This window comes from Ictalurus furcatus, chromosome 6 (assembly GCF_023375685.1).
Source record: "Ictalurus furcatus strain D&B chromosome 6, Billie_1.0, whole genome shotgun sequence".
Classification (NCBI taxonomy): domain Eukaryota; kingdom Metazoa; phylum Chordata; class Actinopteri; order Siluriformes; family Ictaluridae; genus Ictalurus; species Ictalurus furcatus.
Window position 1 is genome coordinate 28086057 of NC_071260.1, and position 72089 is coordinate 28158145.

At 38.8% G+C, this 72089-nt stretch overlaps 1 protein-coding gene across 3 annotated transcripts; it reads right to left on the bottom strand.

The window, feature by feature from the left end:
- Positions 1-2955: 2955 nt before the first annotated feature.
- nr4a2a (nuclear receptor subfamily 4, group A, member 2a) lies at positions 2956-9327 on the bottom strand. Of its 3 annotated transcripts, XM_053627448.1 has the most exons (8): positions 8980-9327; positions 8282-8390; positions 7000-7928; positions 6345-6474; positions 5806-5969; positions 5066-5268; positions 4136-4314; positions 2956-3308 (listed from the first exon to the last, which is right to left on the bottom strand). In XM_053627448.1, exons 3-8 carry the CDS (start codon positions 7924-7926, stop codon positions 3052-3054), a joined length of 1860 nt encoding a protein of 619 aa, XP_053483423.1. In that variant the 5' UTR covers positions 7927-7928; positions 8282-8390; positions 8980-9327; the 3' UTR covers positions 2956-3051. The 3 variants fall into 3 exon arrangements, with proteins under 3 accessions (XP_053483423.1, XP_053483424.1, XP_053483425.1); XM_053627449.1 differs by having other exon boundaries at positions 8282-9327; XM_053627450.1 differs by lacking the exons at positions 8282-8390; positions 8980-9327 and having other exon boundaries at positions 7000-8126.
- Positions 9328-72089: the final 62762 nt, after the last annotated feature.

The window sequence follows — 72089 nt, forward strand, 5'->3', positions numbered from 1 at the left end:
AATTAATTATTCGGAGATGGGAAATCTCCGACACACAAGCAACAATAATGTGGCGTTAAAGATGTCAGACAAAAGGTTTATCTCGGTGTAAGGTTACAGACAACAAGCAATCAACATGTTTTAGCTATGTTCAATAGAATTGATGTCGGTTATGTGAAAAATATTTTAAAATCCCATTTTAATAACGAATATCCTAATGATAGTAAAATAAAAATAAAAACAAAAAATGCACGTCTGTCCCCGACACACAGAAATGACTCATATGTATGCATTTTTTTGTGCTTCAAATGAAAGATGAATTACATTTTGCTTCCTGGATAATAACAGACATGTTTGTGGATTTAATAGTAATAATAATAAGTAATGACTATATGGATCTGTACAGTCATTTCTAAGCATCGGGAGCAACTGGACCAACAATCTCATTTTTAAAAGATTTTTAAAGAAATAATGCATTATTACAAAAATGCAGAATGGTACACAGTAAAGGCTGTAAGAGGAATCTTTAGCTGAGCTCCAGATTTAATTGAACAGCCACAATGTAATGTTTGGGAAATGGGAATTCTGGAAGATGGGAAGCTCATGAGTTGTAGGCAATTGAAACCCGCGACTGAATTATTTGCAGGCTATTTTAACATTTGAAGATAAATGTAGTGGGTTGTTTCGCTTGCACTGTCACATTTACACCATCAAAGGTTCAGATCTTTCGTTTTTATTTCCGTGAAATTTACCTTATATTTGCAGTTTCTGTTTTATATTGGGGGAAATCTCAAATCTCTTCTGGAGGTATATTTAATATACATTTATTCCTGAATATTATTGTGGTTAAATGTCACTAAAGATGGACTGTTTAAAACATTGCACAGCAATTTTTTTTTTATTATTATTTTTTTTTTTACAAGGCTTCAAAATGCTGCATGTCCTCTTTATCATGCCGGAGTATAATTTTTTTTAATTAAATGTTTTTCTCGTTTTTATTAAAAAGATGTCAGCTGAAAGTCATTAACCTCGTTTGTCCAAGCTATAATAGAACTATCACTGAACTTTTCTTTCTAGCTCTTACCTATTTTTAACTTCACTGTTATCTATGACTTTTAGGCGAATATTCCCAAGAAATCCGTGGATAAATGAAAACCACTACTGTAATTTAATTGACGGGAGTTTTATTGATTATTATGCTTTACACTGTCGAGTTTAATTTTACTGTCTGATTTCACTAGGAGAAAAAAAAACAAAAAACAAACTAAACTGATTAAAAATGATTAATGTGATTCGGACGGAGAATCGGAACTTGAAATAACTTCATAAAGTTTTGGTTTGTGTTGGTGAATTAGTGAACACTTTAAATAAAACAAAATGAAGTCTGTCTTCTAGCCTATATAAGGCGACTTCTTTTTAACAATCACGTGAAATGTTCTCTATAATCCAAAACAACATTATTCTGGTAATAAGAGCTCTGCCATTAATGACTAATTGCAGTTAGGTTCTGATTAAACGACTATAAAAACGAATGATATCTAAATGTCAGAAAATAATTTCATTTCATTAAAGATCAGCCTCGGCTATTCGTGTTGCACTGATCCACGATGACATTCATGTCCGTTTGTTTATATAACTGTCCAGTGATCTGATTTGTTTAAGGTTAACTTGATCACTGTACTCCTAATATATGAAAACCTTTTTTTTTTTTTTTTTTTTTAAATAACTGTATTTAAGCATGAATAATCGCTGTTTATTCTTCTAAGCCCTTGAGAAAAACTGTGCCTGGAGAACGAAAAGAAATGTTTAAAAGTTTTATTTGTAAACATTAAATATTCCTTTCCGCGTTGAGTTTTATTCGGATTGGGATTGAAATTACACCATAGAAAAGGGCAGTGATGCTCCGCACACACCTATATGAATATATATATATAATATATATATATGTATATATGTACATATACATATGACGCAACTGTTCAGATGGGAAACGAAATCATAGTCGTATTTGACATAAAAACAAGGACAATGTGAATGTTTCTGAAATCATCCAAACTACACCATGCTTCTAAGCTCTTGGCAACATAAATCATAAATATATAAACATTTATATTAAACAGCAACAATACATACAACACATACAAACAAGGAATGGCTGACAGTCTTACAAACACTATGGGTCCTTTCTGATTTTTTTTTTTCTTTACCTATATACAGATTAAATATTCTTTTTTTTTTCCTTCTCCTCCTCCACATGTTCTATACATAAAAGTTGTCCAAGTACTACGAATTTTCTGTCTCTTTCTCTCTCTTTTTTTCTTTTTTTCATTTTTTTTTTTTAAATAAAATCTAGCAGACTACATAGTGTCCGTAATAATAATATTAATAATCATGTTTTATATAGACAGCATCACCTCGATAGCAAGTGCCTATAGTCCTCTACAACATGCGTGGCTTCCTCTCTGATTCTGACAGAAATAGACAGGCACAAGTTATATTACGAAAGAAAGAAAAAGAAATCAAGGAAAAAAGAAAGAAAGAAAGATAGAAAGAAAGAATGAAAGAAAGAAAATAATGTGTCCTCTTTATACACTTCGGTGACATGAATCTATTGTGTGTGTAAGTATAATACGATTATAATACATTTAATGTGCGTTTTCCAATGATTGAAAAATGTTTTGGAGTCAATAAACAGAGTATTTTTTTTTTTAGATTTATTTCTTTAACAGCAGTTCAAGAGTAACTTCAGAACTGAGCCCTCTCTCTTTATCCTTATGGGTCGTTTAATATAATGGCATAAAATTGCAAAGAGGGTTGAAATAAAAAAAGTGTAATGTGTGTGTGTGTGTGTGTGTGTGTGTGTGTGTGTGTGTGTGTGTGTGTTCCTTATGAATTCCAACATGGTCCTTGATTTGTGAAATGAAAATAATTATTATAATAATAACAATAACAATAATAAAAAAAACTTCAGTAGCTTTCTGACTCTTAAAAGGAGTCTATGGAAGTTCATTGAGGTCTTTTTGAGGGGGAAAAAAGTCTTTCTTTCTTTGTTGTTGTTGTTGTTGTTTTGTTTTAAAAGGGCAGCGTATCGAGGAACAGTTTGTCGATTATTGCTGGAGGAGGCACCAGGTCTTCCAGTTTTAGGTAGAAGATGCGCTGCAGGCCCTGTGTGCACAGAGTGCGCAGCTCTGGCAGCTTCCCCAGCAGCTTGGACAGGTAGTTCGGGCGGTTAAGAGCAGCGCCGTTAAACGCCACCTGGTCCTTCAGACAGTTCACTATCTTGTTTTGGAGCTCCTCCACTTTCTTCGGCTCCTTAAGCCCATGTCTCTCTGCAAAAGCATGCAATGGAAACAGATTAGCGCGTGAGAAATGATTAACTGAGATGCGCGTAAGGAGTTTGCATTGTAAACACACCCGTTGAAAATATATATATATATATATATATATATATATATATATATATATATATATATATATATATATATATATATATATTTTTTTTTTTTTTTTTTTTTTTTAAGTTGCCAAGTAGGGTCTGGGGCGGGGTTAGTGTGTATATGTTTTCTTTCCTGTGTTTGTATTGTTATTATTTTATTTATTTTTGATGAACTCCAAAAACGATATTTTGTTTGGATGTGGCAAATTGGTTCATACATTCATTCATCATCAGTAACTACGTTAATCTGTCAATGTCCTGGTGGAACACTGAGCGCGAGTCGGGAATACAATTTAGGGATGGGATGCCAGTCCATCGCAGGGCACCATGCACACACGCAGTCACACACTCACACATACACGCACACACATCCGAGGGTAATTTATAATAGCCAGTCCTCCACCATGTATGTTTTGGGGAGGTTGGAGGGAACCCACGACAGTACGCTGAACTCGAACCAGGGACCTGTTTTTAACAGATGGGCTACACCTAGAAATAAAGTAATGGCTGCTGTGAATAATGATCAAACATCGTCCCGAAATTTGAAGTAAACCCATTAAACTTCATTAAAAGTCACTACTGCATGTGCGCCCCATGTGTTATCCTTAAAAATACATACATACATACATACATACATACATACATACATATATACATAAATAAATAAAACCAAGCGACAGGGGTTTGCGTGAAGAAGGTTTTGGGTACATATCCCCGCACCTGTGACCATGGCGAGCGCGGCGATGCAGGAGAAGGCCGAGATGTCCACGTTCATGCTCTGCAGGCTAGAGGAGAACTCCACGATGGCGTCGATCCACTCGCCGAAACCACGCACACACTGCAGCCGGTGCATCACCACGCCGTTACAGAAAATCAGCTTCCCTTCCATCGGGTTGGACCTGAGAGAATCATTACCACACTGAACTGAGTTTCTCATCCGCATTACAGCGCGAGGAGCAGCACACTGAACACCAGCTCCCTGAAATGAGTGCAATAAATAAATGTCCTTTCATAAGAGAACCAGATTCTGTGGATACTAAACTGTACCAGTGCTTGTCGCTGGTACTCTCAAGTGTGCACCTTTTGTACCGTACTATATATCTTTTACCTAGAAAGGTAAAGATCATTTTTAAATGTACAATAGCCTATATTCACAATTCCGCGTTAAGGATACAAACTGAATGGTAAAATGATAAAGGTACCACTACAGCGACAAGGAAAGGTACTTTTTAGTGCCCCCTTTTCTGATAGTGTACCTTTAGTACCCTTTAATGCTACTCATTGTGCTATTTTGGACTAACTTAATTTTTTGCTTTTTGAAAATTAATTTGGTCAAATTACTTTTTCTTTCTTAGAAAATTCAGTGGCAACACATATAAAAAGTGTCAGATAAGTTCTTACTATTATCAAAAATCATGGACGACATCATCATCATCATCATTATTATTATTATTATTATTATTATTATTATTATTATTATTATTATTAAACTAGAAATATGTTGATTTTGTTTCACTTAGCCTCTTATAATTTTGTTCATGTGCATTTTTGGAACACAGATCATCATCATTATTATTATTATTATTATTATTATTATTATTATTATTTATTTATTTATTTATTTATTTTAATATTTTTTATTTATTATACCTGTAGGCGAGGCGCAGAACGAAGAGCTCGAGAAAGGCGGACTCGAAGAGCAGGTCCTGGTCCTGTTTGGACAGCTCGGTGAAGCCCGGGATCTTCTCGGCCCAGCCGCGGATGATCTCCATCGATCCCGTGAGCAGGTCGTAAAACTGCTGCACATGCTGCGTGTCGTCTCCGGTCAGCTGGTAATCCGGACCCGCGTGGAACTGCGAAGGCAATTTCAATTTCAAACAACGTGGCGGCTTAACGAGCATCTCTTCTAAAATATATCAGCTGTGAAATCGCTGGAGTCCTTTTACTAGGAAGAGCAATAGGCATGCCATTTTGCTTCTTCGGGTAATTTAATTCGTGTCTGAAGCTGTTTTATTGAACCTGTATTAATGAGTAAACATGCAGCCTCCTCGAAGGGTTTTCATAAAGTTTATAATACCCGACATTTAGCTCCTGATACTGACCAAACAATTCAGAAATATTTCAGGAGCATACGACTTTTTAAATCTAAATCGAATCTAAACTTAAGTTCCAACTGAAGCCTTATTTTGCCTTGCACACGCTTTGAAATCACACAGCACAATGTTCAAACAAGGCATCGGGTTTGATTAACTTTTGCAATGTTGGAGTAACACCCACAAAATTCTTGGGCACAAATGAACTTAACACTGCATGAATTCATTACTGTAAGTGGTTGTGTTATACACTCTTGTATGTATTGTTGCTGAATAGACAATAAAGCTGAGATTCACCCTCGAGTAGTCCAGGTTGGACATGTTGGGGTTGGAGTCCACATGAGCTCTGACCAGCGCACTGAGGAGGCTGACTGGAGGGGATGGAGGTGCCGCATCCGGTGGACTTTTGGGTTTGGAGGGTAAACGACCTCTCCGGCCTTTCAGGCTGGCAGTCCGAACAACTGTAAAAAATAAAAATTAAATAAATAAATAATAATAATAATTAATTAATATATTTTAAAAATACATAAAACATTATCACGCTTGTGAATCATTAAATAAAAAAAAAAAAAAACATTTTTGTACTAAATGTTTCATTTTTAACATTTTAAGTCTAAATATGTTTCATTCTTAATAAAGGTGACACAAACACAACTGTAGATTATTATACTTTCTAAACAAACTTTTATAAATCTAAGCTTACTTGCCAAAACAAGAAAAGTTTTGATAAACATCTCAACCAGTCAATTACCGTGGTTTATATATATATATATATATATATATATATATATATATATATATATATATATATATAGATTCATATAAAAAATATTTACCTTCTTTAACCATCCCGACAACTAGGCACTTTTGGAAGCGGCAGTACTGACACCTGTTTCTCCGGCGCTTATCAACAGGACAGTTTTTGTTCGCCAAACACACGTATTTTGCATTCTTCTGCACAGTTCGCTGGAGTGATTCAAAAAAAAGAGAGAGAGAGAGAGAGAGAAAATAAATCTTTCTTATTGTTATTATCAAATAAAACTTGTGCACATATTCCTTTTAAAAGCGCTCCGATCAAATATGATAATCACCGAGGGAGCAGGGATTTATCATATGCACACACAGCAAAATGACGAGAACCAAATGAGCCAACACATACAGCGTTGAGTAAAGTCTTACAGTGTTTAATTAAATGTAAGATTGCTTCATCAAGCACAGCAGGTCTATATTGGGCTTCTCCTTATGTTCATCAGCTCTCTTCTGTTCAAAGACATCATCATATTTGCGACCTAAAATAATAATAAATCCTACTATGAACTTTTTGTACTTTTCTTTTTGCACAAAAACTTCTTAAGAAAGGAAATAAAAAGGTCAACAGGTGTCATAGAAGTAGTTACACCGCAGCACTAAGGACAGTGATAATGATTAGGCCGGTATTTACTGCCCCATCCGTCAAATTCGCCATCATTAAGACCACTTAACTGCACTCACCTTGAAGAAGCCTTTGCATCCCTCGCATGTGCGCACGCCGTAATGCTGGCACGCTGCGTTATCCCCGCACACGGCGCACATCCCCTCGTTGGACGGGGAACCTCTGGATGGTGGCGACGGCATCTGCGCGTCGAGGAGCTGGTGTCCGTGGCCGAGCTGTAGAGAATGCGGGAATGCGACTCCCGCCTGTTTCCGCACAGCGCCTGGCACAGCAAAGCTTTGGCCGTCCAGGGCCCGGTGCACGCCTGGGCCCTCGTGACTCATAGCCACATGTAGCGGGCCGTCGAACCGCATCTGGCAGCTGGACACGGGCGTCCCCGGGGGCGATTGCTTAAAGGAGAAGAGCGAGAGGCGCGACACAGGGTTCTTGCGCTGCTCCATGGCGTGCGAAGCGGCCGCCACGTAGTTCTGGTGGAAGGCGTGCAGCGAGCTCGCGTCCTCCCACACGTGGCTCGGCTGCACCTGGAAGTTAGGGCCGCCGCCAGGCGCATGTGGTGAAGCAGACGGCTTGAAATAAACAGAGCCCGAGTGCGCCATCACATCCTCCGACTGCGGGCCCAGGTGACCCTGCGGCTGCTGCTGATGAGGGTGTGGGTGGTGGTGGTGGTGATGGTGGTACCCGTGCATGGGCACATCCTCGACTTTGATAGAGGGCTGTTCGGAGGTGTGCGCAGGAGGCACCTGGTACAGACACGGCGGAGGTTTGACATCGTAGCCGGGGTTGTAGCTGTCCACAAACGTGCTAAAGCTGGGCAGAGACGTGGTAGCGGCCGTGATCTCGGTGTTGGTCAGATCCATGCTGAACTTTACAAACTCGGGTGTTAGGAAGTCGCAGCTGTATTCGCCGCTGGTGTGGTAGCTGTAGCTCTGCGAGGCGGGACTCGCGCCCTGCGGCGACGAGCCGTACTGAGCCTGAACGCAGGGCATGGCTGCAAAATAATTGTAAAAAGGAAACAAATATATATACAAAATGAACGGTCAACCATAAAAGTTGCAGATATTGTTATTATTATTACTGCACAACAAAATCTCTGGCATTAAGTTCACATTTACAGTGTGCAGCCAGACTACACAAACACCAAGCCTTGATTCAACTTTAGATGTCACATAACCGTATATTACTTTAATTCTGTAATCAGAAACAGTATTATGCTACACTTGGTTAAATAAATCCAACTCCACATAATGTCATTTCATACAACTTTGCAGTTTTTCTCTTAGTTTACAACCTCAACAATTTCTTAGCAAAAACATTGCTGTTTTTTTTTTCAGAGTCCAGTACCTTCAGCCGTGGGACTCTTCCTGGTCGCCACTCAAAACGCACGATGCTGTCAGCTTCAGATAACAAAGCAGGGTTCAAGAAAAGCAGTCCGGTTGCTGGAATCACCTCCCTGATGTAAAACACAACTTTTTAACTCAGATGAGCCATGCCAACATACTTGAGTGGAAAGTTAACACCTGTCACCATTCAGCACTGACGACATTCAGCCAACTCCAAACTCACACTGCAGCCTTAATAACGCGTTATTCAGACAGAAGAAGAAGGTGGTGGGTCAGTCTGAGAGAGAAGTCAAGTTTTGTATTTTGCGCGCAAAGAATGTTAAAATGGCACTCTCAATGTCCATCTATGTCCTGTTGGGCTTTAAAGAAATGCTGTACGAGTAAATGCAAGATTCTAAGCTTTATCTGGAGACTTGGTGTTAATTGAAGAAAATTCAGCACTGGGACATTTGGTAAAGTTGCGGCAAGTTTGTTGCACGCTCAGAGTAAACCAGTAAAACTCGAGCAAGTGTCTCTCACTCTCACTCGTGTCTGCGCGATGACACCTCTGCATCCTCATCACCTCTCGCGTTTACATTCAGCGCGACCTACTATCCACAGATTTCTGTAAAGCGTATCCAACACTTCGCGCGTTCATCTACACTGCAGATTAAAGCAAAGAGATGAAGGAAAAATGCATGCAACACAGCGATGACATACCTTTAAAGCACCATCAGAAAAGTTGCATCGTATCCATACACTCTCAGGCTGGTCTTGTGTAAAGAAAACAAGAAACAAAAACAAGACTAAAACATATATGTATTTGTATATACGTGTGTGAAAATGTCCAGTACGAGCTAGAAGTAGAGCCGGCGAGACGGTGGAGAATAGCGAGGCGTCCGCGGTGCTCCGCTCCAGACTAGCGCGCCGCGCCAATGTGTCTTTGTTTATGGGAGCGCCGCTCATCGCCACCCACGTGCTCTGGAATTAGAAACGTCATCGCCCGCGTCGCCAATGACAACCACCAATCAAGTTTTGGGGAAGGGTGACAGATAGGAAATACCCACCGGAGAGTGAGTTTGCTGCGTGGTTTTATAATGCGTTTCACGATCCTCAATTCATTAAGTCGCTTTGAAGCTTGCAATAGGCCTTTGCTTATGAGACAACTTCATTTGAGTGAGTGAGTGAGTGAGTGAGTGAGTGAGTAAATAAATAAATATTGGGTGTTTTATTGCTAGACAGATGTTTTATATTCCATCTTTTTTGGGGATCTGTAAAATATCTATCTATCTATCTATCTATCTAAGCCCTATCTTATAGATTCGGTATATATATATATATATATATATATATATATATATATATATATATATATATATATATATATATACACACACATACATTTATTATTATTATTATTATTATTATTATTATTATTATTATTATTATGGGAGTGATTACAAACTTCTTTCATTATTTCAAATATATGTTTGCTTGTTTGTTTTTATTTTGCAAAGACAAATCCAGTCCATAGATTAGACACGGTTAATGCTGAATATATGTTACATGTAGGCTAAAAAACAAAATAAGTGTCTGTGGGGGGTCGGGTGGCAACGGTACAAAGGTAAAGGGCAGGACCTTTCTTCCAGTGCATTTGCTCCAAACCTTTTAACAAATCCCGTTTAACTTCCCTCTGACTCCGTAAACACAGCCCCCCAGACCCGTGGCTCGGCTCTGCGCCTCTTCATATTCGACTCTACAGCGATATTTAGCAGCTGGGTGAGTCCTGAGCAGGTGGGGGAAGGGCTCATTAACACCAGGTTTGGTCGTCAGTGCCGGACCAATTTAGCTGGAGGAAAGAGAGATGCGACAGGAGGCGACAAACATGAGTCTGACGCAGAAATCAGCGCCTTGACGCAGGCATTACAACGGGCCAGGAATAGACTGCTTTATGTCATATACTGCACCTAGCCACACGTTCTGGATCCACACAGCCTCTTATTAGCTCAGCCTATACTAGCCTATATTTGGCTTCTGACCAGATTACAGGTCACGTAGAGATTTGTGCTGATTGCGATTTGTGCTGATTGACTTAAGACCCGAGGCTATTCCTAGGCTGCGCCATGGAGGAGTCCCCGTCGTTTATTTATTTATTTATTTATTTATTTATTTATTTATGCATTGAAATCATTGATTATCTTCATGAACACTTAACCTCGGAGATTTTGCAGTTTCCTGAAGCAGCGGTTGTTCTGTTGCACATTTACAGTGTAACAGCTGTATCTCGTACCTTTGCGTTCTCCAAAGGGGGTGTTACACTCTCCTCTAGAGGACAGCATTGTTCACTACCCACCCAACAAAAACTGCCTTTTCCTGTCATTTTACACAACACACATTCATTCTAAAAAATTAAACATAATCTACTTTAAAAGACTGACATTTTACATGATGTGTTGCTCAGTTAGGGTAATTTTAAAACACACACACACACACACACACACACACACACACACACATTTGAAGTTAGTCAAACACAATTACAGGCACAGTAATCAGATAGGGTCTCAAGTTTTAATAGGCTTTTATAGAAGAATGCTGTATTGCTACACTCAGCATTCATTTACCTTTTAAATGAGGAGAAATTACATACAATTGAATAATAATCGCCCATTGGCTCGTTTAATTAGTAAGTGGCTTATTTATATGCATAATTTAATCACTACTCGTTGGGGAGGGAGCAAATGAAGAGCAATCAAATCGGACCAAAGTTATTTCCTAATTATGGTGTGTTAAAGGGAGGAGGGAGGCTAATGAGTTTGTATGTGTGGGGTGGGGGGTGGGGGGGTTGGTTATTACTTTTTTACTGTCTGTATACTATCTGTTTTACTGTGAGCACAATAAAAGGAACATCACAAGGATTTTTTGCTTGCATTATTATGGGATTTTTTTTCACTACTGGAAACTGAATAGAAAGTAATTATCATGATTTTTTTATCCAGTGATTGCTGTTGTTATCGTTGTTTTCATTTTCTTTTACTGTGATCGAGCATTTTTAAAAGTGTTGCATGTCCATCATTATTTAAATGCTTAATTAAAAGAAAAAAAAAGTTAATATCTAAATATGACTTGCCCCATTGCTTTGGTGAACATGGGTAGAGACTGAGTAAATGTCCCAAAGAGCATGCTATTTTCATATAGATAAAATGTAGAATGCTAGCATGGAGTTTTGTGCGTAGTATGAAAACTTGTAACCATGAAAAGGGGCCATTTATTTTTGACTGAAAATGTTTCAGCACCATGGACAGCTCCATTCACCCCAGTGTGGGGGTAAATACAGAGCTGCTACTCACCTGGACATCCACAGACATATCCTTCCAATGCAAACGCTCCCAACTCTGGTCCTGAAAACTCCCTGTTATGGACATTTCTGCTTTAACATACCTGATTCAACCAAGCGGGTGTGTTAGAGCAGGCGGAATAAAACATAAATGTACAGCAGAGGGGGGTTTCCAGCACCACACTTGGGAACCTATGCATTAGAGGGGTGTGTCAGTAGATGTTCAAAATATTAAAAAATGCTGGACAGGGGGTTCTCCAGGACAAGGATTAGGACCCTGTGCTTTAATGGTTCATTAACCTCCTCCTTTCCACTGAGAATTACTTAGCGCAATTAGGTGATTAGCCTGCACAAACATTACCAGTTCATCTCATTACCGTTTATGAGTCCACAGAGAGCCATCACACTATTTACAAATGTACAGGTGTTTCATTTTCTCTTGTATGAAATATGAGCTCTTAAATTAACTTATAGCACAGTGTATAGAGCTTTAGTTAGAATTGGTATCTAGAATTACTGGGCTGCATGGCAGTTCTCCTGATGATCTAAGGCCAAATTATTTGATGCATGAGTAAGGGAAGCCTGAACTCTGTACACAAGGAATTGAACCACTGACCAGTTATTTGTGTAATACTTGTATAGACATGTAAGCTCTCAATTCAAGATTCCTTTAATGTTATACAACAGTGCTAGTTGTAATTGGGTTCACTACAGCTCAACAATTAACACTAAACAACAAACTCAATGTAGTGCCTCAAGAATGAAAGCTTTGCTCTACTTCTCAGCTGGTTATGACTTCAAATCCCACCAAGCTACAATGGCCGAGTCCTTGAGTAAGATCCTTAACTCTGAAATGCTCACTTGTATCATGTCGGAGATGTAAATTGCTTTACTGACGTTACTTTAGCCTGAAATGAATACACGTGGATGCACCATTGATCTACTGAGTTTAATAAACCCACAACGTGTTGATGTATATAGATGTATATTTGTGTCCAACTCAGATTATATAAAACATGTAGGTATTAATTGAATATTTCAGATTTTGCTGTCTTGCTGATTGTCTGTAACACCTTTATAAAATAAAACCTTTTTTTTAATTAACTAATTGTTTATTACAACTACTCCCCAATTTAGTCACCTGCCTATTCCCACGCACCAGCCAGCTGTTCACTATTATACAACACCTACCAACTGGGGAGTGTGAGGCTGACGTGTGCTTCCTCCCAGACACGTGAAACCAGCCAACCACATCTTTTTGAAATACTGCTAATGCTATGCAAAACACACAAACAAAACACACGTTGATTTTTTATTATTTTCTCTCTCTTTTTTTGCATTTCTTTTGATTAGAAAACTGGAAATAGATTGTCATAAAATTAGGATTAAATGGTGAGACATACTTACCATGTTATGGGTTTCAATCAGAAATAAAATGGTTACACCTGCTACCCTTGTGCCAGTTAACAGGAAATGCTAAAACATCATGAAGTGCTATTAAAAGCATTGGCAGGTGAAGTGAATAACATTGATTATATCATTACAGTGGCATCTGTCAAGGGGTGGGATGTATTAGGCAGCAAGTGAACAGTCAGCTCTTGAGACTGATGTGTTGGAAGCAGGAAAAATGGGCAAACATAAGGATCTGAGCAAATTTGACAAGGGCCAAACTGTGATGGCTAGACGACTGGGACAATGCATCTCCAAAACACTGTTCTCACTATGCAGTGATTAGCACCTACAAAAAGTGTTCCATGGAAGGACAACTGGTGAACCGGCAACAGGGTCAAGGGTGGCCAAAGCTCACTGAGTGAATGTGATACCGCAGAAGAGATATTGTAGTGCAAATCCAAATGATCTCAATCTAATCGAGCATCTGTAGGATGTGCTGGACAAATAAGTTCGATCCATGGAGGCCCCACCTCACAACTTACAGGACTTTAAGGATCTGCTGCTAGCGTGTTGGTGCCAGATACCACAGAACACCTTCGGAGGTCTTGTGGAGTCCAACTCTCTGTTTTAATGCTGCAGACTTCATTCTCTTTCTAGGCACTACCCCTATGTCTTCTTTCCAATTTAAGGCTCCTCCTTTACAAGACTAAATGTCTACTTAATATGCTTTAATGCTTGCTCTCTGGATCAGGGGAGTATTCCATCACTTTAACACACCTTCATATAACACATATTTAACTAGTTCAACCCTATGAAGCGGCTTGTCTTATGGCTGACAAGCTCTTCAGAGGGATGATGAAGGTGTCCACTCCTGTGGCTTGATGAGACAGTAAAATGGGGACAGAGGCTCTGGGCTGCCCTGAGTCTGCACATCACTCAGCATTGAATATTCATTAATCAGTGACATGGCATGCCTTGTAATTGGCAGAAACATTAGTGATGAATCCAGCAGAATACTGTGACTTCTTGCATATTCATGTCTTTGGGCAATATATCCTGGGTGTGTGATTTCTTTCTCCCTCATTTTCTCACCTCTCTCTCTCTCTCTCTGTCTCTCTCTCTCTCTCTCTCTCTCTCTCTCTCTCTCTCTCTCTCTCTCTCTCTAACTGTTAAATTGTGCATGTTTGAGAAAAGTGGGAAAATCTGATTTTTTTTTCCATTGTCAGTCTAACAGAATATAAGCACCACTGTTGGTTATGTGTAATTGATTGGCATTTTTCTACCCTGTTCTTTTTATTCAATTAATTTAGTGTTTGCTACACTAATTTCTCAGCTGCCTCTTCTTCTTCTTTTTTTTTTTTTAATGAAAGGTTAGTGGTCAGTCATGAGTCACAGCCTCCCCCAGGGAATGCCCTCTCCCAGGAAATTTTTGAAGACTGTAGTATAAAACTATACAATATATTGCAGCAATGACACTGAAAATCATTTCAGAACCAACACATACTGTAGAAATACTAGAAATTAGACATCCATCATTGGAATTAATGAGCTTAAACTGATGATGTAAGAGACATGCCTGCACTGAAATAAACCTGGTAATCTTTACTGTTGTGGATTTGTTTAGCATCTATAAATACCGGAGCACATTTTAAGATAATGTGAGATAGATACCGAAGCACAACATAAAAAGACACACAAGACGAAAAAAAAAAAAAAAAAAAAAAAAAGATATGTTGCAAAAAAAATTGAGCTATGTAAATGAACTTGCTTGGGCTAATGTGCGATTTTAATGTCATGTGAGGAACAATGGATTGTGGTCATTGGAGATCTTGTGAGTAGGTATCTACTGAGTAGGTACTTTTTAATCTATATACCACATCATGGAACACACCATTTACTACACAAGGAATTTGTTTCCATGGAAAAAAAAAAAAAAAAAAAAAAAAAATAGAGGACATGACGTCAGTGTCCTCAATGGTAGCTACAGGCGTGAATCTAATATAATTATTTTATATTTGTTTATGTTGCTTTCTTTTGTTTTATAACTTTCTCTGAGCAGTCACCTTGACTGAAATCTCACTCTATAAGTCAGCAGTTTCTAAAAACACAACCACAGAACTCTCAAATTTAAATTAGCAGATGCTAAATGAAAGCATGTGCGTTTGTTGCACACTGTACTAATATTGTGATTGGTAAGAGTCGTCATTCTGTCTCAATTCTGGATCAATATTCTGAAAGTGTAGGGATTTTAAGGGTTTTAACTATTTGAAAACCATAATAAGAAACAGTGCAGGTTTTGGAATCATATCCATCCATTTTCCATCCCGCTTATCCTACACTCGGTCGCAGGGAGTCTGGAGCCTATCCACAGGCCACAAAGCGGGGCACAAAGCGGGGGACACCCTGCACGGGGTGACAACCCATCGCAGGGCACAATCACACACACATTTACACACTACAGACAATATAGACATGCCAATCAGCCTACAATGCATTTCTTTGGACTTTGGAAAGACACCAGAGTACCAAGAGGAAACCCCCGAAGCACGAAGAGAACATGCAAACTCTGCACACACAGGGCAGAGGCGGTATTCACACTCCTATCCCCGGAGGTATGAGGCAAACATGCTAAACACTAAACCACCATGCACCCCTTATTTTATATAAAAAAAATGGATAATAAAATTTCAACAACAGTAAATGTGTTCCCGCTATTTACAGTGTCATTTACATTCTTAGACATGTTTGTCTTAGTGTCCTTATCAGGACTTTCCTATCCCTGTAGGGATAGCAACCACAAAGATAGAAAAGCAGCCCCCCCCCCCCACACACACACACCTCACATGTATTTGAAACGTGACACGTCAAAGTTTTTCACATGAGTAATATTTGAAGGTGCATTTCAACATGTTATTCCCTGTTATTCCTTGAAATTGCACACGTGAACCCAAGTAAACACACATGACATCATGTGAATAACGTGATCAAATGTGGAACAAGAATTGTTCATTTGTGAAAATAGCATCTTAAAAATGAAGGCACATAGTGGGGGAAAAAAGGAAAAAGAAACCTTGAAAAATGTGTGAAATGTAGCATGAGAAGTAGGTAAATTTCACATGGTTTTTCCTGTAAGGGACACACACACACACACACAAGCCAACAGCAGAATCCTTCGAAACCAAAAGGCTTCCCATCCATCTGTACTGATTATCGAGGAAGATTAAATATATTTTTAAATATGTTTAAAATTTGTATTATTATAAAATTGAAAAAAGGTTACCTAGACACACAATTTTAGTGAACAGAAATAGGGCTGTTAAAGTACATCCACATTGGCACCTGCACTTTCATGTGTATAAATACTATAACTGGACCAGTGCATGCTGGGTATGAAGCAGTTAATAGGCACCCAATTGATTAGGGTTAATTAGGTTTGGCAAATACTTTAGGGAGCATTTCAAATGACCTTACGGTGGTGTTTGCATAATTTTGCATTAGTGTTGATCAATAAAGTGTTCATTTAAAAAAAGTTCTTGTCAAGCATTACAAACTTCAGAACACACACTGTACTTGAATTAGATTTTACTATAATTGATTTAGCTCTGTCTTTTCACTGATTCTTTTTACCTAAATATGACAAGTATATTCTGTAAACTACTGCAGTTCCGGTAATGTCGAAAATTAATTTTACTATATAGAGTGAACGTCAATATATCTGCTTTATTGGGTTATTTTAGACACGGCGCATGTTTTGGTAACTATAAGCATATATGCATGTACTGTGCATATTTGTGATTCATCATATCAGACACTGGTTTGGAGAGGGGGAGGGAAATAAATTAGCATGTGATTGATCATCTCTTTTTTCCGTGTTGTCACACATCTTTGTTTGTCCTCTGTAGAAAATGCATGATTTGTGTTTTCTTAAATCCATCATACAGAATATGAAGCCATGCATAATAATGAAATGAATTTATTAATGTGCACTGTCCCCTCAAGTCATGTGACAGTGAAATGGATGACTGGTTTGTGTGTGTGTGTGTGTGTGTGTGTATGTATGTGTGTGTGGGGATTTCCATATCTATGTGTTTGTGTATTGGTGTGTGTAGGTATAATTGATGTGTACATATGGTGGAGCGGTTAAGGATACTTTTCCAGCTGAAGCAGCTAGCAGTATTATAGTCGTGTGTGCGTGTGTGTGTGTATGTGTGTGTGTGTGTGTGTGTGTGTGTGTGTGTGTGCTTGAGCATGTGTGAGTTTAGGATGAAAACAGGATCCTGTTTGTGTTACAGTCTTGCATGGAACAAATACCGCTTGGCCTGATTTTCACAGTCTTTACAGGAGTTTTTTTTTCCCCACAAGTTTTTTTTTTTTTTTTGTGCTTTTTTGCGGAAAATTACTCAAATTGGCAAAATTGCAATCGCACAAAACTGGTTTGCACTGTCTTTCACTGTGATGTTTGTTGGTAAATAAGACCTTTTAGCTGTACTCATGTTCGACGCAATCGAATCAAAGAGGGTTTTGGCTGAATGTGCGCTGTGATGACGTGGCATGATACATCTTGCTTGATTTTGTGTTCATTTCTGTGAACACAGGGACTGATTAGGGATGTCACCGAGTTCTATAAATGACTTTGTTTCTCTATAGAATGTTGTTAAATGTATGTGTGGCTTCCTTTAACTTTTAATTTAATTGCTGAACAATTTCTTTTCGGTTTTTGTTTCTGTAGACGAATATTAGCCTGATTTTTGTCAGGAATCATCCATTACAGTTTTGGTCCTGGAGAACTATATTAATTGATAAATTGATTCTTTGATTCATTCATTCATCTTCAGTAAGCGGTTTATCCTGATCAGGATCAAAGTAGATGTAGAGCTTAGAAATACACTATATGGCCAAATGTTTGTGGACACCTGACCATCACACTAATATGTGTTTGTTAAACATCCCATTCCAGATTTATCCCCATTTACTGGTATAATAACCTCCACTCTTGTGGAAAGACTTTCCACTATATCTTGTTGCATGGCTGTGGGGCTTTGCTCATTCAGCCACAAGAGCATTAGTTAGGTGATATAGGGCAAGGCAGCCTGCGGTGCAATCAATTTTCCAATTCAAAGGTGGAACACTTCCCAAAGGTGTTCAGTGGGGTTGAGGTCAGGGCTCTGTGCAGGCCACTCAAGTTCTTCCACTCCCAGCATGGCAAACTATGTCTTCATGGAGCTTGCTTTGTGCACAGGGGCATTGTCATGTTGGAACATGTTTGGGTGTCTTAGTTCCAGTGAAGAGAAATTGTAACACTACCGCACACAAAGACATCCTATACAATCGTGTGCTTTCATCTTTGTGGCACCAGTATGGGGAAAAACCACATATGGGTGTTATGGTCATGTGTCCACATACTTTTGGCCACATAGTGTGTAAAATAAAAGGTATTTTAAACACAGACAACGCTTTCCATTGAAATATAGTCATCACAATACTAAAATTTTGGATATCGATGCATTAATGTGTGCATCAATTTAACATCTCAAGCTTATAACATCCTTTTTCATGAGTCACCCGTTTTAGTTCCGACAGAATTGTTACCTGAACACTTTCACCTCTTACAAATATTTGGAATATTCTCAAGATCATGAGAAAAAAAGAATACTGTATATTCTATATTTTCCCCCTTTATTTTCAATGATATTATGGTACTGACTGATGAGGTGACTTAAATAAATAAAAAATAACACACACACACACACACACACACACACACACACACACACACACACACACACACTGAAATTATAGGCAGAAAGCGAATGATTATTTAAAAAAAAAATACATTTTAAGAAAATCATTAACATGTCCTTAATTTCCTCATGCCATTATTCAACCACATTTTGCATATTTGCTAATGCTATACTAAACACTCAGTTTTAACTCCGTTTTTTACCGTTTTTAACTTGAAAAATGATGTGAAATGGGTTAACATTTTTTTTGAAGGATTAAATGCAAAAGGTTTCTTAGATTCAATGTTGAAAATTTACAAAAGAAAGAAAAAAATTACAATGCAGTCATGGAATCACTGCGGTAGCATTTATTAAAACTGAATTCTTATGGAGTTAAACAAAATCTCACCACATGGCCCTTTTTAGTTTTATACAAATTTATTGAGATTGTTGGAAATTTTAGATCACAGATGAAATATCACAGACAACATGTTGCAAAACATCCTTCTCTCTCTCTCTCTCTCTCTCTCTCTCTCTCTCTCTCTCTCTCTCTCGCTTTCTCTAACACACATAAAATTGAGTTTCTGTTCTGAATGACTTTCATCTTTTCCCTCTTCATCAGCGAGAAAAAAAAATTGGATCAATCCTCTTTACTTGCTTGGATTATTAGTAGCACACTGTGTGTGCGCCCCATCCCGTGTCTCTGTAGTTGCGTAACTCCTGACAGCAGTATTGTCAGACTCTAAAGTGGATTCGAGACGCCTCTCTGGAGACCCGGAAGTGCTCGAATTGGCGGGATTTATTTTCCTCTTCCAGAAAGACAACAGCAGCATTCAGCCAGTAAATCTTTCCCTCTTTCAAATGAGCTGCCATCACTTCAATTACTACAAAAATCAATTATCTACGCTCAGAGTTCAAGGCTTCTTTAATCTGTTCATGTGTTTAATCTGTTGCATATAAGAGGAAAAAGAGAGAAAAAAAAGTGACAAACAGGGGAAGAGAAAAAGAGTGAAGGGATAGAGTGATCCACCCTAATCCACATTTATTTTCTCTTTCTTCTTTTCAAATGTGGGATTTGTGGATTCCATCCATCGGGGAAGGCCCTGAGCCTGGATATGCTGTAAGACAGTCTGTTGAGCAATGTTTCTCTCTCTCTCTCTCTCTCTCCCCCCCCCCCCCCTCTCTCTCTCTCTCTCTCTCTCTCTCTCTCTGAATTAGTTTTCTGTTTATGTTAATATGTCTTTAAGGTTTTCATGATAGGAATAGCACAGAATGCAATATAGCCAAACTATTATAATACTTATCATACAAATTATAATCACAACACTGTTGAATGCTCAGTTCTGATTGGTCAGAAGACCTGTTGATTAATTTTCTACAGCAACATGGCTTGGGAAGTAGTAAGGTTGCTTTAAGGTTTATATAAACATTCACATTCAAATACTTTTTTATTTTTAATATTGTTATTATTGCTAATATTGGTCAAATCTATAGTAAAAACCTTACACATGGACAAGTGTGGCAGACAAACCACATAAATAAAATTGTTAAAGACTTTGTTCATCTTCAATATGATGAGGTTTTCTGTGACAGCTATACGCATCACTGTCTTTTATTCCTTAACTATTAAATTAATAATAAAACTTATTGTAAGCATAAATGGTTTGTGAAAGAAAGGGGGATAGAATAAACAGAGAGAGGATGACAAATTAAAGGGAAAAAACAACAACGATGAATCTTTGTAAAGTCTTTGGAAGCTTCAGTGCAATTTAATATTGATTCTACAAGTCTGGAACTGTACTGGAGGGATGAACACTGTTCTCCCAAATGATATTCCTACAGCTGGTGTTTTGATGAAGGTGGTGGAGAGCGCTGTCTAATACATTGCTCCAAAATCTCCCATAGGTGTTGAGATCTGTTAAATATCAAGGCCCTACCATATGATTTCCATCATTTTTAGCTTCATCAAAGTATTCAGTGAGACCTCATGACCTGTGGAGGGGGGTGGAGTCATCCTGGAAGAAACCACACCCAACAGGATGGAAATGTTTCATCAAAGGATAAAAGTGATCAAGCAGAAGAACTTTGTATCGATTTGAGTCCAGAGAACTGGTCTCTTTTCCTGTTGAAATCGTTGGCATGGAGTTCACGTTAATTAAACCCTGGTGCAGTCCACATCAGCTGTGGAAGCTATCCATGCTTAGCGCCATATTCCGAGTAATGAAATTGGTTCAATTTGTCACATTACTTCTTGTTTCTGCTTTCATGAAGCTGGGGAAATGGTTATTATTGTTATTAATGCATGAAACCAGACCTTCACAGAACTGGTGCACTGTAATTAGTTCACAGTTTTGGCACGAACGCTTGCACGGAGAGCATTGCAAAAAAAAAAAAAAAAAAAAAAAATGACATTGACTAAATTGCTTAAATTGAAATTGACAGCTTGCCAGTCTCCACAGATAAAAATCTTATATAAGAATGGTCGCTCGTTTGCAGATATTCCCACACAATGACATGCCATGCATCCAAAAAGCACTATTCTTTGCCACTAGAATCTTGATACCACATTAATAGAATAAAAAAAAACAGCAAACTGAGGAATCCGGTGTCTACCATTTTTCAAACCTCCATGCAAAAAAAAGTAGCATATGGAAAATGTCCATAGTTCAGAAGGTTGAATACAAACTTGTGATTATAAGCCCCTCCCCTAAACAAACTCAGAATCAGTCCTGGGTGTGGACTCAAGCATTCAGAAGTGTGAAAACCCAAACCATGGCAGAAAAATAAATAAACAATATAACAGAGCCACCACATTTTTCTTTGTAACTCATCTTGATTGTACATGCACAGAGTAATTTAGTTAATTATAGGCCAAACTAATCCATGGGTTCACAAATGTTTTTTGGGCAAACGACCTGAAAAGGACATTATGAATTTTCTGTGAACCCAAACCGTAGTCTTTTTGCTTTATCCTCATTATCCAAATTGAATTAATTAAATTTATAAATAAAAGTGACTTTTTCCACTGAGTCAAAGTCACTTGTTGTTGTCAAGGAACTAGCGGACGTAGAGGGATTAATAAATTTGCTTCTTTTTATTGCTGAACTCCTAGTTCAGCATGTCACTATAGTGAAAAAGACTTAAACAGTAGGTTCAGTCTTAATTTAAATGCTGTTTGTTTGAATGTGGCGTCCAGTAACAAGTCGTAGCACATGAATTCTGTGCTCATAGTTAGAGAGATATTTGTAATATTAATTTGTATAATTAAATGAATGAAACAAAAGAGGTCATTGTGGAGTTCTCTCAAGACTCCATCCATCAATCACGATCCCTAGTTTGGGAAAGCCTGCAATAAAACGTGCAAAGGTGTGCCCATGCTGTATTAATGTAAGCAAAGTCTAGCATTAGTATAACGGTACATCTACTGTTGTAGTTGTACTGTGTTCCTCACTTCTGGGTGGTGGATATCATGAGCTCTCTGTTTTTTCTCTCCCTCCATCACTTTCTCCTCCCTAGATTTTAGATAAAATCCTACCTGTATCCCAAATTTACAGAGAGGCATGCTGCCATTTAGATTCACAGCTTTTGTCCCATTTGGAAGCTGTGCCTCCAATGGGTCAGACTCTGTCTTGTGTATTTTTTCATTACAGACTTTAGTGACCAAATATTGCATCTGAAATCTCAAAATGAGTTTAACACTTTGGATTTTTTTAAACAGTCACTGCTTATTCTCATGAATATTAATACAATGCTTGCCCAATATATCTCTCTGTATCCCATTCTCCCCTGTCACAGTCCTCCCTTAAACCACATCGCAGTGGAGGAACAGATGCATATGAAAATGATATGTAATATTGGCTAAATATTTGGCAGCGAGAATAAGTAACCAAATATCAGAGAGGCAGCTGTTGATCTGATGCCAGGGTTTCTCTCTCTCTCTTTCTCTCTCTCTCTCTTTCTTTCTCTCTCTCTCTCGCTCTCTGACGGCCTTAGTAGAGAAGGGTGATTTCTCACCGGGGACCAGCAGCAGAAGCACTAAAGCTTATTCACGGCGGGGTCCGATATCTACAGAAAGCCATCATGAAATTAGATTACGAACAGGTAAATGCTTCATTTTTTACTCTGCCGCTGACACTTATCCGCCAGAATTCCTGGTCCTTCTGGTCATATTGCTTTATTTACCCTCACTCACCATTATTCATTCAAAAGAGGTCTTGACACATTTGCATGGATTGAATGCTGGGGATTTTTTTCCCCTCCTCTCGCTCTCTTTTTTTTATTTTCTGTAAAGTTGCTTCAGAGAACTGCGAGTACTTTTCTAGGCAGACAAGGTGGGTTAGAGAGGCCCTGTCATTATCAAAGATGGGAATTAATACAGAAAATTATATGAGAGTAATGGGTGGGCGAAGCGCACCATTCGGGCCTCCTTTTGTCTGTGCGTTGTTAAGAAGTCAGCCAGGTTCAAACTGAAATGTCATCCTTTTCTGTTACATTTCAGAGTTTCTGAGGAAACTCATTATTTTAGGCCTGTGTTTTCCCCCCTTTCCAGTCTTATTTGCCTCTCTGTATGAGCACACTAAGGTCTTAAAGGTGAAAGTGAGAGAGGCCCAATTAGCGAGATTGCAGTGAGAGGATCTGCTCACTCAGCACATATACGAGGATGTATAGACCAGTGCACAAGCCCAGAGCTGGAGGAGGAACAAGATTTTAGGTAAAGTGCAGTCACATGCTCATTAGGTTAGCAAATATATAGTGAAATATCATTTCAGGTGGTGTGAATGATGTATGATTATAATTTGTCTTTCACCACTAGATCAGGGTGTGTTTGTTTGGAGTTCAGGGAATCTCATAGAAAATAGCTAATAACATTTGTGGTGGTTTTCAAATGCAAGTTGTCTAATAGATCCTGCATTAAGCTTTGATTGGACAACTACCAGACAACAAGAGTTGCTTAGTTACAATCCAGCTGTGAATAAGACAAAGCAAAAACATACAGAAGTGGTCCATTTTATTCCGATTTGACCAGATTAAGTGCTCATTGTCTGTGTGGAGACTGATTCTCTGCTCAGTTTTTTATTACTCTGTCAATGAAGGCTCTCACTGAGGAAAATCTTTTAATATTGGCTCAATCTGCTACATCGAAATCTCTAACTGTAGACCTGGCTTATTCAACAAGCATCCCACTGACCAAATGTAATCCATTGTAATGTTTCAACAAGCTCACCAAACTGCTGCCGATTATTAATGAATGAAAATAATACACTGAATATCCAACATATAACATTCATAGCAGATTTATAATAAAGTACCTACTGTATAATTACTTGAAAGATTTATTCAATTCTCCAGCAGCAAATAGTGAGCACAATCTTTCATATCTTATATTTGCTGTAAAAGAAGTTAAAAAAATCACTCACATACTCAAATGGTCCATTTCTGGGATTGTTAGCTAACTACCCAAGATGACCGAGCCACGATGTATAGCTAGTGAGCTAACATTTTCTGTCTCAAGACTCTAAATAAAATGAAAACTGGAAATTGAGGAAGAAAACCATAAGGCCAACCTCAACTGACTTCCACATATTTGTTTATCTTGCTTTACACCACAGTGCTGTTGAACTTTCAACTCTGATTGGTCAGAGGGTATTGATTAATTGTCGGTTACAGAACTGGTCGGATGATAGCTCTGGCTACAGGGCAAATCACAGGTTTATATTAATACACTCCTTCTAATTTGTTGTTGCTTCTATAGTAACCACTTACACTGGGACTTGCATGACAAACGCTCCACATAAACCGATTAAAACAAAACATGTAATTGTTGATATGGTAAAGTTTTCTGTGATGTTTATTTAGCATTTATGGAAGGAGTCTCCAGTGTCAACACTGTATAACAGTCCGAGGTAAAACTGTACCTTTAAGATTTCTGACATTGGAAAATCAGCAGGAGAGAGGATTTATGAGTTTACAGTAACATAACAAGCTACATTTTGGATATTTGGCTATAAACCTGTTTAACGTTCTACAACAACATACTTATAACTGAATTAAATGTATGATGTGTTGATAAAAAAAATCGCAATTGCTATCATACTGTGGTGGGATAAGGGGAATAAAACACTTTGGAGTGTGTTGTTATTGGAAAATAGTCAACTTCCAGGTGGTAAGAGTATCTCCACTTGGTAAATGGACTGCATCACACCATCCTGTTGTTGATCATTTTCCTACTCTGGGAATAAGCTAACATGCTGGATGTCATGCTCCTCACTATAGTATAGATGTAACCAATTACAAGTATATTTTTGGTTTGAACAGATAATATGATAATATAATACAAATATGAGGCACAATTCTTTTTTTGTTTGTTTGTTTTTTCCTTTTTTTTCAGAAAGTTTCACAAGGCATCAGGTTGCAACATCATTGAGGTTTGCATCAAGAATTGGATCCTGCGGGATGCAGCAAAAAGTTGTGATGTTTCAGATACAGATATTTGGAACACTAAACAGTTACAGATACAGATAGTGGCATTGCCTTACGCCCTGCTGTAGAGTAAGAAGATATTTTCTCTCAGTAGCCTTCCTGCTATCAGAGGTACTATTTTTATACAGAACATATGAGCAGCATTACCACTCACACTTGCTCCAATACAACTCACACTTGCTCCACTGATCCCTGTTGGAATCCCAAATATTCAGCTCTTTACCAATCAGGAAGAGAGAGAGAAAGAGAGAGAGAGAGAGAGAGCTGAAACACTGCGTGTAAGTAAATTTGAAAATGAAAGCCCCATCATTGCTTCCCCCCATTCTTTGAAGTGAGCAGAGTGTCTTGATTTGATTTCTGCCGTTTAGTATCAACACTTTTAATTGCACATGACATTTCCCATACTTCACTGTGGTATTTAATGCAGAGGACAGGTGGGGCTCATTAATGCCTGTTCCAATCCACACTCATACCCTACACCAGTTTAACTCAAATCTTATGATGCAGGGCCACAGTTCTGCATGTTTTCCTGCTCAAACACTCCTGAATCAACTCATCAGTTAATTATCCAGCTTTTCCAGAGATGAATCAGGTATTTCTTAGAGCTGGTGGATGAAACTACGAAGCTTGGTGAAACTTTGGAACATATGTGAATGACTCCTGTAATCCTTCATACTTCAGAGCAAAAACTGGCCACTTTATTAGGATCACCTACCTTGTATTAACTCATTGATCGTTTTATCATGTAAACCTATGTAGGTCACTTTGTAGATATACTACATTTACCACTGTTATTGTGCACCTGTCCATCAATGAAAAGGGAACACCATAGGACTGCTGGTAACCAGATATAAATTAATTATCAGTGACACTGACATTGTAGTGCTATGTTGGTGTGTAAGGAACAATCCAATAAGGATATTATTCATGTATAGAAAGCTTCATCTGGCTTGCATTTGAGCTTGAGCTTGCATTTGTACTCTATGTGTGATTACAAGAGTCAAGAATTGGCTCATTTTTACCCAGGAGCCAAGGGAGAGATCTCTTCCCTGTGAATCACAGTGACACTAGCCAATCACTGAAGTCTGTGAGGTCATGTATGTAGAAGACGGTGGATAGCACTTTCCTCTGAGTGTGTTACGCCACTCTGTGATGCAGCATGAGCAGCAGTGTAGAAAGATTGACAGCAGGTGGCTGGTTTCACGTGTATCAGAGGAAGCACAGACACACCATTAGCCGCCACCCTCCCTGGTTGGTAGTTGATGTATGATGAGGAGAGGTGGCTGGTGGGTGGGAATTGGCAGGTGATCAAATTGGGAAAGACTCATTTCCTTGTACAAAGGAGAGAATGGAATAAAGAGCACTAGTGTTCGAATCATGGGGCCCAGGGGTGTGGCTAAGCAGAATAGATACATAGTTTCATTCATAATTTTTTGCTGAAAATTTTACTTTTAGAATAAAATTATGCATAAACAATGTATACTACTTAGAGATACATTTAAATATATAATATAGGTATTTTAGGGAAAGCCATGCTATTTGGATTTACAGTATACAGAAGAATAACATTTTTGTTCCTCCCTAATGAAGTCCTTTGTTTTGTTGGCAGAGTGTTTTGGGCAGTTGTTTTGCTGCGTGACGAAGTTCCTCCCAATTAGACTGGATGCATTTCTCTAAATTGGAAGACAGATTGTTTCTGTAGATTTCTGAATTTATTTTGCTGCTACTATCATGAGTTAAATTATCAGTAAAGATTAGAGAGCCTGTTCCAGAAGCAGCCATGCAAGCCCAAGCCATGACACTACCTCCACCATGCTTGACTTATGAACTTTGCTTATGAGTTTTGGATCATGAGAAGATCCATTCTTTCGCCACACTTTGGCCTTTCCATCACTTTGGAAGAGGTTAATCTCGGTTCCAGAACTTGTGAGGCTCATTTCTGTATTTCTTTAGGGAATTCCAATCTGGCCCTCTGATTCTTACTGCTGATGAGTGGTTTGCATCTTGTGGTGTGGCCTCAATATTTCTGCACTTGTCTTATTCAAATGCTGGATTGTGATGCCTTCACCCCTGCCCTGTGAAGGTTGTTGGTGAAGTCACTAAATGTAGTTTTGGGGGGTTTCGTCACAGCTCTCACAATGTTTCTGTCATCAGCTGCTGTTTTCTTTGACCGACCTATTCCATGTTAGCGTATGTACAGTAGTTTCTTTCTTTTTCAGGACATTCCAAATTTTTGTATTGGCTATGCCCAATGCTTGTATAATGGCTCTGATAGATTTCCCCTTTTGTTCTTAGTTTCAAAATGGGTTTCCTTTCTCCCATAGACAGATATTTGGTCTTCATGTTGGTTTATCTTTAACAACATACCAAGAGACGATATTCAGAGCTATTAATTCTTTAAACAATCAATTTAACAGGGCACACCTGGGCAGCAAGAAACACCAGTCACATGTTGTAATATTTTTGATAACTTGAAAAAATAGGTGGGTTCAGACAAAAGGTGGTGTGTTCTAAGTTGTTTAACACATCTAGATGTAAATGTGAGGAAATTTGGATCGGTCATCTCATATTCATTTTTTGAGCTCAAAACAAATCTCTTCAGTGAATAGCAAAAACAATAGAATTGGCCTGGCTATTAAAATACTTTTGGAGGGGACTCTATCACTTATTGTAACTGAAGAGCTTTGACCCTTGTGTGATTTCTAACATACATACATTATGTGTTGTGTTTTATTTGCATATGTTTGTTGGAAGCGCGGTGGTGGTGGGGATGGACATGAATTCAACTGTGTTAAAGCATTGCTTATTCTCTAATATCTGTCACATGCTATAGATGTTTATTGAGGGAATTAAGTGCCCTTAGACTTCCAGTATTGAATAAAGTGTTTTTCATTTCTTTTCTCAGTACAAGGAAATGTGTTGTTTGTGCTAGTTGTGGCTCATAAGCGACATATGTAGTGGTATACAGATTAGGTTGAAAAAAGTGAGCATTCCTTTAAGACTGTCATTTGTTCAGTGTGAAATGTTAGGAAATATAGTAGCCCTTTTCTTTTCCTTTTCTTTTTTTTGGATGAAATGCCAGCTCGAGTTGTTTACGCCATTCTGCACTTGCCACTGGTGACAGCCCTGCAGTGTGTAGGCACCAACACCCTCAGACTGGACTTGACTGGTGTTGATATGCATAAACACATGTATAGATGTGTTATATCTTTGTGTCACACCACTACAACAAACCATTTACAGTGAGAATAGGCTGTCAGCGTAATGAGCTGCTACATCTTCTGTAAGCAGGTGAAGTTAAAACGTTTCCCCAATCTGGTAGAAGCTGGTGTGTATTGTTGAGATCCTTTTAAAATCTAACAGATTCAAGGATGTTCCTGGATCTGGCTGTCCCCACTAAATCTACAGCCAGCACTGCCAAATGTTTTAATAAATTTTTTATTTTGCATTTGAGGGCACGGTGGCTTAATTGTTAGCACGTTTGCCTCGCACCCCTGGGGTCAGGGGTATGAATCCTGCCTCTGCTATCTGCAGAGTTTGCATGTTCTCCCCATGCTCCAGGGGTTTCCTCCTGGTACTCCGGCTTCCTCCCCAATCCAAAGACATGTGCTGTAGGCTGATTGGCATTTACAAATTGTCCATAGTGTGTCATTGTGACCTGCAATGGATTGGCACCCTGTCCGGGGTAACCCCTGGCTTGTTCCACAAGTTCGCTAGGAAAGGCTCCCCATGACCCTGTGGAAAATATGTGGGGTATGGAAAATAAATGAATGGATTTTGGCTTTAGGGTCACCTCTCAAAAACATGGCAGGTGGATGTCAAATCTAAAGTGTGAGGACTGAGGCCTAGTGCTCCCATGCTAGGTTCCGGATCTACTGCAACCCTGATTTCTGAATGAATTAGATTATGGTTTTATCTTCATAAAAACACAACACTAGCCTACTTGTGGAGGACTACATTTGTTACGCACTGCAGTCTTAGCCATCAACCCCTGCAAGTTTCCCAGCTTACTTTTGCAGCACCACCCCAGGCCAATTTGTAGATATTGATAAGGAAAGTGATTTAGTGAGTACAGTGGAGCTTGAAAGTTTATGAAACCTTTAGAATTTTCTATACATCATAAATATCACCTACAATATCATCAAATGTTCACACAAGTCCTAAAAGTAGACAAAGAGAACGCTTGTGCAGCAATAACTGCAACTAAATGTTTCCGGTAACTGATGATCAGTCCTGCACATCGGCTTGGAGGAATTTTAGCCCGTTCCTCAGTACAGAACAGCTTCAACTCTGGGATGTTGTTGGGTTTCCTCATATGAACTGCTTACTTCATGTGCTTAAACAACATTTCAACTGAATTAAGATCAGGACATTGACTTGGACATTCAAAACATTAACTTTATTCTTCTTTAACCATTCTTTGATAGAACAAACTGTGTGCTTAAGGTCATAGTCTTGCTGCAGGACCCACTTTCTCTTGAGATTCAGTTCACAGACAGATGTCCTGATATTTTCCTTTAGAATTCTCTAGTATATATAGTATCATTGTTCCACCAATGATAGCAAGCTGTCCTGGCCCAGATGCAGCAAAACAGACCCAAACCATGATACTACCACCACCATGTTTCACAGATGGGATAAGATTCTTATGCTGGAATGCAGCGTTTTCCTTTCTCCAAACATAACGCTTCTCATTTAAACCAAAATGTTCTAATTTGGTCTCATCCATCGACAAAACATTTTTCATTAGCCTTCTGGCTCGTCCACATGATCTTTGAACTGCAGATGGGCAGCAATATTCTTTTTGGAGGGCAGTGGCTTTCTCCTTGCAACCCTGCTATGTACACCATTGTTGTTCAGGGTTTTCCTGATTGTGGACTCATGAACATTAACATTAGCCAATGTGAGAGAAGCCTTAACTTGCTTAGAAGTTACCCTAGGTTCCTTTGTGACCTTGCAGACTATTACAAATCTTTGTTGGTCGACCACTCCTTGGGAGGGTAACAATGGTCATGAATTTCCTCCATTTGTACACAATGTGTCTGACTGTGGATTGGTGGAGTGGAAATTTATGGTTTTGTAACCTTTTCCAGCCTGATGAGCATCAACAGCTCTTTTTCTGAGGCCCTCAGAAATCTCCTTTTTTCATGCCATGATACACTTCCACAAACGTGTCGTGAAGATCAGACTTTGACAGATCCCTGTTCTTTAAATAAAATGGTGCTCACTCACACCTGATAGTCATCTCATTGATTGAGACCACCTGACTAATTGTGCCTTCAAAGTAACTGCTAATCCGAGAGGTTCATATACTTTTGCCACATACATGTATGTAATATTGGATCATTTTCTTCAATAAATAAATGATCAAGTATAAAACCTTTTGTCTAATTTGTTTAATTAGGTTCTCTTTGTCTACTTTTAGGACTTGTGTGAAAATTGTATGATGCTTTAGGTCATATTTATGCAGATAAAGTTGCATAAATATCATTCATATTTAGAAAGATACATTTTTGAACCCTTTAGAATATTCTAAAGGGTTCACAAACTTTCAAGCACAACTGTATTTCCTTAGATGGATCTAGCTACAGTTTCCATGTCTAATTGGAAGATACACTACTTTTAAATAGTAGTTTGTAGAAAATATGATTTACAGGATGCAATAATTAAGCTCATTACTTAAAGTACAAATTAAAATTGCTTAGGTTTGGGGTTTGAACAAAATTTCAAATGGTTTTATTTGCTACTCTTCCACATTTCCAGACACAATAAAATATTTTAAGGGAAAATGTATTAAGAGAGATTGTAGACCTTTAGACCCCAATTGTGGCTTATAATTACTAACTACAAAACATACACACACACACACACACAAACACACATACACATTAGATATGACGTGGCCTCCAAAACAGGAAAATAGCCAGCAGGCCGTTCGCTCCAGCTATTTCTACCGAATTTCATGTCTCTCTCTCCAGGCTACAAGTGCTCCGTGTTGGCATGAGGAAAACAAAGCATATGTTCATTGTTAGCCTGGGTGTATATGGCATGTCCTGTCCGCTCAGCCTCCACACCGTCGCCGCTAACTCCCAACTTTGTTTCTCAAGGCTATCTGTCAGTCCGCATTTGGTGTCTGAGGACACACAGATTCCCATGCACTGCAAAAAGGCATGGTGAAGGAGGGGGACACAAATCTGTCAGCCTTTTTTTTTTTTTTTTTTAGCAGGAGGGCATTACGTATGACAGTATTCATACATTTTCATCTACTGATATTTTATTTGAATATGTTGTTCTTTTACAGCAATCTAATTTAATAGAACATTTTGTGTGTGTGTGTGGGGGGGGGGGGGTGCAATCTTGGGCAAATTTCTGAATTGTTGTTTGAGCCGAAGAGGAAATGTAATGATGTCTTGAAATGTGTAGATTTATTTATTTATTTATATACATGGACCTTTTCAGGTCCATTTTCAGCTGCTGATTGCTGGGACATTTTCCAGTTTGAACCCCATTCTTCTGGACATGACAAAAAACGCACAGGAACTCATGCAGTACATAGTCCCCTATGTATGGAGAATTTTGGGACATCCTGTAGTTTACAAAGACATTTAAAGAAAATAGATAAAAATGTTTGTAGCAAATTGAAAGTAAATCATACTGGAAAACCCATTCAATTTATTTGGTCTCTAATGACATTCCTTGTGGTTGTGGGTATTTATGTCATGTGCCCCCTTTTTTTAAGTGAGACATGTAGGATAATGATTGTTCTCCACCCCCTCCTCTACCTGCAGTGCTTTAATCGGAGCCGTCAGCCCAGCCGAGCATCTCCCCATATGACTGCCAGACACAAAATTCATTGTCCTTACCATTACTGTCACTTTACTGCCAAATGTCCTGCTCTGGACTCACTCTCATGCCATTGGGTTTGGTTCCCTCCAGGGGAGGCTGAGAGAGGGCTACAAGGTGAGGGGGAGGGGGTGAAGGGATACAGATTGGCAAAAAGAGGGGATCATTATGGCATTTTCTCAATGAGAGTATAATTATCATCAGCTTTGAATATAAATATAAACAAGCTAATTGAAAGGTTTCACCTAAATGTGTCACAGATTTTATGCAAATATTAAAAAGCTGGTAAATACTATTTTTATATTATGAATAAGGCACAAAAAGATCACATAATCCATAGAGTAACAGCAAAAGACATACCCGCATGGAGAAACTGAAACATATACACTCGCTGGCCACTTAATATGAACACATGCACCCCTGCAGCAGTGCAACACATATAATCATGCAGAAGTCAAAGCTTCAGTTCATCTTCACATCAAATATCAGAATCGGGGGGAAAAAAAAGTGATTCCAGTAACTTTGGCCGTGACATGATTGTTGGTACCAAAGGGCTAGTTTGAGTATTTTAAAAACTGCTGATCTCTAGAGTTTATACAGAAAGGTACGGAAGACCTAAGTGGCCATGCATTATTAATTTTTTTTCTTTCTTGTTATCTTGTGATCGCAGCTTAATTATCTTGTGATCTCGACATAACAAAAAGTAGTTTTCTTATGATCTCAACTTAATTTCCTTGTGATCATGACATAGCAAAAGCTGTTTTCTCCACAACGTAATTTTATCCAGAGAAAATGTTGTGCCTTGTGAATGGGACTGGTGTTACATGCACGTTGGCATCTTTGCAATCATAAATTTACCGATTGCCCGCTGTAGAGATGGACGTCTCTACACTTGTGGAAGTCGTCAATCCTGCACAGATGACATATTTTTGTAGGCCAACCCGGAAGTTAGCATCACCCTGGCTCCTTCAACAAAAATCCCAGTAGGATTTTTCCATTGGCTTTTGGATTATTGCAGAAAATAAGCTCTGTGACCAACAAAAGTTTATGATTCTTACCCGTTTTTCATCATGATAGCCTTCACAAATGAACCCAACTTTTATGAATTTTGAAGCCTAAATACAAGTCGCCAGAAGTAAAAAGCTAATGTTAAGCTATAAATGAACTACACCACAGTCACCACTATGCTTCCGACAACTCTTTCAATCTTTATTTAAAAAACACCACAATTGGAAAATACTATAAATTGATAAATCTACAAATTTGAAAGTTTTCGTTGGAATAGTTTGCAACACAACACAACGAGACTGTAGTAGATGAGTTTTCCTGTTTGGTGTGATGACATTTAATGTCCCAGACAAACTCTATAGTCCCATTTAGCCACTTGTTAGCAACCACCTTTTTCAAGACATGTAAAAGCTGAACAAAATCACTAGTGGGGTATTACTGATGTATTTTATTTTGTAGAATGAAACGTGAAAATATCTTGAGCTTATGTTAATGACAGACCTTATTCAAAGCATTTAACCAAAAACCCATTCAAAAAACCCACTGACTTTGGGACAATGGAATCCAAGTACACAGAAAAATTAAGTCGAGATCACGAGAAAACAAGAAAGAAAAAATTAACAATGCATGGCCGCTTATGGCCTCCATGGAAAGGTGTGGGTGGTACTGTCTTCTGGTTCAAACTTACAGGAAGGCTACAGTAACAAATAACGTCTTTGTACAACCGTGGAAAGCAGAAAAGCATCTCAGAATCTCACACAAGACATCAAACCTTGAGGATAATGGGCTACAACAGCAGAAGGCCACATTGGATTCCACTCCTTTTAGTCAAGAACAGGGATCTGAGGCTACGGTGGGTGCAAGCTCAAAACTGGACAATTGAAGATTTTGTGAGCATGTGCAAAGATTTCCCTAGCAGTCTGATAAATTTGGGTTAATCCCACATGCTGGGTTAAATGAACAATGATCAACCAACATATTGTGTTAAAAGAAGATGCCATTTTGCAGTGTGTCTTTGTCCAATATTTACCAAGGCGTGAAGCTAAAAACAAACACATTTGAGATGTATGCAGTGATATCTCGTCACAATATTGAATAACATTAACACCAACATTGGACTACTGATCTGAAGGTTGTGAGTTCAAATCCCAGCATCTGCCAATCTGCCACTGCTGGGCCCTTGAGCAAGGCCATTAACCCTCAACTGCTCAGTTGTAAATGTAAGTCGCTCTGGATAAGGGCGTCTGCCAAATGCCGTAACTGTAAATGTACAGTAAAAAGAAATCAGCCCCAGTCTCTACTTCGTACCAGTTTGTATTTTTTCCTTTGATTGTTGGTGGTGCTGGTGGTCTTGGTCCGACAAAAGTAAAAATAAGTCACATTAAGCCATTTGCATAAACAAAAAAGACAAAAGATCATGTGAATGCCAAAAAATTGAGACTTATTTTGATGTATTTTTTCCTTCACAGAGGAAGGGCTTAGCCATGCTAGCCCATTTATACCAGCCGGCCATGACTGCATAGTTTATGCAGAAAGCACCGTGAATCAACTGAGAAAGATATTTCCTAAGCCTTAATACATCATGCTCCTGTATGTAATTTGTTTTAAAACTTGGCCTTTATATTTGCTTTGTAGTTTTTTTTTTCCTTCTCCTTGCTTCCCGCTTCATGTTCTAGAAAATTCCTTTGAGCGCACGGTAGCATTAACCAGAGCCTGATGGTTACTTTGCCTGCAGTCGTTTTAAGGCAGAAACGAGAGGAAAACAGAGGAAAAGAGAAAGATCAGAGCTCCCTAGGCCATCTCATTCCTACAGCAAAACAATGTTCTCAGCCCACACCGAGGAGCTGTTCTTCCCTGGCAATAACAAATAGAAAGAGAGTTGCTCTAGACACCAACATTAAAAGTGATTAATCATTACTGCTCTCCTTTTTCCCCCTAACTAAAGGATTATACTGCAATAAATCTTAAAAGATGTACATAGGAATCAGTCCGTAATGAAACCCAGCTTTGTTCATTTGTCACCTTTTAAACCCTTTCATTTAAATTACAAAACTTACGACCTTGTGACTTGGAGTATAGATCTCTGGTATTTTCGGACCCAGAAGGGATTAATCCATAAATCTTAAATCCAGATTCCTCTGTTCATTAAGAGGAGTCGGTGTCAGTGTCTTCAGCAGACTCACACACACACACACACACACACACACACACACACACACACATCTACACACAGACACACTCGCACTCTTAGGGCCTGTCAGAAATGCTTTGCTGACATAGACGGATGGTGGAGTAAGGTTGCCAGTGACACAGCAAATAATTATTTCCAATGATCAGCATGTTCTCTGTGCTGCTCCTCCTGCTCGTCTGCCTTAGAGATGAACCAGCACAGAATTAATCTCTTTCTGTCATGTGCACTCACACGGCAGTCAAGGCAACAGAGACAGCAGGAGACTCTGCATCGTAAAACTTTACCTAGGATAAAGTTTACACAAAGCCAGTAGAAGTTCTGTGCATTTTATACTTTTCATATGGTTTTGTATCAAAAGTAAACTAGTCAGGTCTATAGACCGAATTGTAAAAAATAAAAACAAGGACTGACAAGCTAACAAAAAAACAAAACAAAACAAAACAAAAAAAATCAACAGATTTCAACAAACAAGTATAGTGTCTTGAATAAGTATTCACCCCCTTAGAAGTTTCCCACATTTTGTAGTGTTACAACCTGGAACTGAAGTGGATTCAATTGGGATCACAAAAAAATAGTCAATAAAATTTATCAATCAAAATACTTTGATCTATATATATTATATATACACTTTATATACTTTATATACTTTTAATAAAATTATTAAGGAATGAAAACCTAAAAGCTGCGATTGCATAAGTATTGACTTCTTGATGCTGTGAAACCCCTAATAGGAAACATATCTGTCCAGTGACACATTTTTTTATATTTTGGGTCATGTGCTAACTGGCTAATGTATGTGTGTGTATACATAACTCCAGGCCAGAGAGGTATCTCTCTCTCTCTCTCTCTCTCTCTCTCTCTCTCTCTCTCTCTCTCTCTCTCTCTCTCTGTGTGTGTGTGACTTGTGAGTTGCTGTGCCCTGTTGCATGAGTGTTCGTGTGCGTTAACATTCACCTCTGCACCTCTGATTCAATCTGACAGGCCCAGATGTGACAGATCGCTTCCGACACACTTCCATAGCACCAGTCAGTGTGCAGCGGGTGACTCAGCCTCCCCCCTTCTCTCCTGCTGTCCTGTTCCACCATAAACCGCTCAAGAAACCTGAATGCTGCAGGTATTGCGCTGCCAGTGACTGTTCCGTTGAAGCTTAGGAGAGGACAGATCTCAGAGATGTCAGGACAGGTAAACAATAAAAGAAGGAGAACTAATAGGAATATGTTAATTGCTTAAAATAAATAAATAAATAAATAAATAAATAAATAAACTAAAAAAAACCTGCTTTGACAGAATGGTGATGTGTGAATACTATATGATGTACACATTGTACATAGATATACTGTGATATAGAAAGTGATATAGAGGGATTACTGTGATATAGAGAGTGCATGGTGTGCTCAGGAAACACAGGTAAATATTAGAGCAGCGATTAGAGAATGTAAAAACGTAGTGAAATCATTGGTTATGATTGAAAGTACTGGTGACTTAACATAAAAGTGGCAGTTACTGTGCTGTATGATGTTCAATAGTTTTAGTACACTCTTAGAAATAAGCTTAAATCTACATCCCCTAGTTGGTTCATCTTCATTTTGTTTCTTTGAGAGAACCTTTAAAGTCTCCATAAAGTGCAGCAGTATTCAATGTGTCGACGTAATTTCCACTGATACAGGAAGTCAGGGAGGGACATATCGAGTTGCTCCTCCCCTGTTTTAAATAGCCTATAGACTTTAGTTTATTTCACAGCCCAGGCTAAGCCATACTTGACGACAAAAAAAATTTAATTGGAAAAATTGAAAAAGTGATCGAATTCAAGTCATTTCTTTCTTAACCAACGTACAGTTGGAAAACTGAATAAAACGCATGTTTGAACAGCCAAAGACGTATTTACGACCCATGCTTGCTGATATTATTTCTCTAGCTCAACAATGGCAACTTCGGCAAGGTGATTTTTTTAATCACTTTGGGGTGGGACACTTCAGATTCTAGATACCGTTTGATTGGACAAAAAAATCTGCTGAGAAGCTGAAGTGCAGAATGATATCATCAAAATGATAAAAAGACTGTAAATTTCGAATGCATATATCTTCTAAATGCAAATTTGTGTCACTGTTTTGGACGACACTAGCTTATAGATAACCTTAAGGCGAACATATTCATACTAAAAGCCACAAAACATCTGTTTTGATTTCAAGGGGACTTTAAATGTTGCATGGAGAACCCTACAGCAGAGTCTCTTCCTATCAGAGAGAAACATTTTAAAAAGAACCCTCCCTATCCGAAGATTCCTTTAAGAATACATATTTTCAAAGATTATATTGTCTTCAAGAGTAATAAGCATTAATGAGAATGACAAATTATGGCTGTGTCCGTGCTAATTTTGGCATGTTAAATATCCAGCATCATGCACGTAGCCTTGTCACCTCCCAGCTCCAGGGTCACTCTATATCCATCCTGAGCTTGGGTTACTGTCTGTGTAGAGTTTTGCATGCAGTCTTCATGTCTATGTGGGTTTCCTCTGGGCCCTCTGGTTTCCTCCCACTTCTCAAAAATAATCATGAAGGTGAATTGGCTATCTAAATTGCCCCTAGGTGTGAATGAGAGTGTGAATGTGTGTTTGTGTGTGTGTCCCATCTAGGGCATCCCATCCAGGGTGTCATGCCCTGGAGCCACTGTGTTTTATGAAGTGTCTATGAATTGAATTTGATTGAACTGATGAATGAGACAGTTGGGTGGATTGTTATATTACAAATGGATATTATAATAATAAAGAAATACAATTGTAATTTTAAAAAGAAATGTCTATAATTAAGACTTCTTTGGCTCTGAGGCTTTCTCTTTTCAGCTAATTGACAGTGACTAAAACAGAAATGGACTTTTTGACTAATGTTCACACGAACATATATTTTTTTTAAGCCTAATATTTCGAGTGTTAGGTGAACGGTATGCTGGAGCTCTTCAGATGTGGAACGGCATATGAGGCAGATTTAACTCCTTACTCCAAATGGCCTGTGTTACCTTTTAAATGTCACACACACACACGGATGTGTCTGCACTGAAGATGAGCGGAGGGGAAAGGAGAGGTGCCTCTCTAACGTTTCATGAATAGTCATGAAGGGGTTGCTTTCAGAGAATGGCTGCCCCCTGATGTTTCTCAGAGCCGCAGTGGAGATTTATAGACACTAGTCTGATGAGTCCTCATAAGAGCTAAAAAGATGCAGCCGTTGAGAAAGACATCTCACCTATCAAACTTCATAATTGGTATCTGACATTAATACATGAGTGGATGGTACAGTACTTCATTAACAATAGACTGTAAAAGTCTACAGGTTGAGTAGATAATGATTTCTCAAGCCGGTCTGCGTTAGAGCTTCTCTCATACTAACCTGTCAGAGTGGATCATCTTTTCATTACAGCATTGACATTCATATACATTTACAGCATTTAGCATCTCTATAAAACAAGGAGTCAACATCAAACAGCACATCTCTCTCAGGGACTGTAGAAAGTGTAATGATCACACACACACACACTGGCTCCTACGCTGCCCTTTGACACACAGAGGAGAGAGGGAAAATTAGGTATGTCTGCTCCCTATTAATTATAGTCTCTGCTTTAGTTTCGCATGGAGGCAGACGAGCCACTCCATTACGGTGAAGCTGTCGGCTGATAAATTAATAATCAGCCTTGTCAGGGCCTACAGATGAATGGGCAGCGGTGATTGATGCTGTTTTCTTTCACAGGGCACCAGTTTGATATGAGGGCCAAATGTGTTATCAGTGCCACCGGAGCCTTCATGTATAACACTCAGAAAGGAATAGATGACCAGGAACTCAAGTACAGGCCCAAACATCATTGTATGGTGATACATCGTATGGTATATTAGGGGTTATATCATATCATGAGACAGATTTATGAAGAAAAAATCATGCTGGAGTCATGGCACATAATTAGAGATCAATTCTCTAATTAAGGCAAGGCATTGAACATACAACTTGTTTAAGTCTACTCATCAACTACTGCTCTTCAAATGGTGTCCTCAAATTTGTTTACCCATGGGTCCATTATGTAATACTGGCATTCTATAGTACAAAGGGTAAGGAAATGCTATTTATGCAAACATTTTGTACTGTACAAGTGATGACCTGATTTGAAATCAAAATATGCTTCCTTAGAGACTGAATCCAACTTAAAAGCAAGCCCAAGATGTATAGATATTGACTAAAATATCCCCAATGTTTAATAATTCTGCAGGATTACTTGTATTACAGCCTCGTGTTTGTGTACAAGAGACATTCTTCTCTAATTAATCCCTAAAACTTATTTTGAAAGCAGAAAAAAAAAAAAAACAGGGTGAGCTAGAAAACTAGAGAAACCTAGTAAAGAGATTTATACTGTGAAATACACAGCTCAGAATTGCTGTGAAAACAGGCAAGACCATATAAAGTTTGGGATGAGAAACAATTGGCTTAAATAACAAATTGGGAATCAAGGAACAGGTGCAAGCAATCACCTGCTCCTGTTTCTCATGTGCATGTAGACTTCACACAAACAGGAGCTGCTTTCAAAAGAGGAAAATGGGAAAACAAAAGGATCACAAGCCAAGCATATGTACAGAGCTTGGGACACCATGAGGGTCAGAACCAGGGTAGATATGACAGAGAAAAGACAGAGGCTATGACTAAGATGAAGGAAGGAACAAGGCATGAGAGACATTGTGGTAGGAGAACAGGACCAGAGATCAGGATGTGAGACAGGCAAAAAAAAAAAAACAAAAAAAAAAACCTAAATAAAAACGAGCAGAGAATGCTCAGGCAGAAGATAAGCTGGGGAATACGTAGCAAGGAGCAGGAACAGACCCAAATATTCACTAGAAGACTGAACAGAAATAGGTACTGACATAGAATCTTGAGCAGAAACAGCAACAGAGATAAGAGTAGATCCATAACCTAATTATGTGGTCATTGTCACTGTATCCGTGGAGGTCATGGCAGTGCTAGAAAGACTGACAGAGAAGTGCAGTAAACACAGTAGTAGTTAATGTTTCAGTTGCCTTATGACATGGTCTCAGAGTCTACTAGGCTTACCACTGCTGGCACACGTTTACTCTTAGAAAAAGTAATGCTGCAGAAAACAGTCTTTGCAGGCTGTTGTGGCATGATGTGCTACTGGTAGAAAAAGGTTCTTGGAAGCTGCTGAAGGAGCAGAGTTCTTGGAAGCTGCCATTTGAGCAAAATTGTTTTTGTGTAAGATACTTGTAGGGCAGTGTTCACCAGCCATTTCCTTGAGATCTACCTTTCTGCAGGTTTCATCTCCAACCAAAATCTTACACACCTGTTTTAGTTGATCAAGAATTTCTTATGGCAATTATTAGATCAGGTGGGCACGATTATGGTTGGAGCTAAAGTCTTTAGGAAGGTAGATCTACAGGAACATGGTTGGTGAACACTGTTGTAGAGCATGATCATGGATGCTGCTGTTGGAGCATGGTTCTTGGAGGCTGGAGCTGGAGCCGGGTTCTTGGAGGCTGGAGTTGGAGAAAGGTTCTTGGAAGTTGCTGAGCATGATTCTAGGTTGCTGCTCGTGTAGCCAGAATTTTTAATGATGATCTACAGTTGATGACACTACACTGAAAAGAAGTCAAATTTCTACTTGTACCTGTTTCTGTATTAACTCCCACAGTTACTCATCTCTTGCAGTCTTTTGGGTTAATCATCATCTTGGACCCTGCCCTAAAGGTTCAAATACAAAGGTATGCTTTTGATGGATGATGCAAGTCTGTCAGCCAAATTCTGTAAATATAAATATCTGTAAATTAGTCTGCTGGTGAAACAGGATTTTTGGAGGCTTGGACACTTGCAATGGAAGAGCAATGGATCAAGTGAGGCAGGGTTATGGGCTGAGGCCTATGAGCAGCTAAGGCAGCAGTGCAACAGGACAGAAAGAACCCACTGAAGACAGTGTTCTTTGTTTGTTTAACCTAAAAAAAAAAGTGTGTATTTCTCCTGATTGGACTTTCTCAATTTCCAGTTTATATCTGGTGAATATTTGTGATTTGGTTTGTAAATGGTGAGTTTGTATGAAAAGTGGTGGGATGGATTAATTGCTGATGACTGATATGGCCCACTCAACTACGGCCAGAGAAAAGCTTAAAGGAGGACATTGTTCTCGCAGCTCAGCTTTATGTTAAACATTTGTGCTACAAATGGGAATTTTCACTATTATGCTGAGTTTTAATGTAATGAAATAAGCCATATTTACAAAAACATCAATCTTTTAAATATGTCTAGCAGGACCTTTTGAATAATTATACCTCAATTCCAGTTGTCCTGATTTATAAACATTTTTACTCAAAACAGTAGATAAGCTTTGACTATGACAGCCTTTTCCAGTCTCCAGCCAAAGGCAGGTCCATCTGCCTGTTAACAGTGCAAAATTAAGTCATCTCAGATTATGACTCCTGACAAGTGAAAACCCCTCTTGTCCGAATCTACATGTGAAAACAGGATTAAGCTGTGCTGGGAGTGTTAAGGGCTGCTGAGTTTTCTCTCGGGGTGGGATTATCCTGTGGGCTTAGTCCCAGGAGAAAACCGCTTTGCCTTTGCAGTTCAACAGCAGAGACTGCACCTACACTAAACCTGACCTGGAGATATGAACACTTTGGTATTAATGAATATGAAAATGTGTACCAGTGGTAATAAGTGATATGTTTGCTATCTTCTTAAAATTCTAAAAAAAAAAAAAAAAAAAAAAAACAGTTTTGCATATGTTTTTTTGTTCTTTTCTGAGAAATAAGAGAAATATCTAAAGGCAGCCCTGCACTTAGGCCACATGTGTGTATATTGTCTTAGCCCATTATAAGACACATGTATGCTGCACATATTATGATTTCATTTCTCTCTCCAATGCTCCAATAATGGCCTGTGTTGGAAAATACATAATAATAAAGAATTTAAAATTATTAGCATACAACACAGTAACTGATAACTCTACCACACTACTGTCTTTATTTCCTACCCACTGCTTTAACAATTTTCCAGTTTTTCTCACACACGCCTTCTTTTGGATATCTTAATGGTTTTAATGGTGGTTTAAGGTTTTGGGGTAGTGGTTGTGAGTTGAAATCCCTTGGGCAATTGAACAAGACCCTTCACCCTCAACTGATCAGATATTGTGTGTGTCCTGTCACCAAATGAACAAAGATGTTCTGCTTATTAATATATATATATATATATATATATATATATATATATATATATAGTGTGTGTGTGTGTGTGTGTGTGTGTGTATGTGTGTATGTATATGTGCAGTGCCATTTCTTCTCCAAACATGGTGTGTAGTATGACAGCCAAAAAGTTCAATTTTGCTCTCGTCTGACCAGACTACACTCTCCCAGTATTTCATAGGTTTGTCCAAATGAGTTGTAGCAAACTTTAAACGAGTTTAGACATGCCTATTCTTTAGTAATGGAGTCTTGCGGGGTGAACGTGAGCAGTGGAGTGCATTGCCTATTTTTTTCTCTGTGACGATGTCACCTGCTGCCGCCAAGTGTTTCTGGAGCTCTTTCTGAGTGGTCCTTGGCTCTTGGGCTACTCTTCTGACTATTCTTCTGACTCCCTGGTCAGAAATCTTGTGAGGAGCTCCTGTGCATGGCCGGTTGATGACTGAGTAATGTTGCTTCCACTTATGGATAATGGCCCCAGTGGTGCTTATTAGTGCTTACTTTATATTTCCGGATTTCTTGAGTTAATACTGATGTCTGGTGAAAATTTCATGTGAATAGCCTCACTGGAAATATATTTACTGAAAAAAATTGTGATGCGTCCAATACTTATTTCCCCCACTGTGAAAAAGTATTTCCTTCGATGTTGGCCTTGGCTCTTTTATGACTTTTTGGTTGAGTAGTTGCTGTTCTCTTGAAGGAATTTTGGAAGGTCGGCCACTTTTGGGAAGGTTCACTACTGTGCCGATTTTTTCCATTTGGATATAATGGCCCTCAATGTGGTTCGTTGGCATCCCAGAGCCTTTGAAATAGCTTTGTAACCTTTCCCAGACTGACGTATTTTAACCACCTTCTTCCTCTTCATTTCTGGAATTTCTTTCAACTTTGGCATAGTGTGTTGCTGGTAAGACCTTTTAGCCAACTTCATGCTGTTGAAAAAGTTCTATGTACGTGTTGATTGGATTGAACGGGGCTGACAGTAATCAGGCCTGGTTGCGTCTAGTCCAGCTGAACCCAATTATGAATGCAGTTTCATAAATTTGGGGAATTAGTAACTACATTTTCACACAGGCCCAGTTGGTATTGGATAACTTTTTTGCTTTAAATAGCATTATCATTTAAAAACTGTATTTTGTGTTTACTCAGGTTGCCTTTGTTTCATATTAGATTTTGTTTTAATTTCTGAAAACATTTAATATGAGATATACCCAAAAACAAAAAAAAAGGGGGGGCACATACCTTTTCACAGCACTCTATATATCTGAGGCTTGACTAACTCTGTCAGACTGATGTGTCTGTGTCTGAGTGCACTGGGAGTTTGGAGCAAGTGAAATGAACGGCTGGTACATGTCTTCCCTGAATGCAGAGTTATTGATCTAGCTTGAATGCTCTAATTGTTTCTAGGGTACGAGATGTTTGCTGGGTGATTTGATTGATTAGGCCACACAGCACTCTGGTTATTACAGAAAACAAAACCCATAATGGCGATCTCTCATAGCATCACTTACTCATAGTTTCCATCTGTGTAACTGGAGACTGTATCAGATATATAAACGAGAGTTACCTAGACATATTTAATGTAAATAATTTGACTTGCTCAAGCCAATTGTAATGATGATTAAAAATGCCTCTAATGTTAGTTCTTTGTTGACAAACCAGCAGAATCTTGGTGGCTGAACTGAACACACAGGGAAAATGAAACAAGATGGTATCAAGCAGTGGTGGGAAAATGGCTCACAGATACAGACTGGTGTCCAGGTAAATGTGTGTGTCTGTGTGTCTCTTTGTGTCTATATTTCAGTTCTCAGTATCCAACCCTAGGCTCAGAGACAACACGAGCAACAATGACTTCAGTGGTGAGAGGTGAATGACTGTAGGAGACCCCGATAATGTCCTGCAGTCACAAGCTGACACAAAGCAAGCAGCCTACAGTCAGAGAGAGAGATAGAGATAGAGATGTGTGAAAGATGAGTGAGAAGGCCATAGGGAAGACTTGTTCACTCCCCCATCCTTGTCTCTGGTCAGAGGGAGTGGAGTTCTCTCATTTTCAGATGACAGGATAGGAAGGATGGTTACAGGCCAGTTTGACACATTGTACAGTCGATGACACCCAGGACTTGAGAGTGGCCTGGAGTGGACAGACCTCTTTACTGCTCACATGCCCTCCCACACACACACATCACATCACTGTCTCAGGGAGTGGACTTCTCTCTTGTCTTCTCTGCCTCAGGGCTGTTCCTTTCTTCTTGCTCAGGGTTGGACTCTGTCCACTACTGAATTGTCTGTATTCAGTCACTCAATGGCTAGATTGTGCTGCAAATTAAAGCAGTCGGTATGTTCAGTGTTGTCTGTTCCGAAAACGCCTTTCTGAACTGTAACTCTGAACACAGGGGTCTGTGTTTTCTTTCTTTCCTTTTTTTTTTAATAAATGCTTTTTATATAATCAAGAAGAGCAAAAAAAAAGTCAATTCAGTGTCTGTCTAATAAATATTCTAATAAATATAAAAATGACGAAAACAATTAAGTAAGAAAACACTTTTGGTGCTTTTATGAGTTTTATGAAAACCTAATCCATATAGAGTGTAGTTCATTTCAAAGCTCTGAATATTTTTTTTTCAATGCTCTGACATTATGGGGACCAGTTTATCTTTGGAATCATTTAGCTGTTTTCAGGTATTTGAGATTGGTAGATTTGGTGTATACCAGAAACTTGTGTGTCACCTCTCCTCCAGTGTCAGTTTTACTGCTAGTAATTCCCTGTTGCCAATATCATCATTTCTTTCTGTGGGTGTGAGTTTCTTTGAAAATATCTTGGCCAGGGTGCCCTGGTTTTGAGGCAAGATGGCTTCCACCCCCTCCTTGGAGGCATCCACACAGGAGTTCGTCCGTCGATTTCGACGAAGACCGAAGTTTTCCATTTCCGCCTCCATTATGGAGAACACAAACTGGAACTTTACTTGTGCGTGAATTGGATTATAGTGAGGAAGACTTGCGCAGCATCGGCCCCACTCTCACTTCCCGGTGACCACCGTGATCCAGTGGCAAGACTGAGTCAAGACGACAGAAGATGGACCCCGGGCGCAGTGATTCATACACCCATTCATACACTATGGACACTTTGGAAACGCCAATCCGCCTACCATGCATGTCTTTGGACTGGGAAACTGAGGAAACCAGAGTACCCTGAGGAAACCCCCGCAGCATTGGAAGAACATGCAAACTTGGAGGCATCCACCACTGCTTTGGATGCTGTAGCTTGGCATTGGAATTTAATGGGCCATGGTGAAGGCTTGTTTTAGCGTTGTGAAAGAATGATCTGCTTGGGGGTTCCATATTAGCTTCTTTTATCTTCCTTCAAAGACTGATGGAGTTGCCATAGCACTGAAGTATCAAATGAATGCCAATAGAAGTGTACAAATCCTAGGAGTCTTTGCAGGTATTAGCTACTTTGGGGAGTGAGCTATTCTGCTACTACTTAGACTTTGGTAGTGCCCATGACAATACCCATGCTGAGGACATCACTAATGAATGCTTAAAAGACCAAGAGAGCATTGACTAGTCCATAGAGCATTAGATTCAAGATTCAGATTCAACATTTTATTTGTCACATACACAATTATATACAGTATATAACTCGCAGTGAAATGAAAAGCTGGCCTACTCCTCTTTAGACTGTGCAATAAATATTCATTCAAAATAAAAATCAGAAATGAATAAGAAATAAGATAAGAAATATGAAATATATGTACAGGAATGTGCAAAAATAGATGTACAAAATTAGCATCTGAATGTGCTAAAAATGGGTGTACAAAATATGTAGTATGTACGTGTAGTAACAATACCATACAAGGTGCAAAGTGCCGTGTGCAGTGTGTGGAGTTTCAGTGTAGTGGAGAGTGAACTGTAGCGTCTTTATGGAGTCCTAAGGGGTCTTTAGGGAGGACTGTGTTGAGAAGTCTGATGGCCTGAGGGAAGAAGCTCATCCTGAGCTTCTCAGTTTTAGCCATCAGTTAATGAAAGTGCTTGCCTGATTGCAGGAGGCTGAATAGACAAGTACCGGGGTGAGTGGAATCTCTGATTTTAGCAGCTCTTGTATTGCAATGCCTGGTGTAGATGTTGTGCAGAAAGGGGAGAGCAGACCCAGAGGTGCGCTCAATAAGCAGTAAGCACACCACTCTCTGCAGGGTTTTGTGGTCCTGGTTTGAGCAGTTTCAATACCACACTGAGATGAACTGAATTAGTAAACCTTCTATAGTATAGAACGTTTTCAGGATTGCTGGGAGACCGTGAATTTCCTCAGCAGTCTTAGATGGTACAACCATTGTCCTTTGTTCACCTGAGCTTGAATGTGATGAGTCCAGGTCAGGTCCAGAATATGTGTACTCCAAGATACCTGAAGCTGCTTACTCTCTCCATGGGGGTCCTGTTGATCTCAAGTGGGGTGTAGTTCTGCTGCTGCCTCTTCCTGGAGTCCACAACCAGCTCTTTGGTTTTACTGACATTCAGGGAGAGACTGTTATCCTGGTACCAAGCTACGACTTTCTCCACCTCGTCAAGGTAGGCGGCCTTGTCATTGTTTGAGAAGAGGGCCATAACCACTGTGTCATCAGCAAACTTGATGATAGAAGTGGTAGCTGTGAGAGGACACACAGCCATGTGTGTGCACATCAAAATCATCAGTATTGATTTAACACCCACAGTGTTGAATTCACACCCTACAGTCCATATATATAAGTGCATTGGACTCAAATAAACACTCTGGGTGTTACTTCAACACTAGGGATTTTACTGTGTAGAGAGAGTAGAGAAGAGGGCTCAGGACACAACCTTGAGGGGCTCTGATGCTCAAGGTGATGGTGTTGGAGGTAAACTGGCCCACTCTCACTATCTGGGGTCTGCCTGTGAGGAAGTCCAGGACACAGTCACTGAGAGGAACATTAAGGCTGAGGTCCCTGAGCTTGGAGGCCAGCCTGTGTGGAACTATGGTATTGAAAGCTGAGCTATAGTTGTTGTCAACCTGTGGGTGAGGGTGGTGTTAAGGACATGAGAAATCGCACCCTCAATTGACCTATTGGGGCATTAGGCAAACTGGAGATGGTCAATGGTGTCAGGGATGGAGGAGAAGATGGAGGTTTTGATAAGCCTCTCAAAAACCTTCATGACAAGCAATGTTAAGACTACAGGATGATAGTCATTTAGGTAAGAGGACTTATTGTTCTTTGGCACAGGAATGACAACAGATTTTTTAAAGTAGGTGGGGACTACACATTTAGCTAGGGACTCATTGAAGATGGCAGTGAACAAACCAGCTAGCTGATCAGTGCAGGATCTTAGTACATGGTCATCAGAACCAACCACTTTCCTGATGTTCACATGTTCATGAGGCTCTGAACCTCGTCCTCCGAGAAGGTGATCACACTCTCATCGCTAACATAGCTGCTATCTTCTATAGCAATAGTCGGCAATTCAGTGCTAGTGCAGTTAGCCTCAAAGCACACGTAGAAAGTATTCAGTATTCATTGGCCAGAGAAGAGTCAGCTCTCACTGCAACAGCTGGATCCTCCGAAGGACTTGCAACAGTGGATTTGCCTCCCTGCAACATGCGCTGTGAGTCATGGTAATAATAATGAGTCTTTATTGATCACATATACATATGCACAGTGAAATTCTTTTCTTCACATACCCCAGCATGTTAGGAAGTTGGGGTCAGAGCACAGAGTCAGCCATGATACAGCACCCCTGTAGCAGAGAGGGTTAAGGGCCTTGCTCAAGGCAGCCCAACAGTGGCAGCTTGGCAGTTCTGGGGCTTGAACCCTGACCTGTAGAGCAGCAACCCAGGGCCTTAACCGCTAAACCACCACTTTTAGTGGAGATCAACAGGTACATGTGGGATCAAGGTGACATTGTACTTAAGACCAGGCAGATAGCACAGTCATAGGATTTGTGTGGAAGTAGGGTGCATGCTCTCGGTTTGTTTAATCCTCTTTTGAACTCATGATTCTTAGTTTGTTTCTGGTCTCTAAACTGGTATGGTTATAGTGATGTGAGACAGAAGGTGTACCTGGGCAGTTTGGTAGGTGACAACACCTTTACCTACTAGTTTTCCATCCAAAGTTGAACACAAGTGTTTTTGATGGTTGTACAGAAATCCTGAAATGTTGAACTAAGTGTCAGTTAGTATGGGTGATCGCTGTTGGCAGGAACAGAAGAAAAATATGAGTTCTTTCTTCAAGAAGATTGTCTTGGCAAATGGCCAAACTGATGAGCACATCTAGTTACAATCTGTTGATGCAGCAAGCCAACTCTGTAATCACATCCCTTCTCAAACCCCGTGGAAGGCAGTGATGAGAGAAGGTTTGTTCCATCTGCTTCCAGTAGTCAATTGTGCAAAACTCTAAGGCATATTTGGCTTTGGCTGCTGACCATTGTCCTTGTTTAAGAGTCATGAGATGTTCTGCTTCTTCACCCACCCTTTGGGAACATGTTGTGAAACAGTTCTACAATTAGGACATGTGTGTGCACAGTGTCACCCTCGTTCATCCAAACAGCAGTGGCCCATTCATGTGCTTTCCCAGTGAGTAGCAAGACAAGATATTTTGTCTTTGACTTGATCTCTTGAGAAATGCTGCAAGGCTTGTTGTAGGAATTCTTGGAAACTTGGAAACATGTCATATTTTTGGGTTGTGCAAAAAGTAGCTGAAGGGAAATGGGCACCGCCATGAAGTAACTGGGGTCTATCATTTGCACAGTGGCTTAGTGGTTAGAATGTTTGCCTTCGATACCTGCCTCCACGCTAGGTGTGTGGAGCTTGCATGTTCTCCCTCTGCTTCTGGGGTTTCCTTCAGGCTCTCTGATTTCCTCCCCCCATCCAATAACATGTGCTGTAGACTGATTGACATTTTCAAATTGTCTGTAGTGTGTGAATGGGTGTGTGAGTATGTGTGTGTGTGTGATTGTGCCCTGTGATGGGTTGGCACCCTGTCCAGGGTTTTCCCCACCTTGTGCCTCGAGTCCCCTGGGATAGGATCCAGGCTCCCTGCGACCCTGTGTAGGAAAAGGTACAGAAAATGGATGAGTGAGTTTGGTATAATAATGTATAATAAGGTAATAAGGAACATATTTCACGTCTTATCTATAGTAATCCATAATATGCTATGGATGCAATAGAGAGATTAGGCGTATTCATTTAAAATGAAAAACATGTTATTATTTTGCATTGGAGAGCTTTATTATAAGAAACATTTTAATATTGCTTTTATAGCTTTTTTATTTTTTGGCATTTTGTTTTAAATTATCTCAGATGCAGAGGTCAACCACTTTTTTTTTTTTACAATGGTGTATACAGTCCATGAGAGTCTATTGATCTGAGCTGTCCACACGGTCAGCCGTATGTCGGCTTTTCCTCTGAGCCTCCTGTTCTTCCAGGCCAGCGAGACTTCCCACAGCACCTCTCCCCTGCTGTCATGAATGTTTAAAAATTGCCCTTTGATAACGAGTTTGTCACTGTTTTATTCAGAAATATCAACCGCCCCGTTATACTGGCAGGTATTTTCTCTTTTTTTTCTTCATGCCCCAATCGATATACAACACCATATTAATATTTAATTCTTTATATGTCACAGCAATATAAAAAGAGTTGATGTTGTGAAGCCTCATTTATTTTCTGATGCAGTTGGTCGAGTGCGTGTGTGCGTGTGTGTGTGTGTAAGCTGATGTGAGAGGAAGATAGCAGGCCATGAGGCAGTATCATGCAGCATCAGTGTGGGCTGATGTCTGGAGCTGTCCATCATCCTCATAAAGACCTGGGTTAGCTGGCCTGTATGCTAAGCTCACACTCCCCTATCAGGCCTTTTGCGGATGTGTGTGTTGGGGTTGTCTCTTCTGTCTGTCCCTCTATCTCTTCCACTCCTTACATTATGAACCGGACAAATCAGGAAATTTGTAGTCTCTTTCCCCGTCTCTACTTCTATCTCTTTCACTCTTTATTTCTTTTGCAGCTGGTTAGCATTCAGACACCCAAACGGAACACCCTCACAACCTGTATTGAAGAGGTATTACATTCTCTCATTAAGAAAAAAGTGCATACTGTATATATGAGGGCTAGATGTAACTATACACAATATCACTATTTTAGTGTTATACAGTAGAAAGCAGTCATGCAGCATGTAATCTCATAATATGAATATGGATAAAACAACTTTGTATCATTTACTTTGAAAACAATTTTGTTCACGCCTTTTAATATAATCATTTTCAAATCTTTTAATCGTTTTCAAACGATTTCCTGTGATTTCACCGGGTTTGATTGTATATCAAATACATACATGTAGTTATATCTTTTGCTATTGTATTTTAATCATATCAAAAAAGTTACATTTAAGCTATTTTGCACAATCATGTCAAGAAAGCGACTGTAAATTGAAGTTAGCTGAGCTACAAAGTAATTCATTTTCTAATCAGAATGCATACATAAAATGCATACATGCGTGGACCTGGTCTTAAATTGCACATGCTTCATGGATTAATCATTTATTTGGACTGAATTATTTCATTTTAATCGGAAACGTCTAATGAATAGACTTTATTCATAAAAAAAAAAAACTTTTATTGGTTCATAATTATAGGGATCTGTTGTATGAAAATGCATTATTATTTGTGATAATGTACAATTTGAAATGGGAAGAACATGGGGATCTAGCCTCCATACACCATGCCTCCTCACAAACAATTAGTATTATCAAGTGATTTCTAACAAAATTTTCACCCATTTTTTTTTTTTTTTTTAGCCATGTCATGAGAGTGTAAACTTTTATAACTCTCAGTGTCTAGATCTCATCCTCTCCGCTCCACCAAAAATAAATTCAGAGAATTTAGTAGATGAAACCTGACAGCAGTGATTACATCATCAGCAGCCATTCTCACTCTGTGTTTAACTGGCAATAAACACACGTCTCCAGTGTGTCCACTCAGTGTCAGCTTTTAAATGAACTGAAGCTACATTAACAGGCCAGGACAGTCTACCTTCCTGTGTGACTCTCTCTCAAACACTTTTAACTCCTTGCTTTAGGGTTGCGTCCCAGAGCCAGAGTACAATCTATGATCGGGGTGTTTCTGGAATGTTTAAAAAGGTCAATATGCTGATAATTTTGACAGTGCTTGACCTTTGATGGAAAAAAAAAAAAAAAAATCGCAACAAAACTGTGCTGAATTGATATAACTTTCTCTTTGTTTTGGCTTCGCTACATCATGTATAACAGTCACACCCTGCTGTCTATGCACTGCAAGCCTGCTTACAGTGACTCGACTGTTAAACTACACCATCGATCTCACAACACCAGTTACTTTTAGCATTCTGGGAGAGTTTTTGAATTAGCAGGTTGTTCACACTGTCTTGTGATTCACTCGTTTGCTTGCAGGTTGCTCAGCATCTCATATCTGTGTACAAAATGGCCATGTGGTAAGAAGTAAAAGCTGGCTTAGTGTTTGGGAGTATCAACTTTAAGAACATCATTAAATGACACAATTATTTCTGAGAGATTTAACTTATTTCTGATGATAAATCAGTTGCAACATCAAGCCTGTAGAGTATCAGAACTCTATTAAGCCGTGTCTTTTATTTAATCCTCTCCTCTTTCACGCTCCACAAGGCTCCATAAAGTTGCCAAATGTGTCTTATTGATATTCCGTTGATGAAGTTTGTGTTAGGAAGGAGAATTCCTAAAGGGATTGTGCATCTGCTAGATTTCTACTTGTCAATCAAAGGCTACTTGAGAAAAGTCAAATACAAATTGCTTTTTAAGATGCTGATCAAGTGCATACTGTATATATGAGGGCTAGATATAACTATACAGGGGTTCGATTCCCACCATGGCCCTGTGTGTGGAGTTTGCATGTTCTCCCCCTGCTGCGGGGGTTTCCTCTGGGTACTCCGGTTTCCTCCCCAGTCCAAAGACATGCATGGTAGGCTGATTGGCATGTCCAAAGTGTCCGTATGAATGGGTGTGTGTATGTGATTGTGCCCTGCGATGGATTGGCACCCTGTCCAGGGTGTACCCCGCCTTGTGCCTGATGCTCCCTGGGATAGGCTTCAGGTTTCCCCGTGACCCTGAAGAGGATAAGTGGTATAGAAGATGGACGGATGGGTGGAAGGAAACATCTAATGAATAGCACATTTTCTTTTCACATCATTATGATTGTACTGCCGACTTTTCTACCGTAGCACGTATTCAATTCTCTTTCTCTAGGAATTCTCCTTTCCAACACAAATTCATTTTAATTCACCTTCATTGGCATTATAATATTAGTACGGAGAGAGTTGAGTTACGTGTGTAACTGCAGACTTGTGCACTATTCAGAAGCTAATGAGAGTTATATATGAGAGGTGGAGTTCGCAAAACCAAAGGTGTTTATCAGTTGCATGTAAGGAACAGTATTGCGTGTACAAATGAAAATGTATGTATAGTAAAACTAGGTTTTTATTTTTTTTTTTTTATGGGGAGCTTTGCCCTTGATATTGAGAATCGTAAGCATACAGCTGTAGTGAAATGTACAGAGAAACACAGTAAGAGAAAGGCTAAACCTCATCGCAAGACTTCCCAGTCTTCTCCTAAAGATCTGCCCTCCTGCTGCATTTAAATCCACTCCTAATCCAACACACTGGCATCTAATATTCATACACTTGTGAAGATGTTGATTAGCTGGATCAGACATGTTAGATTAGAGCTGGAATGCTGTAGGATTGAAGATCTTCAAAAGCCAAGGAAAGATATATTAACTTCCTAATTACCAAGTACCTGCTAGTCATTAAAAAGCATATGGTTCTTTACAATTTAACAGACAACCAATTATGCAAGAAACCATACAGTCACTCAAAGGCTTTACTCCTCAGTTGTACACTATACAATAATTATTCAGATTTCTGTGAAGTAAACCAAATGTGCTGTGTCTGTGTGTGTGTAGTAGTAGTAGTGGAATCTACCGTGTTTGTTTTATGTAAGGATTAAAACACCATGCGGTGTAATAATCAATGACGGGGTGGTGTGATGTGGCCCAACACAAAGTGGAGTTACTGCTACCTCCCCAGAGTTGATTATTTTCCTCCAACTGCACACCCCAGAGTGTTTTATTGCTCTTATAGTGCAGCAATTTTCCAGTGCTAACAGTTTATTTTATTTATAAAAGGATGATATGTTCTAATTACTTGTCATGTTACTGAGAATCCCGTAAAGCCCTGCACCCTGAAGAATTTCCTGTGTCAGAAAACTTAGAGTTACAGCTTTTAATAGTGACACTGGGGACTTCTTCCAGAAATGTTAAATAACATCTACCCACACATGAAAAAAAACCAAAAACATATAAACAGTTACACTTTGTAGAACCCGGTATGTGTGAAAGGTGGGTGGGAAGCAGGACTCGGGAGACAGACAGACTATGATGGAGCTTTGGGGCTCACTTTAATGTTCTTAATGTTTTAATGTCATGTAAAAATGTAATTTCCTGAACCGCTTATCCTACATAGGGTTGTGGGGGAGCCTGGAGTCTGGATACCTACTGCATACACACTCACGCACCCACTATGGACAATTTAGAGATGTCAATCAGCCAAAACACGTCTTTGGCGGGGGGGAGGAAAGCAGTGTACTCGGAGGAAACCCCGAAGCAGGGGGAGAACAATCAATCAGATCAATCATATTTGATCATTCAACAGCACTTTAGTATAAGCTATATTAGTGAGGGCATGCTTGGATGACTTATTCAGTTAGATTAGTTAGTAGTTAGTTAGTTAGTTAGTTGGTTAGTTGGTTGGTTAGTTGGTTGGTTGGTTAGCTAGTAAATTAGTTAGTTAGTTGGTGTGTTAGTTATTTAGTTAGTTAGTTAGTTAGTTAGTCATTATTGGTTAGTGTAATTCCAACTGACAGGAGACAGTAATTAAGTCCCTCCCACTCAGAAAAAATCCAACAAGCCAGGATGCACAAACTTCCAACATACAAGACTGAATAAGTAGGACCTCTAAAACCAAATGTTATTTTTTTATTTGTCTTTTTGTAAAACAGGCTACAGTATTTTTTCTCATAAATTCAGCTTTAGAAGCAAGAATGAATGAACAGTGGAAAAAAACTCACTTTACACAGAATTTGTATAGGTGAATTTAATTTGTGGACATCAGGAGCATGACCCAATAGACAGCAAAAATGCAGGCTTTTGAAATTTTATTTTCCCCCTAAAAAATAAATAAATAAATAGAACAATATGGTAGAGCACAACTGGTATCCTAGTTGCAAAAATGTTGCTAGCTAGCTAATGTTATGTCTACATTCCCTCCAAAAACACAACATGGCCACCCATATTAGCCTGATTTTTGCTCGACCCCAGTAAAAAAAACATCGCAGTTACAAATCCGTAACGAGTGACAGCTGCTTTATTCTGTGCATTCTGCTGCCCTTGAGAACGGAGGTGGACAGATAAAGACACATATGTATGTTATAACTCATTATACACTATATAGTTCTGATAAGGGGTGAACTGATCTTTCTGTCACTGTATTAAAAATAGCTCATACAAATTTGACAAAGGAAGTAAAGACTTCATCACCTGGCTGTGCTGAGAGTTCTGGAGGTGAAGAAAGCAATTTGTTTATTTGTGTGTGTGTGTGTGTGTGTGTGTGTGTGTGTGTGTGTGTGTGTGGTATCAGATCTCCACCAGTCTGTATTGTGAGTGTGATGTTCTGGCTCAGTAACCATGGAGCTGGATTTCTCATGTAGGTAACGATAACACACGGTCTCTCTACATCAATTAGCTTTCATCCTGTTTTGTCAAAACACACACACACACACACACACACACACACCTACAAACGTACACGCACACATTATTTACTTCATTTCTTTCACACATCGTCATGAATTTCATCACACAACTTCCTGTTTTTGCTGTATGTCCTTTATTAATAAAGGTGTTTTATCCCACAGGCTCAGACTGATTCATATCATTATATCTATTAAGCACTTTATGATAATGATTGTGTGTGTGTGTGTGTGTGTGTGTGTGTGTGTGTGTGTGCGTGCATGTGTGTAAGAGAAGCATCTGCTTTCTACAAAAAATCTCTCGCCTGCAGCTCCTCTGACAGCAGCACAGCCGCTTCACAGCTACAAATCACCGGATAATGAGCCGTGATTAGGAGTTCATTAATTAATCACTAATTACATTGGGATAATGTTGACTTAAGACACTACGCCAGCTAGTGCTGTTCAAATACACTGGAAGCTGCAAAAAGACGAGGATGCTCACACAGTGCATGAGGAATATAGAATTTTATTCATAAATACCTATGCAAGGGATTTTTAAAAAGGAAAAACTATGCATATGGCTGCATTTTCAATTAAAGACTTCCCTTCCAGGCCCTGTGTATCCGGGATGGGCTCCAGAGCTTTAGTGACCCTGACCTGGATAAAGAGCTTGCTAAATGAATGCATGAACTAATTAAAGCACCTTTATTGCCTGATGCTTGACAACGTTCAGAGGTATTGTGGTCTTCCCGGTGTATACAAGTTTAAATCACTAAAGACAACCTTAATGACATTCTCATCCTGGACCATTTCCAGATGATTATTATGCACACTATATCTAATTTATATAAATAAATAAAAAAAGATCAAATTTATATTTCTGAGGGGGGGAAAAAAAACTGAATTCTGGCATATAGCCAAAAAAAAACAAAAAAAACCACACAACAAATCCGGTTTTGGCCAAAACTGTGTTTTTCTTCGTATAACTATTTTGACCTGAACTTTAGGAAACCATAAATATCGATCCATCCATCTTAATCCTTTTCAGGGTCACAGGGAAACCTGGAGCCTATCCCTGGGAGCATGAGGCACAAGGCGGGTACACCCTGGACAGGGTACCAATCCATCACAGGGCACAATCACATACACATTCACACACCCATTCGTACACTACAGACACTTTAGACACGCCAATCAACCTACCATGCATGTCTTTGGACTTGGTGAGGAAACCGGAGTACCCGGAGGAAACCCCACAACACGAGGAGAACATGCAAACTCCACACACACAGGGCCACGGTGGGAATCGAACCCCCGACCCTGGAGGTGTGAGGCGAACATGCTAACCAGTAAGCCACCATGTGCTTAACATAAATATATTTCAACAAATCAATATGGAAATGTTTTAATTCCCTTCCCTTGTTCTCATTCTTACACATTTTCCACGAGATCAGTAAATAAAACTTATAGAAATCCCTGTTTGTGTCTTGATTTATTCATTTAGGAAATAGAAACAGAAAAAAAAAAAAAATTGTGTGTTTCAATGCTTACTATTATGTATGTGTTTCCTACAATCCAAGCAACATTCTGTGTATGTGTGTCGAATATATTTTCGATGAACACTGTACACTTTATTGTACATCTCGCTTCGACAGCACCCTCACACACTCTTTTACTATCGCTCTATTAACTAACAGCATGTCAAACTCACTGGTTTTGGCACAGAGCTCAAAATCTAAGATGTTATCAATCCCTTTTGTTGCTCAGTGAATTTACCCAATGGTCCATCTTCAAGTGTGTGTGTGTGTGTGTGTGTGTGTGTGTGTGTGTGTGTGTGTGTGTGTGTTTGTCTCTTGACACTGCCAGCAGTGTGACAGTGATAAATGCAGAACATGGGACACATTAAAGCAGAAGGCTCTGGTCAATGTCAGGCCTTTCTTCACTGTGTCAACCTAAACAAACAGGCTCGCACCCGAGGAAATGCTAATTGTGCCTCCAGAGATAGACCCAGAGAGCAATGTTACAATCGGCCTGCAGTGTGTGGGGCCTTCAGCCGCCCCCAACCCCCGCCCCCCCACCCCTTATTAAGCTCTTTAGTGGGGCATTTGCTCTCCAACCTCTTGCCCTGCCCTTCTATGTACTTTACACATAATCACTGTCTTCCAACCAAGAGTTTTACAATACTTCTACAATATGGGTACACATATAAGCATATATTAATGAGTAAACTAATGCTTTCATGATGATTCATTAATACATGAGCTAATACTTAGTGCATCATGAAATAATGAAGTGTATACCTTAATACACAACTGAGTCATGTGTACACAGCCCTTAATAATTATAATACTTAAGTATTAATAGACCTGTTACTTGTTCTATTAATTAATATAATTAATTGCAGTATTAATTATAATTACAATCATTTGCACTAGGACGGTTGTATTTGGTGACAATGTAGGCTAGCCCAAATTATAGGCAGTAAGGTAAATTCATGGTAATCTGTGACCTTTTTTGTAATTTTGATTTTACAACAAATTTATATACAGTTTGATGTACAATGGAATATTTTTTCTCACGTCTAAATTTGGGAAAGAAGTTTAAGTATTTGGTTAATAATAACTGAGATCATTTATTGAAAAGTTGACAACAACTATTTAGATACACCAATCACTCTGAAGATACACCGACAGTTATTTTCTATAATTGCATCTCCATAACATCTTATGTGATATTTAGCGGAATGAGCATAGAAAACATGAAGATTTCTATAACTTAAATGTTTATAGTAACACTTTAATTTAATGCTTTTTTTTTTTTATAAGCATGCAATATATTGTTTACTAATTCAAAATGAATGATTTTTCAAATAAGGAGTAAAACACAAGATGTGCTGTTGTACAAAAATAATCAACGACAGGTGGTATGATGATTACATTTTTTTCTTATTTATTGTTGAATGGCACAATGAACTTTTATGCTTAACATTATGGAACGTCCATGCAGCAAGTTAGTTCCCGTTATCACTTACGTTATAACTGATATACTGTTGTTCCCTCATCAGCCTCTCTGTTTTCTCTCTTGAAGTTAATAATAATAATAATAATAATTATTATTATTATTATTATTATTATTATTATTATTATCATCTGGAAGACTTTTCTGTAAAAATTTATAACATAAGGACAAGCACATTAATATACTGTAAAACTGTGGTACTGTCTTCTAACCAATCAGATTCAAGATTTAAACAGTGCTTTGGTATAATGATCTATCTTCTTCTTCTTCTTCTTCTTCTTCTTCTTCTTCTTCTTCTTCTTCTTGGACCATGCTCTTGTTTTTTTTTTTTTTTTGTTTTGTTTTTTTTGTTTTTTGTTTTTGTTTCATTCTTTATTCTGTTTGTATAGCCAAATATTGAATAATTTTGCATGTAAATAAACTCTTAACAAAGACTTCAGTGTTCACTGAAGGAGAGGGGGGTGCTTAAAAACGTATCAGTTCAATTTAATTAGTACTTAATAATAACACTTTAATTTCCAATTAAATGACTTCTTACACCAACGGACATCAACACCAGTTTCATCCTAGCACAGTTTCAAGCTTCCTCTGCTCCCAACATTTCTTGATAATGAGCTGAGAAGTCCTTCATGAGCAGGATCACATCAGGTATGTTGGAAGCAGAGGAAAACCTTAATCTTCACCAGGTAGCGTGAAATAAAAAAATTGTGGCACCCTTTTGAATTTGAATTCAAATAGCTTAATTAACATACTTATTATTTTTAATCTAATACAACCCCATTTCTGAAAAAGTCGAACAGTATGGAAAATGCTAATAAAAACAAAGAGGAGTAATTTGTAAATGTACTCTGATTTGTATTTACGGGGGCAATTTAGGACTAATAACAATTTGGCAAGTTGAAATAAGTGAAGAAGGTGATGTGAAACAGGTGAGGCAATCGTCTGTCTAATCATGTTATATAAGGAGCCTCCAAAAATGGCCTAGTCCTCCAAGAGCAAAGATGGGTCGAGTATCACCGATCTGCCAACAGATGTATCAGCGAATAATTCAACACTTTGAGAACAACATTCCCCAATGACAAATCGGTAGGTTTTAGGCATTTCACCTTCTACAGTGCACAATATAATTAAAAAATTCAAGGAATCCGGTCAAATCTCAGTGTGTAAAGGGCGAGCCCAAAAACCACTTCTGAATACGTGTGATCTCCGATCTCTCAGACGTCACTGTCTTAAAAACCGTCATGGCTCTGAATCGTGTATCATGGCTCTGTATCATGTATCTGTATCTGTATCGGCTCTATAATGGATATCCTGACATGGGCTCGGGAATACTTTGGTAAACCTTTGTCACTCAACACCATTCGCCGCTGCATCCACAGATGCAAGTTGAGGCTTTACTATGCAAAGCAGAAGCCATACATCAACACTGTCCAGAAGCACCGGCAACTTCTCTGGGCTCAGTCTCATCTGAGATGGACAGTAGTACAGTGGAATCGTGTTTTGTGGTCCAATGAGTCAATATTTCAAATAGTTTTTGGACAAAACAGCCATCGTGTTTTCTAGACCAAAGAGGAAAAGGACCACCCAAGCTGTTCTCAGCATCAGGTCCAAAAGCCAGTGTCTGTCATGGTATGGGGGTGTGTCAGTGCCCATGACATGGGTAACTTGCACATCTGTGAGGGCACCATTAATTCAGAAAGATATGTACACCTTTTGGAGCAACATACAGTATGCAGCCATCCAAACCACATTCTGCCTGGATTACAAGCACATTTTTTCATTTTCCATACTGTCACAACTTTTTCGGAATTGGGGTTGTAAGATTCAGATTTAGTCCTTAATTGGTATCCTTAATAACTTTTGCTTATAAATAGTAACAAACCCTAAGTTATATTGTTACTACATACTTACCTCAAAGGTTCCTGCTAAAGAGGCTATGGTGTAAGTTGAAAGGGGGCATATTAACTGTGGTATGATTGACAGAGTGATTGCTGGTGACAGTAAAGTGACTAGCAGTGGTCTAGTTGAATGATTTCTCACAAAATATTTATAAAATAACTCAAAATATTTTAGACTTGCTAATTCTTACAAACACAAACAAAATATTCAGGTATCCATGGAACAAGAAGCGAAATCAACAAGCAGAGAAGGTTAGCAAAGATTAGCACGAATGTGGATTTTACCAAAAGAAAAAAAAAAAAACATAACATAAAACTACACTGCATTGTATTTGAAATAGTTAGCTGTCAAACACTAAAAGAAAATTTAGCTAACTACACAAGATTAAACTACCAGTTTTACCACACTGCTACTATACAGTTTCTGCTAATTTAACATTAATCTACGTCTTTGAGAGAAATGCTGTATTTCCAAACATAATGTACAGTAACCCAGATAAACAGAGCCAGTAGCCATGACAACCCCTAATCACAACCAGAGTAACAAGTGGGGGTCAAAACCTTGAAAGATGGACACTAAAGCTAAGATTTAAGGAAATAATGCATAACAACAACAACAAAAAAAAATCAAGAATAAACACAGAACAGGTGGACACAAAAGAGTAACAAACCAATAACATCACAGTGTTGGAGACAAGACAGAACAGAAACAAGAACTTAAGCACATGGGAACCATGATGCAAATATTCCATGGGGGATTCCATGACAATATATTTCAGTGCAATAAAAAAGCTTGTGTCCTAAATAGCACACTGCGCTAATATGTCAATAGTTCACCTCCTATCTGTATCATTATCTATTGATATATTATTTACTACAACAGCATCTGATTTAGTACATATGTAGCCAACACACTAGCATAGCCTGTTACCATTTTCATGACACTGTGAAGCATCTATCTATCTATCTATCTATCTATCCTATCCTTTTAGACAAAAAAAAGAATCTAGGACTCTTATGTTTTTGCACCTTTGGAGAATTATTTAAAGGCTTGGCTATCCGAAGCAAGTTTTCCTACAGTGAAGTAGACCACATTTAAGAAACTAAACACCACTGACCCTCTTGAGATTATTGTTTTCTTGGTTTGTATTACTATTTCCTGCACTGACCAAACCAAAATCTCCTGGCATCCAACATGCTTCAACATGCTGACAAGTGCTAACTAGTCTAAACTGCGCAAATATTATATGCAATGGACAGCCACCAATGCATAACAGAGCCTGAAAGCCAACACTTGCTTTACTGTGTCAGTGACCTAAAACATCAACATGGCACAGGATGAATTAAAGTCAATACTGGCTAGGTGTGTAAGCACCTAAACAGACTGCGAAGGTCTCACTGATTACCCGAAAGGAGCAAACAGGAACTCCTAATGGACACCGCCTCACCATTCAGCTGGAGCTGTAATCAGGAAGAATAGATTAACTAGAAGTGAAGCTGCAGGCATCAGGCTCTGGCTCTTAGTGTGGCCTGGCGGAGGTGTGAAAGGCTAATGACACTCTCCCACTATGATGACTTCCTGCCTTCTCATTAAGCCAGTATCATCAGTGCCAAACTCAGGATCCTAGTGTTCAATTACATAACAAGATCTGAATAACAGAAGGAGGGGGTGGGGTGTCACAGAATTTAATAAAATACGTTGATAGATTGTATTTACAAGACGTGAACCTGTTTCCGCAAGAGCACGTCATCGTTATCATAAGATATGGGAGCAAATGCTCATTTCAAGTAATTAAAATGGTAATGATGGTAATGCCATGGATGCATTCTCAAAGTGGGAATGATTTTCAGAACATTAGACTTATATTTCCCATTGTTGTGCATTGTAATGGATTGCTTGTTATTGTATTGTACACCAACTGAACTGACAGTGATACTGTAAAGTAATCTACTTTTCACCTCAATACTAACTGTGGCAAAAACAGGAATATTAGTCTGACTAATAATATTTGCATTTTCATGAAAAATCGGTAAGTAAATTTACATTTTTGTTACAAACTGTCTTAATGTGAGATAGAGCTTATTAAGAAGGCCAAACGTAACGTAAGGCCAAAGCCTCCATAAGAGCTTTAGAGATTTAATTTATATTTAATGTATCTTTGTTTTATGCACATAATTAAATCATCATTAGTGCAGATTAAAAGAGGTGACAGAAAAAGCAGGACCAATAGCATAGAGAGAGAAAAAGAGAAAGAGAGAATGCATATCTATCCTCATTACTGATATAATTATCGAGTTACAACCAGTGTAGTCCAAAAAGTGCATGTGTATTAGTAGGATTATCACGCACATGGATGTTGCAGACAAACTGAAGATGTTCAAGATTTCTCCTGCCTTCAGTTCTTCCTTTAATTAAAGTTGTACCAAATAAAAAAATAAAATGAAATTATGAAAATTATTTCTAACAACAAGATCATAACACAGACCCTTTACATATCTTATTACATATCTTACTTTTGGGATTATTTACATACTCTAGATAAGTTTTCATGTTTTTATTTTGTTGTTGTTGTTGTTTTGTTTTGTTTTAAAGACGAATAAAATTAATGTTTCAGAATGGCCAAGTCAATGTCCTGACGTTAATTCAATAGAAATGTTGGGGAAGGACCAGCAGCAAGCAGTTCATGTGAGGAAACCCACCAACATCCCAGAGTTGAAGCGGTTCTGTACTGAGGAAAGGGTTCAAATTCCTCCAAGCCGATGTGCAGGACTGATCAACATTTACCGGAAATTCTGAAATCACCAGATACTGAAAGCAAAGGTTCACATACTTTTGCCACTCACGGATATTTAATATTAATAATTTTCCACAATAAATAAATGACCAAGTATGATATTTTTGTCTCATTTGTTTAATTGGGTTCTCTTTATCTACTTTTCAGGACTTTGTAAAGGGTTCACAAACGTTCAAGCACCACTACTTGCTTTAGGTCATATTTATGCAGAAATGTAGACAATTCTAAAGGGTTCACAAACTTTCAAGCACCACTACTTGCTTTAGGTCATATTTATGCAGGAATGTAGAAAATTCTAAAGGGCTCGCAAACTTTCAAGCACCACTACTTGCATTACTTGTTCAGTGCATTATATGTTTCCTCGTGAGAAAATATTCTCAATGCGTCTTCAAAATCCTCTGTTGTAAAAGATCTTATGAGCACTAGGTCATAAGATAGCTTACTGCAGGCGTTATTGTACACAGTGATTTGGATACAGTAGCAATCTCCATCTTGCCCCTTTAGTTTAGTTGCCCTACAGAATTGCAGTCGCCTCAGCCAGCGCAAGACCTAATTGGAAAACCATTTAATTTTGTCCATGCGTCCACTTTTACATCCTTATTTTATGTCTTTTGGAAATGGACTGCTAAAAGTGCTAATATTTATTAGATTAATTTACTCACAGTCAAATGAGATACAAATCAGCCGTAAGCATTTTTTAATATAATAATCGCCGGAGCAGTCGTTGCATCTGATTGGCTGAGAAGGAGCGTGATTGTCTTCCTTGATTTTATTGTACTGAATGTGGAGTAAGTAATGCATTAGAAAGTGGCTTTTAATTTCTCTATCTGTCTGTGCACTTGGTGTTTTTATTACTCTTAATTTATCGCTTGTGGTTTGTGCGAGAAGCCGTGCTCGTTTATGGAGTAATAAGGGAACCTATTTAATGCGGCCGGCATTGGGGGCCCGGTGTGAATTGAAAGCATGAATCTCTGGCACTGGCTTTTAAGCCTGCTTAATTTCACTCCCTCTATAAATAACACAATTAGTTTCTTATGGAGTTAAGAAAAAGGCTCGCACACACACTGTGTTTGGCAGTGATAGGAAAAGACGGTTTCAATTTCATGGCTTGGAAATATTTCTAAAAGATATTATTGTCATCCTTTGCTAATGAATCATCTTAAGACTTGGACAATTAATCTCAGATGCTTTGCATTGAGGTTCTGAAGCTTAAATCAGCTTGGTCATGTGCTTTTTATCTGTAATGACTATATTTTCCATTTCCTGTTCTGTACCACAGCATGCAGCTGTGAAAACATTAAAAAATTATGAATGAAAAATGACTAATTAATGGTCAGTTAATGAATAATTATTGTACAGGGTTTATATAATATATTAATATTCAGGAATAATGATTAGGTTCATATTAATTAGTTGAATTGAATTTTATTTGTAATAAAAAAAATCAAAATGAATAAATAATAAAATATAAAATCCTGGATATTTGGTAGGAGAGTGGATGCCTAGGACTGGAGCTGAGAATCTGCCAAGCTGTTATTTGTTTATTCTCCAATTGGTTAATTAATGTATTTATTCATTCTTAGTAATTTAGTCATGAACTATATATTGACAATCAGTCCTTCGAGGATTTTGCGATCCCAGAAATGAACGCAAAATCAAGGAAACTCTGCAATATTCACAGGAGCTTGCAATGTTTCAAAATTACCACAGATTTTCCGCATATTTAGGCCAAGGCTTGTCATGTGACATCACCACAACTCACATTCAGCCAAAGCCCTCTTCGATTCATGTGTGTCGAACATGAGTACAGCTAAAAGGTCTCATTTACCAACAAACATCACGTGCAAAACAATTTCATGCGTTCTCAATTTCACTAATTCAAGCAGTTTTCCACAAAAAGGCACAAAAAACTCAGCAAAATCAAGCATTATTTGCTGCAACAATCACACACATAAAAACTCAGCAAAATCCTGTATGGACTGGACAATATAGTTGATGACGTTTTTACACGCCTCAAAGTGCGCATCTCATACGTAGAATGAAAACAAGCATGGCAGAAGGTGGAGTTCCAACCCGAGACAAGGAAGAAGAATTAATCCCCAAAAAAGGAGCTTTCTCTGTAATATGGAAGTGTTTCAGATACAGAAGATCAAATGCGAATAAATGTCTGTGATTTGTAAAGTGTCAAAAACCCATATCAACAAAGGGTGAAAACACATCAAATTTGTTCCACCACCTCAAGCAAAATCACTGACCGGAATATGAGAAAACCAGAAGTTGAGGGAGGAGAAAGCGTCAACAAGTAATGTAAAGCAAACTCCTTTCATTCAGTCGTGTACTGTCAGTGCATTTGCCAGTTGCACTCCCTATGATTAAAAAAAGGTAAAAGCTGGAAAGAACTGACGGAGGTGGTGGCATTGTACTTAGCTAAAGACATGTTGCCAATCGGAACTGTTGACAAGGAGGCTAAAGATCCAGAAAATGGACCGTAGATACAACATGCCATCAAGAAAATATCTTTCAGAAATGGCCAGCTATGTACGAAGAGCGTCGCTGCAGGTTGGAAGCGTGATGGTCAAGATTAAGTTTGACTTTTTTGGATCAATGTTTGTGCTTGCACATCTCTCAAGACTGTATACTGATGTGACTTGTGGCCAAAAAGATAGTGTTGAATGTTACTATTTTCAAATCGTCATTTATCGCTTTACTACAAAAAAACACCTCGAAATATCATGAAATAAATATTACATAAAACAGGATAGTTAAAAAAAATATATATTACCAAAACCTTACAATGTTACCAAAACATTTTTTATGGATTGTAAAGAGATCATTTAAAACCATACAAAGAACATTTATTTATTTAGTCAGCCATCACATGGGTCCACTTGACATTGTGTACAATGTGTACAAATTCAATCAAATAGGGTAAGTCATAAGAAAAAGTAATAACGCCAACCCTCCCATGATCCCAACCTCAACCTTCAACATTTTTATTCAACTTAAATTACTTTCATTTACCCTCAGTATCCACTTCATCTTGGTCAGGTTTGTGGTGGATCCAGAGCCTATCCTGAGAATTATAGGTAGGAATTACGAGGTATGTTGGTAAAGTAATAAGTGAAAATTTTATCTCCAGTAAAAAAAAAATAAATTAATTAAATACGAAAGAACACTGAAATGGAGTCAAGTTCTGCAAAAAAAAAAAAAAAAAAATTTACTGGATCTTTGGGGCAAACCACTGTCTCGGTTGGGCCATCGTTTTCTAGACTTCACAACCTGCAGTAAACACCACATACAGTATGTCTATTTAACAGCTGTTTCACAAAGTGCTCCTGACAGAGACTTATATAAACACATAGGGCACAACTGGGTTTATCTTTATCACTGCCGACTACTATCTATTATTTTACAAGCATAAAACACATGTTAAGATCATGCATGATGTTCAGTGCAGACCGAGGAGGAAAGAAGTTCATTAACTGGCCATCTAAGCAGTGTTGTGTACACTCAAGCATGCCCAATGAAGTGTCCAAAGCTAAAACAAATGCCCAGTAATTATAAAATAATAGGATTTTGTCCACGCTTGGAAGATTTCTACTTAACATTCTGCAGGGCTAAAGTCACAGAGCCAGGCAAGCTTGGAAAGCTTTAATATAAAAAGTTGATACTAGCAGAGAGAGAGAGAGAGAGAGAGAGAGAGAGAGAGAGAGAGAGGTAGTATAATAGACTGCCCTCTCTATTAGGACTCCTCTCTCTCCATCTCCTCGGTAAGGTGGTCATTTAGTAATGGTGCTCACTCAGCCTAATCAATGGTTTAGGCAGCACTGAACCATAAAATAAGAAGGGAAGGAGGAGAAAAAAACATAGACGAGGTGCTGCTGATTGAGGGTTAATTGGGTATAATTGGAATTTATACAATACAGTAGACGACTCATTAAGAACACATTGAAATCTAATGTCATTTGAGTTCAGGTCATTTAACCAGTTTGGTCAGAAGAACAAGAGGAGAAAAAAAGGTAATGGTGGTTTGCAGGAAGTAGAGGATATGCTAGCTAGCCAACAGTCTCATGTGCTGAATAATGGGCTTTATATGGGGAAGGTAATCAGTATATGTGCATACTGAAACTACATACTGCATATGCAGAATATTTAAACCTTAGTGGAAGTGTCTATAATTAAAATTGGGACACTGACAGTTCAGACCAATCTGTGAAGCAGATTTATCGCACGTTTTAGACATTGACATGTCTGCCAATAGACTTGGGTGAATTTAAAAAATGAGATGAGATGGCACAACTTTTGTTTCTGAGGCTTGTCTGTAAAATTAGATGTTCTAAAAATATAGAAGGCAGTTTGACTCTTTCCTGATGCTGTAATGTAGACTAAGCTAATGTTAAATGCATAATGTCTTGAATGATCCATAGAAACTACCATCCTGTGAAGTAATAAGATTTAAACCAAGGTGTTTTTTGTTGTACAAACAGTATGACACGGATGAACAAAGAGAAAGAAATCCTGGAGCCAAACACTACAAGGTGTTACAGTATGATCACACTAGAGCTGATGAAAACTGATGAACAACAGCGATTTAAGGATGCTGATATGTTTCACAGTGATAGTTCCAATATTTCGCTGTTCTCCCCTTGGGATAATATTATTAGCCACAAATGTCCAACTATTTGGCAGATCAAGTTATGGCCTAATATACTATGGGGGCTGTCACACTGCCTGTTTAGTCTAAGAGCACTGTTTGCATGAAAAATTGGTCATGTGAAGCGGTCATGCGGACCGCAAAGCGCACTGCGGTACCGAACTCGAGACTACCTGTAGGAGGTGGTCTCAAGTCCAGTGAATGCGAATGCAACTCAACGCAACTCAAGTGGGTCCACACTTGTTCAGGAAGTAAAATAACCCACGCGTGTGTTTGGACAACATAATTAGTTTCCATAACGCACGTGTATCATGCGTGGCTGTGGAACGTTGTGGGACAGAGAAGAGTTGAGGCGACTTATTCAGATATGGGGAGAACAACATACAGGAACAGTTAAACAGAACTCAAAAGAATGCAGATGTGTTTGCTTTGTTAAGCAGAAAATTGAAGGAATCTGGGTTAAACAGAACAGAACCAGTGAGCAATGGCATTTCAAAATAAAAAAGCTTTGTCGGCAATACGTAAAAATAAGATACAAGTTGCGTAAAACACATGTACACATTGCTTAAAACACATTATAATACATTGCTTAAAACACACAAGTTTTCTTACCCAGGACAGAGGTCTTTATGCTAACATGACAAACTGCATCGTTTTTTTTTTATTATTTTATTTTAAAAATGATTGACATTGTCAAATTGCTGTGTTCGAAGAGGAATAAAACACTTCAGGATTGCAGTTAGTGAAAAATAATCAACTCTGGGGTGGTACTAGTAATTCCATTTCACATCAGAAGGCATTGCATAACCCCATTGTTAATTATTGTCCTTTAAGAACATGTCCTGAAGTGTTTTATTCCTTTTTTTTAATGCAAAATTGTGTCTCTGGTGTGTCTGTTGTGACTGTTGTGTAAAAAAAAAAAAAAAAACAGTCATGATATCCAATATGAAAATTACCTTAATGCTTGATGTGTCAGAAATGATATCCATGATATTTAATCATTTGATTTTACTCTCTGGGTGTTTGACTTTAAATTTAGATGAACTAAATGAACATGCTAGGAATCAAAATTGGATTGGCTACCAAAACATGAAGTTTACACAGAAACCTTTAAAACACCCGACTATCTCAAATAGCAAATTGCAGGTGCTCCATTTGATTGGAGGATGTACATTTGGACTCCTCAATACATTCATCTAACTTTAGACACCTTCCCAAGCCAAGCTCCTGATGATTTGGCTGGGGAGTAGGGGAGCGTGGACAGAGCACAGAGAAACAACTGGCAAAGAGAAAGACAGGGAGAAACAGAAAATGAGGGAAAAGTGCTGAAGCAAGTGGGAGGGGGAGACAAATATGACGTTGAACTGGAAGCCGGTACGTTTTATCAGCATGTGCACTGGTGGCGTTTAGCCGTCTGAAATGAGCCGCTGAGCTCTGGGAATAGGGCCTAGCGCTCCCCAAATCCTCCCAGAGAAGAATATCAGCTCCTCTCACACGGCCGTCCGAGACGCCAGCCGCCCGCCACTGAAAACTATCTCTATTGTCCAGTTTGATTGCCTGAATCAAACTGATTTACTGCAAATCCATCGGAGCTTTGATAAATCTATTACAGTTTCATTCCGCTGATTTCATTAACGTGAATAAAACCCAGCCATGCTTTCTGCATAACTGCCTTTTAATGGCCTGGCCCTGTCACCTGCCTGCGTATTAATCCCTCTGACTTATTGCTCCACAGAGGCAATGAGTAATGGGTATTTGAATGTGATCACCGCAGTACAATGCAATTAAAGCAGCAGTACTGTTCTGTGCCTTTAATCCTGAACTAATTTGAATTGCAGTTTGATAGCACTGTGAATCCTGCATAATTATGTAGGGTGCATATTAAACCGAGTGACAAAGCACAGAGCCAGGTCTTTAACTGAATCTAGCCAGAGGCACAAGTCCAGGGCCAGGATGGAGGAAGCAGCAGCCAGGTAGCCAAGCGCGATTCGAGAGGAGCCAGGTGAGGAAAAGCTTAATTACGGCCGACGGGAGGCAGTCGAAGTGTCTCTTAGTGTGTTGACACAGATGTCTTTTGCCCAGCAAGTACAGACAGAGGTTTTAACCATGTGTGAAAGATGTAGGTTAAACATTTAAACGCATCTATTATCTATTATCATTTTTTATTTATTTATTTTTTTTTTTATGAAACATGCTTAAATGACACACTTAACGGTCTTATTTCCTATAGAATATTCCATGCAAAATGTTTGACATATTCTTGATCATTTTCCTTCATAAGCATTAAAAAAAAGTCTCACTTCTAAATGAGCATTCTGTAGTACAAAAGGCAATGCAAACACTGTAATAATTCTTAATTATAACAATAATGTGCGTTACAGCGAGGAAAAAGAAGGACAGAGACAGAAACGCAAACACAGACAGATGAAGAGAATGAGGCTAAAGACCCGAATGAAGGATACCAGATTAAAAAAAAAAGAGAGAGAGAGAAGAAGAAAGGCAAAGGAATGCCGGCTAAATTAAGCCATTGTGACTAAAAATCCTTCTTTAATAAGGTTCATGCTGTCTACAACTTCATCATTCTCCCCTGAATGATAATTACTTTATTCAATCATGTTCAAGGTTTTAGTGAAAGCTAGCATTGATTGATTAACTTCAATTACCGTGCTTGCATCTGCATAGATAAAAACTGCTTTTCAATTTGTGAGTGGCACGCAGGGTGGGAACCCTGGCTGGGAATTTGCATTTCAATGCACGCCGTCTCCAGTGAAAGGTGGGAGAGGGGTCTGAGCTCCACCGAGCCCTTTCTGCTCTGCTGCCCTCGCCACTCTCGTTCTCTGCTCCCCCCATAAACACTCTTTGTTATGATGTTGGTTTGTGGTCTCGGCCACGTGGCGGGAGAGAGAGGCGTGCGCAGTGATTCACTCTTCATCGCTCTGACGGACAGATTGAAATGATGTTGTGGACACACCACGATGAGGAGCACGTCATTTCTTACTGTCTGTTCGACATGGTGTCAGTGTACAGTGTTAGCATTGTTTTGTTTTGTTTTGTTTTTTATGGGGGTGTTCACAGATCAAGCCTGTGTTTGCTTTGTAAGAAGTATGATTTATCTCGTTTAAGGAAAACACCAGGTCTGGGATGCTGGGAAGAAAATGGTGATTGATGACTTGGATCAAGTTCACTTATCAGTGCTGTCACTCAGCTTCTCTCTAAATATTTAGTGGTTTTTGGTCAGCTTTAATTGACAATGATACTAAAAATAGGTCTGTCTACATTCATCGTCATGTTTTTTTTTTTTTGGAAAGTCTTTCCCATTGTTTCTCCCTCACCATAACATTTGATAATACTAAAATCTTTTTTTTTTTTTTTTTTTACATAGACTGATTTTTGTAAAGTGATTTTTTTCTCTCTTGTGAATTACAGTTGTATCCTGTCGAGTTTGAGAGTGTATTAGATTAACCTGATCTATACAATGATCAATATTTGTGCGTATATACACACTCAAGGACACTCGAGGTCTTCCACAACGACCTTGGCAAACCATGTGCGGTCAGATATGAGGCTTCATTCATCAGTAGTAACTGCCTGGTCAGGGTCACGCTTGATTATATTCGGCTACTCGTTTCTTTATTTTTTGGGGAAATAGAGGCAACTAAATTCATATTGAGTGTCAAATAATGTTAGGAGCACAACTATACATTCATTTTTATCATTCCGTACAGGATTTCACAGAGATTTTCTGTGAATATTAAGGCCATGAATGCTTGATTTTGCTGCAGCTTTTTTTTTCTTCAAAATGTGCGATGCATTTCGTGTTTTTTTTGTGCTTTTTTGCAGAAAACTACTTGAATTACATGAAAACGTTTTGAATCAGTCCCGATACAAATTAAGTAAAAATCCGGACGAACATTAACCTGCCCCTAGAATGATATATTTTACATTAGTTACACGTTTTTCAAATGCAATGACGATGGGTTAATTGTGCATTCAAACAGAACAAGAAGCTAGTGTATTATCAGCATTTATATATAATTCTTATATCCTTCTCATATTTACAGTTGAGGTCATAAGTTTACACACGCCTTGCTGAATCTGCAAAATGTTATCCATCCATCCATCTTCTATACTGCTTTATCCTTTTCAGGGTCACGGGGAAACCTGGAGCCTATCCCAGGGAGCATCGGGCACAAGGCGGCGTACACCCTGGACAGGGTGCCAATCCATCGCAGGGCACAATCACATACACATTCACACACCCATTCATACTCTACGGACAATTTGGACATGCCAATCAGCCTACCATGCATGTCTTTGGACTGGGGGAGGAAACCGGAGTACCCGGAGGAAACCCCCGCAGCACGGGGAGAACATGCAAACTCCGCACACACAGGGCCACGGTGGGAATCGAACCCCCGACCCTGGAGGTGTGAGGCGAATGTGCTAACCTGCAAAATGTTAATAATTTTTTTAAAAATTAGAAGGATCATAAA

Bases quoted from the DNA above. Each gene is read 5' to 3' on its own strand.
- nr4a2a (XM_053627448.1), bottom strand. From the start codon at position 7,926: ATGCCCTGCGTTCAGGCTCAGTACGGCTCGTCGCCGCAGGGCGCGAGT. The intron at 6,475-6,999 runs GTGAGTGCAGTT...GAATCACTCCAG, and splicing joins GATGCAAAGGCTTCTTCAAG to CGAACTGTGCAGAAGAATGC. The intron at 5,269-5,805 runs GTGAATCTCAGC...TTGCCTTCGCAG, and splicing joins CCAACCTGGACTACTCGAGG to TTCCACGCGGGTCCGGATTA.